Source organism: Rhamphochromis longiceps, linkage group LG3 (assembly GCF_057381845.1).
Source record: "Rhamphochromis longiceps isolate RC_006_pf linkage group LG3, R_longiceps_female_GT1.1, whole genome shotgun sequence".
NCBI classification, from domain to species: Eukaryota; Metazoa; Chordata; class Actinopteri; order Cichliformes; family Cichlidae; genus Rhamphochromis; species Rhamphochromis longiceps.
Genome location: NC_140559.1, coordinates 47,626,775 through 47,698,863, shown reverse-complemented (window position 1 = coordinate 47,698,863; position 72,089 = coordinate 47,626,775). Strand labels below are relative to the sequence as shown.

Below are 72,089 nucleotides of genomic sequence, written 5' to 3'. Positions count from 1 at the left end.
AAATGAAATATATATAAATCCAATCTATTATTATTAGGCAAGTTGTATTTTTGAGGAATAATTTTATTATTGAACAACAACCATGTTCTCAATGAACCCAAAAAACTTATTAATATCAAAGCTGAATTCAAAGGAGCTTGCAAAGAAAAGCGTCTGGACTTCTTTAAGTTACTTGAAGACGTTTCACCTCTCATCCGAGAAGCTTCTTCAGTTCTAAGGTCAAATGGTGAGGAGTCCCAGATATAAACCTAGTGGGAGTATCCCCCCACAGAGGGACAAAAGGACCCCCTGATGATCCTCTAATCCACTGAGCCAAGGTGTGAAACTGGGTGTGGGTCCCAATCAGCCAGAGTTTCGGGTGAGTTCATTGTGAAACCTGGCCCCACCTTATCATGCGAATTCCTGAGATCAGATGGCCCAGGATGTGAGTGGTGGTGCTTGGCTCAGCCCTGATCATCTGACCTGTGCTGCTTCTCTTTGTGGATTTAGCCAGCTGAATTCACCAAGCTATAAGAACATGCTATCATGGCTAGTTTTCAACACCTAGACTGTATAAAGGTGGACTTCTGTGATTGAATCTAATGTGAAGAGTCAACGTGTTCTTTTGTTCTTTTTTCAGTTTATAATGAATAAATTGATTATCGATTATACAGCACTGGTGATAGTTTTGCATCTTTTTCTGTCTGGTGGACACATTTGTTGTGTTTGCCGACAGGTAATAACAGCAATTATTCCATAAGCCATAGTTGCTGGGGGGGGGGGGAGGCTTTCTTTTTTTCCAAGGCTGTTTGTTTCTTATGTGTTGTCTATGGTGTATTTTGCTTGGGGACTCTGCCTGCTCACCTGCTTCACTTGTATTGAAGAAAGTATGGTGAACACAGCTTCTGAAGCTTCTGTTATGATCAATTATTATTTTTGACAAATGATGAGAAAATAGCGCCCAGAATGGAAGCAAAAGGAGAATTTTAGGTGTACATGTAATAGATCTCCAGGGGTCCTGTGAGTCTACTCATTGCAGCAAGATGTTCTGGTGAAATGACTGGAAAGTTTGATCCTACTAAAATCAGTCACTGCTGTATCAGTAACAGACATTGAGAAGACGAATGTCCATTAATTAAGCTTCCCTGACCTTTTGTCTCATATGATTTTGTATCTTTGGATGGAAAGGAAAATATACATGCTAAAATTCAGCCTTGCTACAGTGCGAAGAAAAATCTAGGATTGTTTTTATTTTCTTCAGTCTGTGATGAATAGTGAGATGTTTTAGTTTCACAGATGGCTTTTTTTGAATAAAGCAGCCAACTTTTCCAAGCCAAGTGAGGATTGTCTAAATTAGTGAGATGCCATTTCCTGTCCAGCTTACCAGTGTTCTGCTTCAAGGGGCGCATTTCAGAGTTATACCAGGAAGTTCTTCTGCTTCGATCCTTTCTAAAAAAGCAAAGTCCGTGTCCTATGTCATTGTATTCTATTTTGCTTCCTCCCTGTCTCGTCATGTCTATTAGGTTCAGCCATGTCTTCCTCCTGTTGTGCATTCACCTCATTACTTTGTGTGTATATTTGGTTTGTGTTTACCTCTGTTCTTCATCAGAGCATCTGTGTATCATCCCTGGTGTTTCATCATTCTATTCTTCTTACCCAGGGTCTCACCAGCTATGTTTCCAGGTTTCAGGATGTTTAGTTCTATGTTTCCAGTTTCTTGTTTAGCTGTCCCCAGTTTAAGTTTTAACTAGTTGTTTTGTAGTGTTTCATTTCAGCCACAAATAAAGGCTTGTGTTCAGTTAAACATCCACCTTCATCTCCTTTGTCTGCATCCACTTCTCTCATCTTCATGTGGTTGCCTTGCTAGCTGTGAGAAGGAAGTCATGAACTCAGATGACAAAACATGTTCAGGATGGATAATGATGTTTTTTGCCTTCTTTATCACCTGATTTTCTGTCATTCATTATCTGTCTGCCTGACCCCTGTGATTTTGGACCAGGTGTTAACAATACTGTTGAGGGAGTTTGTATCCTTACTACCTTACCAGACAAAACACTGCAAATAAAAGAAAATGTTAAAAGACTTTTAACAAATGAACGATAAAAAATTTTCTTATTACAAGAGTTCAGCCTCCTATACAAATACATTCTTTATAGACTCCATTTTACAATGAAATCTGTCTTCACATCGAACTTGAGTTGATGGTCAAAGATAGTGCAGTCTTATAAATCTGGACATCAGTGTTTTGAGCAACTCTGACTTTATACTCAGTTTTTCAGTGTCTGAAGTCAATAATCACTTCCTTATAAAAATAATAAAAAGAAGGGGTGAAAGAACACAGTCCTGAGGAGAACCAAAGCTTGACACAGCCCTACTGGATTATTTGTTAATTAAGAAGGACATCTTAAATTCTTTCGGTGAGAAAGTTTGAAATCGGCACGTTGGCTAGGGAGATCCATAACAACAATTTCCAGTTGGACTGGGCATTGTTGGGGAGATTATTTTCTGATAAACTGCTATTATGTTGTATGTCCAAGATGAATGGTAAGTATAGGTTATTCATTATACAGTTTTTTGTGGTGTGCATCTTGCCCAGAATGTCAGCTGATGAACCAAACAACCAGTCTGTCAGTAACTTTACTGCTTTTATCTTTAACCCCCCCTATTCTTCTCAAATATTACTAACACATTTTACCCATGGTAATATTTTCCACAAGAAAAAGGTTTACATACATAGTGTTGAACAACAATTGTTGTGTCAGGCACTTTGTTTATTTATTGAATACATAAATAGCCCCTTAATAAGGCTAGTCAGGCAAAACTTTTAATTTAGAATAAATTTATCTTGAAAAGTTTGCATTCAAATCCTTTTAAAATTACTGACAACATTAAGGATAACAAGGATGAACCCTATTTTTGGGTAATGTTTTTGGTGATGACATGACCTTTTCTCTAGCACCACCATCAGGTCAAATTTTCAATTTTAGATTTATTGTATCTTCAAAGTCTTTCATCCAACTTTCTTTCTAATTTTGGGTGCACATCCATGCCCTTTAGAATGAATCCTTATGATTATTGTAACCCTGAACCAGAGGTTGGCAACCCGGGGCTCCGGAGCCACATGTGGCTCTTTCATCCTGTGGCTCCACCTGGCTTGGGAAAATAAATTGGTATTTAATTGAAGTGTATTTTATTTGTGTTAGTTCTTTTTTTAAATTGTAGTTCTAATTTGGAAGATTATTGTGATCTTGAAATATTAAAATAAAATTATATTTTATTTATTTCATTGCTCAAAATATGCATCACACTCACGGAAGCCAGTATACCCGCCAAAATGCCATGCATTTATAGAGTCTTTCAACACCAGGTAGGCCAAGTATGGAGAAATGTAAGAAAAGAGTAATATCTGAAGAAAATAGAACATTTAATGATGTCTGGGCAGATTCATTTGCATTTACTTCTGACGAGAGTAGCCTACCAGTATGCCTAATTTGTGGAGAGGCACTGGCTAACAATAAAAGGTCAAATATTGCAAGACATTTCCAAAATAAACACACAGCCTTTGCTGAAAAAATATCAGGAGGGAGAAGAGAGGGGAAATAAAGGCATTTTGGGACTAATGAGGAAGGCTGATCTGAGGAAAAATCAATTCAAGAAGTGGATGAAGTCTGCAAATTCAACTACATATGCAAGTTTTGTTGCCACTCAGGAAATAGTCAGGCATGGGAATCCATTCACGGACAGAGAATATATGAAGGAATCATTCATTAAGATTTTAGAACACCTATTCACGGACTTTAAAAACAAGAGTGAAATTTTGCAGAAAATCAGAGAGACGCCTCTCTCTGTGAAGACTGTCAAACACAGAACCATAAAAATGGCAGTTTCACTGCATCCTGCGCCAAAAGGCATTGTGCGCACAAACCTTTCTTCCAGAATGCACAGAGGCCATAAATGTTGTCATTCAGATTATCTATAAAATAATGGCAAAAGGTTTAAATCACCGTAAGTTCCATTCCTTGCTGGATGAGGTAGAGAGCACGTACTATGATCTCCTCCTGTATAACAGAGTCCTGTGGCTGTTCAGAGGAGAGGTGCTGAAATGCTTTGCTTCATGCCCTTTGCTGCTCATGAAAACTTTCATGAGCACCAAAAGGCTCACCTTTTCTGAGCTGGAACAGCCAGAGTGGCTGGAAAGGCTGCACTTCATGGTGGACATGACAGCGAACCTGAACAAGCTGAATACAACTCTTCAGGGGAGAGGAGGCACAGCGCTACACATGCTGGAGGAGGTGTTAGTGTCTGAGCGCAAACTCACAGTTTTAGCCATTTACAGGGAGGCACACTGTCTCACTTCCCCTCTTTTAAGGGAGATCAGAGGTGATACATTTGGAGAATTTGCAGTCTGCAGTCATCACAATGCAAGCATCATTTGTGATCAGAGAGGAAAAAAAACATACATCAACCTTCCCCAGTCACTCCCCTGACCTGACTACCATTCAGAATCACAAATGAAGTGATATTAAGAACCTTCAAAGACCGGACAAACTCGTATTTGAAACATGGAATGCCATCCCCAACACCTACATAAACATGAAGAAATATGCATTTGGAGTCCTGTCAATCTTCGGATCCACATATGTATGTGAGCAGCTATTTTTCACCATGAACTATGTTAAAAACAAACACCGCTCACGCCTCACAGACGGCAGTTTACAGTCCTGCGTAAAGATGAAAGTGACTTCGTACAGCCCCGATTTGCAAACGCTGTGCACAGAGGTTCAGGAGCAGAAGTCCCATTTACCAGGTAAAATAAATATTTATATTTATTTATTTTTCATTATTTAGTAACATAATGCTTTTTCCAATTTATTTTTTAAGTTCAGGTCAAGGCTCCGCTATATGCTCCAAAAACCCACAGGCAATATAAGGATGACGGCTCACTACATTTTTTGTTTGCTACATGGATAATTCATGTTCAGCTTTTCAATTCATTAGAAACAGACCATCAACTCGGCGTGTTTCTTTTTTGTTATTATTTATTTAAGAGTTCAAAATGTTCAAACATTACATAGAGGAAGAACGTTGTATATACCAGGTGGGCTATTTATATGGATACACCTTAATAACATGGGAATGGTTGGTGATATTAAAGTCCTGTTTGTGGCACATTAGTATATGTGAGGGGGCAAACTCCTCAATATGGGTGGTGACCATGGTGGCCATTTAGAAGTCGGCCATCTTGGATAAAACTTTTGTTTTTTCAATAGGAAGAGGGCCATGTGACACATCAAACTTATTTGTAATGTCACAAGAAAAACAATGGTGTGCTTGGTTTCAACGTAACATCTCGTATCTTCACACCATAGACCAGACCTTCCCAAAGTGTGGGGCCCGCCCCCTAGGGGGGGCGCAGAGCCATTGCAGGGGGTGCGCAGTATGAAAAGGGGGGGGGGGACAAAACGCTTGGACACTGCTAGCACAGGGGCGCCCACAGAAACGCAAACCAGGAGATGAAGCATAGCTGAATATGTTTCCAAACTAACTTCATTCTAAGCCAGGGGTGTCAAACTCAAATACACAGTGGGCCAAAATTCAAAACTGGAACAAAGTCGCGGGCAAACGTTAATATTTATTGAAATATATTTATTCCTCCAGATATAAGAATGAATCTTTTCTTATGGACTCAAACAAGTTTTGCTGAAAAACTGAATATGGAACAAGCAAAGCTTAATACTAAACAATATATATAGTAGCTGTATAATACCAGTAGGCCAGCTCTAATAGTAATTTGGTATGGCTTCACGGGCCAAATGTAATTAGGCTGTGAGCCCACGGGCCAGAGTTTGATACTTATGTTCTAAACCAAAAACTAGAAAATATGGTGAAGCATATCTTCCCTTTGGTTTCACCTGCATAAGTGCCGAGGTAGGTCTCCCCTGCAGAATTGGTTTTCCCTTCGTCGGGAGCACCGCTGGGCTCTTCAAATCACGACAAACAGTATCCCGCAGTTGTTTATGTTTTTAAACCCATTTTGCACAGAGAGGCATTTTTTGAAAAATGTGTTGATAGCAATGTTGAATATTATTACACATGAAAAAAAAACAACTACAGTAAAATAATCACACCGTGACGCCTCTGCCTTTGTAAATGGAGGGACAGTAACTGCGTGTGTATATGTAAGCGTGTAAAACTTGAAGATAGTAAGATTAACAGTAACAGTATTTTGTCTCTATCTCCCATTCTGCAATTCATCTCATGTAAACGTGGCGCACAGCGTGACGTGTAAAAAGGCACATACCTTTGACGTTGCGTGACAAACTCTGTATTCCTCGTCCAAACATAAATGCAAAAAAGGAGTTTAAAAAATCTCCGTTTTCGGTGATAGGAAACGCCGTTTACGTGTGGACGAAACAGCTGCGTTTTCAAAAATACCCATGTAGGTGCGGACGTAGCCTAAACGAGTTAGTAGTTTATTTTATTACTACCTGTCATTTATTGCAGATTACTTGTATTTTCTTAATTGTTTACTAAATGTTTGAGGTGTGAAAGAAACCGCAATGGAGCAAAATATGGGTGTGTGTGGTTGGAGGATGTGTTTGTGCATGTGAGTGAGCGAACATTTTTCTTGTAAAACAAAGGGGGGCCTAGCAAAAAAAGTTTGGGAACCACTGCCATAGACAATTGCCTTCAGATGACCCCAAAGATAAAAGTCTAAGGGGGTCAGATCGGGAGACCCTGGAGGCCATGTAACTGACCCATGACGACCAATCCACTTCCCAGGAAACTGTTCATCTAGGAATGCTCGGACCTGGCACCCATAATGTGGTGGTGCACCATCTTGCTGGAAAAACTCAGGGAACGTGCCAGCTTCAGTGCATAAAGAGGAAAACACATCATCATGTAGCAATTTCAAATATCCAGTGACCTTGAGGTTTCCATTGATGAAGAATGGACCCACTATCGTTGTACCCCATATACCACACCAAACCATCACTTTTGTTGTTCCAACAGAATAGGAGTGATCCATCCAATGTGGGTTAGTGTCAGACCAATAGCGGTGGTTGTGTTAGTTAACTTCACCATTCACATAAAAGTTTGCCTCATCACTGAACAAAATCTTCTGTGTGAACTGAGGGTCCTGTTCAAATTTTTGTTTTGGCCATTCTGCAAATTCTGTGCGCCGATCTGGGTCATCCTCATTGAGATGCTACAGTAGCTGGAGTTTGTAAGGGTGCCATTTGGGAGTAGCTAATATCCGCTGAAGGGATGTTCGACTAATGCCACTCTCCAGTGACATGCGGCGAGTGCTACGCTGTGGGCTCTTGCTGAATGAAGCTAGGACAGCCACTGATCTTTCTTCATTACTGACAGTTTTCTTGCGTCCACATTTTGGCAAATCCAACACTGAACCAGTTTCACGAAACTTGTAAATAACTCATGAAAGAATAAAGTTACGTTGAAACCAAACACAGCATTGTTTTTCTTGTGACATTATCAATAAGTTTGATGTGTCACATGGCCCTCTTCCTATTGAAAAAACAAAAGTTGTATCCAAGATGGCCAACTTCTAAATGGCCACCATGGTCACCACCCATCTTGCACTGAAAAAAAGGGACTGGCCATCTCTTGGATTTATATTAGCATCTTGCGTGTATTTAACACAAGTGCCTCGTGTTTTAAGGTTAGGTGTAACTATTTAGTGTAGAAACTACATGATATGCAGAGAAGGTACATTAATTTGTTCATATCACGTTCAAGTGAAGTAAGACAATAATGAAGCAATGTCAAATCTCGCGATATCGCACGTGATTTCATCTTGCGTTCTTTTGATCGTGGGTGAGGACTGCCGCCATCTCAGTAACGTCGTGCTGCCCGCCACTACTTTTTTGGTAAGTTGCTGCCTGCCACTACTTTTTTGGTAAGTTGCTGCCTGCCACTACTTTTTTTTGGTATACTGTATATGTTGATTTTCTGAATGAATATTTTCAAAATTACACCCAAATGTGGTTTAATGTATATTGTGTCACCATGTAACGTTAACGTTAAATAAAGAATTGGCGTGTTTTCATTTGAATTCTTTTTTTTTGACAAGGAGCCGTTAAGTTGCAATTAACTTAACTCTAACATTGTTTGGTCTTGAATTTCAATTAGTTTGCAAAATGACTGTTCAGTTACATTATTCAACAGTGTGTATTGCACCGTGGTGAGATTTTGGCTACGTCCACGCGTACATGGGTATTTTTGAAAACGGACATTTTCCGTTTTCGTTTTAAAAAATAATCCTGTCCACACATAAAGGTAGAAATGAAGGAAAACGCTGCTATGAACATGCCAAAGCAACAGGTGGCAATATATTCCTAACCGTGCAGAAATGTTGGCCAATCAGAAGTCTAGAAGCCTCGGCGGGAAAAAGTAAACAAAGCTGGGGCATAGAAGCAGAACCGAGTCGTATGTGTGGAGGGACAGTAACTGATGTGAGTGAAGTTGGCCCCCCCACCTTCTTCAATTCCAACAAAAGTGGTATCAAACGTTTGTGCTACGTTTGTGCTGGTTTGTGCTGCAAAAGGTTTCGTTTGTGCTGCTATCATTTTAAAGATATTAATAAAAATTTCTAGAGGTCATCAGAGGTCAACCAGCCCCCCCACATTACCCAAATCCAACAAAAGTGGTATCAAACGTTTGTGCTACGTTTGTGCTGGTTTGTGCTGCAAAAAGTTTCGTTTGTGCTGCTATCATTTTAAAGATATTAATAGAAATTTCTAGAGGTCATCAAAGGTCAACCAGCCCCCCCACATTAATGGAATCAAACAAAATTGGTGTCAATCAACTGTGCTATGTTTGTGCTGGTTTGTGCTGCTAAATTTGTCGTTTGTGCTGCTTCTGTTTTAAAGATATTAATGAAAAGGTAAAGGTCAAAAGGTCAACCAGCCCCCCCACATTACCCAAATCAAAGAAAATTGATGTTAAATGTTTGTGCTACGTTTGTGCTGGTTTGTGCTGCAAACATTTTTGTTTGTGCTGCTAACATTTTAAACATTTTAATAAAATAACATCTTGATGCGTGCTTAATCATCCAGGTAAGTACTGTAAATCCCAAAAGGTTGATTCTGTCCATCTGGACATTTTCAGTTGGAGAAACGTTTCGTCACTTATCCAAGTGACTTCTTCGGTCTCAGCTGACTGCAGGTTTCCCCAACCTTATAAACACATGTGAGTGAAGTTGCCCCCCCTACCGTCTTCAAATCGAACAAAATTGATGTCAAACATTTGTCCTGCAAATTATTTTGTTTGTGCAGGTTATGTTTCCCTAATTTTATAAACAGTACATGTACAGTGAGAGAGAGATGTTACATCTGTCTTCACTTGCATCCCAGTCATAGAAGCGTTGGAGGTAGTTCATAAGAGATTACAGGATCACCCCAACCTCAGCAACAGGACCACTCTCAGCACTGATCAGTTGTGTTTGCTTTTGGAACTGTGTCTTAATTCCACTTATTTTGCATAAGGGTCAGTACAGGCAGAAACCTAGGTGTGCCATGGGTTCCCCCAGGCCCCTGTTCAAAGTCACCAAACCAGTTCGTAAGCAGGTACAGGTGTGGCCAGAAGGGTCCTCAGAGGCACTGCAAGACTGCTTTTCCACCACAGGCTGCCACACACGACAACACCACAGACTTTAAGGAATATACAGAAACTGTTACTGCCTACATCCCAAAATGCATCGATGATGTCACAGAGACCAGGTGTCACGGGTTGCTTAGAGGATCCACTAGCAGGACTCCTGAGTAGCATTTAAACAGAGACTGTTTATTTACAGATCTTGACCAAGTGTATGTACAGACAGTGTGGGGTTAGTGCTATATACAAGACGTGAGGGGCAGGGCTCCAGGGAAAACGGGGAAATCACACACGCGCTCAGTTCAACCTCTCTCTTCTCCGCTAGCGACCAGTCACTCCTTCCACACTCCACACGGGGAACCACGGGGAATCTAGGAACAAAGAAACACTCGTTAAGTCTCTGAGATGGAGGCACAGGAAACTTGAGCTAGACGTGTACTGACAAGAGCCTTCACAACAATCCAGCGTTGAACAGCTCATCTCCTCCTTCTAATATACCAGCTGGTCTGATGAGGCCCAAGTGTTCCCAATCCAGGAAGGCGTGGACCGAGGGCGTGAAGCCGCCATGAGTTCTGCCCCCTGCAAAACAGGGCAGAGAAGTAGAGAGGGGGAGAGAGAGGGAAAAAGAGAAGAGAAGGAGGGCTAGGAGTGGAGAGATTCTGATCAGCACCTTGCCGATCCTGCAGGTCGTGACACCAGGCCTATCACTGTCCGGGCCAATCAGAAACCAAGGCTCACAGGTCAGGTTTAAATGCTCCTAAGGTTGAAAAATGCAAGCCTTCAGAGCCGGGAATTAGGTGAGCCAAAGAACAGCAAGGGCAAACCTGTCACGTGGCATCAGCTACAGCAAAGCTTCAGCGACAGCAGAGACACTTGGAGGCAGTGGCAAGGAATACAAACCATCACAGACTACAAGCCCACTCTGCAGACCGTGGTGACACAATCCCCAGACAGTGTGTGGAGATCCCTTGCCAAAATCAGTACCGCCGTTCCCATGTGCCTCAAAGCCTCCAACATCATTACTGTACCCAAGAAGTCATCTACCTCCTGCTTTAAGGACCACCGTCCTGTCAAACTCACCTCCATCATTATGAAGTGCTTTGAACGGTTAGTCATGCATCAAATCAAATTATCGCTTTCGTCAAAACGCTCAAGTGATGATGGAATTTCAACTGCCCCTTACTCAGCCCTCACGCATCTCAACACTAGAGACTCATATGTCAGAGTGCTGTTCATAGACTTCAGTTCAGCCTTCAGCATCATCATTCCCTCTCATTCACAAACTGGATCTGCTGGAGATCAGCACCTTGCTGTATAACTGGCTGCTAGATTTCTTGACAGGAAGACAGCAGATTGTACGGGTCGACAGCAACACCTCCAGCCCAAGAACACTGAATATGGGGGCTCCCCAAGGATGTGTGTTGAGCCCCCTTCTCTTCACTCTGCTGACCCACGATGAGCTCTACTACAGGGGTGAAGTTAACCATCTGGCAGAGTGGTGCAGCAACAACAACCTGTCCCTGAATGTGGAGAAGACCAGCAGCGACTCTACTTCCTCTGCAAACTGAGAAGCACAAGAGATTCAACCCCCATTATGAGCACCTTCTACAGAGGCACAGTTGAGAGTATCCTCACCAGCTGCGTCACTGTGTGGTATGACTCCTGCACTGGGTTCTGCAGGAAAAAATGACAATGCACCTGCCTCATTTGGAAGGTCGTCTCCATTACAGGTGACTACACTCATCCCTTCAGCAGCGTCTTCAGTTTGCTGCCATCAGGAAGGATACTGAAGAGCCTCCGGGCCAGAACACACAGACTGAGAGACAGCTTTGTCCATCGGGCTGTCAGGATGCTGACCATCTCTGAATCGAGAAGGGGGGCCCAAGGGTAAATCTTTCGCCATCCTACAATGCTGTGATTGTAGCCATTCCCCACTTTCTGTGAATGGTACTTATGGCCATTGATCAGTAGGCTTTGATTAGTTGTCGTTGATCAATGGTCATAAGAATTTGCATACTAACAATCATGGAACTAACCCCCCAGCACTTTGTTCATTCAGTGGTGCTAGTTTCCTTCACTATGCAAATGTACTGTTTATAAGGTTGGGGAAACCTGCAGTTAGCTGAGACCGAAGAAGTCACTTGGATAAGTGACGAAACGTTTCTCCAACTGAAAATGTCCAGATGGACAGAATCAACCTTTTGGGATTTACTTACCTGGATGATTAAGCACGCATCAAGACGTTATTTTATTAAAATGTTTAAAATGTTAGCAGCACAAACAAAAATGTTTGCAGCACAAACCAGCACAAACGTAGCACAAACGTTTAACATCAATTTTCTTTGATTTGGGTAATGTGGGGGGGCTGGTTGACCTTTTGACCTTTACCTTTTCATTAATATCTTTAAAACAGAAGCAGCACAAACGACAAATTTAGCAGCACAAACCAGCACAAACATAGCACAGTTGATTGACACCAATTTTGTTTGATTCCATTAATGTGGGGGGGCTGGTTGACCTTTGATGACCTCTAGAAATTTCTATTAATATCTTTAAAATGATAGCAGCACAAACGAAACTTTTTGCAGCACAAACGTAGCACAAACGTTTGATACCACTTTTGTTGGAATTGAAGAAGGTGGGGGGGCCAACTTCACTCACATCAGTAACTGTGTGTATATATAAGCATTTAAACACTGCAGAGAGTAGAATTAACAGTAACAGTATTGTAGAAATTCATTTCACCGAAACAATAACGTGGCGCACAGTGTGACGTCAAAAAATGCGCACACCTTTGACGCTGCGTTTTCTCCGTTTTTCTAGTCCACACGTAAATGCAAAAACGGAGTTTTCAAAAATATCCACCCTGGCCGGAATTTTTAAAAATCTTCGTTTTCAGTCACCAAAAACGCCGTTTACGTGTGGACGAAAGGTGCAAACGCATAGAAAAATCTGCGTTTTCAAAAATACTCGGGTACGTGTGGACGTAGCTATCAAACCACCTCTGCTAATGTAATCGGCGGCATTAAGTTAGCTTACGCCCCTCAACGCCTTTTTTTTTTTTTTGCTGCAGATTGAGAGACAAAGTCTATTCGCATTTCACTTGAAGTAAGCTGCTGGATCGGGGGTTTGAGTTGTTGTGGTAAGAACGTGACATTGTATTTTGTCAAAGTTTTCGTAATTAATTATGATACAGATAATATGCAAATATATGCAGTACAGTACACTCAAGCATTATTAAATATATGAATTCTAAGTACAGCTATCATTTATGCAATCTCTTTGCAATCAGTAGTTTGTTTAACTCTGTCCAAAAATTGGGTTATTAATATTACACTTTGTGAATTGCTTGTCATACGTAATTTAGAGAATCATCATTAGATTTAAAGGTTCATCCTTTTACTGTTGTGTATACCTTCCCATTGTTGTTCTCTTCATTCAATAATGCATCCTTGAAATATCAAACACCATTTTGTCCTCACTACACCTCACTCCTTCTTTATTTTCTCTTTTACAGTGAATGGTGCTAGAAGTGTTGCAGTGACATAGTAAATGTGGCAATGTAAGACCTGCCCTTCCGTTTTTCCAAGTAGGTCACATATTCTGAAACATTATCGAGTGAGACATAGGCACTTTGGAAATAATAATCGTATTCCATGTGTTCATGCAAGCTGTCCATGCAGTTTTAAAACATGGAATGCACTATTAATTCATTTGAATAGATGCCACGTTGTTAAAAATAGTCATCAGTCACAGGGATGTACATAGCTGTCATTTGTGTTCTTGTAAGGATCTTGTGTCTGAGAGAGATTACTGGACTCACATGCACACTTGAAGAAAAATGAGGTTGTAACTTGTATGTTTTTGGACTGCAAATTCAAAACAAATGTCTTCGGATCTTTTAGATCCCACAAGAGTAGGAAACACAGGTGTTATTCAGTAAAAAATCTTAAACCAGGAATAGTAAGTAGTATCAGACACAGTTGCTTATCCAGAATCTGCCTCCAGTACCTTTGATGAACACATTGGTGAGGGTGCTCAGTCTGGTAGCAGTGCTGATGCTTCACATGACCTCCCCAATGTAATTGAGCACAGTTTGGCAGCAGCTTTATTAAAATTGGAACATTTTTCTAATGTACCAAGCAGAGCAATTAATGATTTTTTGGTAGAACTTCATCACTTAAGCGACTGTCTCTCAAAATCTCATGCTGAAGGTGTTCTAGTGGACATTTTTAAGAAGAACAACCTTCAAGTTGACAGAGCTGTCATAGAGGAAATCACTACTTCTCTGTGGTAAGCAAATCCTCTAAATAAGGCCATAGAAAAGGGTGGGCCATTGAGTTCTTCATATCAACGTAATCAATATTACAAGGAAAATTTTAATGTTGTTGAACCAGTTGAATATATTTTAGATGTGAAAGAAAACAAAACATTGCAGTATATTCCCATCCTAGAATCCCTGCGAGTGCTGCTGAGTAGGAAAGATATTGTGGACAAGATAGTTAGAATTCATGAAACACGAAGGGAGACTTTGATAGGAAAAGAAATATTGTACAGGTCTTATAAGGATGGTCTGCATTGTAAGGAAAATACTTTGTTTTCAGGGGAAGAGCTAAGTTTATCCATAACTTTGTACGCTGATGACTTTGAGGTCTGTAACCCTTTGGGCACCTCCCGCAAAACTCACAAACTTTGTGCTGTGTACTGGGTACTGAATAATCTACCCCCAGATTCTCATTCTAATTTATCCTCAATTTTCCTGTGCATTTTGTGCAAAACTGACAACGTAAAATCATTTGGGTATGACAAGGTATTAGAGCCCCTATTACACGACCTAAGGTCTTTGGAAGTTGATGGAATTTTTGTCCCTCAACTGGACAAATCTCTGAAGAGGACAGTGCAGATTATTGCTGCTGACAATTTAGGAGCACATGGAATAGCAGGCTTTGTTGAGAACTTTACAGGCCCCTTCATTTGTTGTTTTTGTACAGCAACTGCTTCAGACATTCAATCACATGAGGTCAGGTCAGGAACTTTCATTCTCAGAACAAAAGAAACACATGAAACCCATGTCAGAGCAGCCATAGATAGTGGCACTAGCTATTTTGGAGTTAAAAGAGGCTGTCCTTTTACTGGAGCACTTTCTCAGTTTCATGTTGTCAGTGGCTACCCTCCTGACATTGCCCATGATCTCTTTGAAGGCATTGTGCCTGTTGAAATAGCACATTGCCTCAAGTTACTGATATCAAAGAAATATATCTCCTTGGATGATATAAACAATTCCATATTGCATTCCCATACAAGTGGACAGACAAAACCAATAAGCCTCATGCTTTGCCACAAAATCTTTCAAGCAGGAAAACCATAGGGGGCAATGCCCATGAAAACTGGTGCTTGTTAAGACTACTCCCATTTCTGATAGGCCCCAAAGTCCCTGAACATGAGCCAGTATGGCAGGTCTTGTTGGATCTAAAACAGATTGTTGAGCTAGTGGTTTCTCCACTTCACAGTGAAGAGTCTATTGCTTACCTTGAGAGCAAAATTTCAGATCATCGACAAAGGTATCAAGAGGTGTTTCCTAACAACAAATTGCTGCCTAAACACCACTACATAGAGCATTACCCACAACTAATTCAGCTTTTTGGGCCTCTCGTGGGACTTTGGACCATTAGATTTGAGGCTAAGCACAGTTTCTTTAAAAAGATTATGAAACACACCAGTTGTTTTAAAAACGTCCCTCTGTCTTTGGCTGTGAAGCATCAGTTTATGATTGGTTATCACCTGTCCTCTCCAAGTATTGATAAATCACTGCTGGATGTGTCAGAAGCATCCACTGTCCCATTAGATGTTTTAAAGGAAGAGCTAGCTCAAGCTTTCAAACAGAGAAATCCTTTTGTATCTGAAATACACATTGCAAAAAATGTTTGTAGTAAGGGAATACAATACAGGCCTGGTATGATAGCGGCATATGGTTCTTGTGGTGGCTTGCCTGAATTTGGGGAAATCCATCAAATATGCATTTTGCAGCAGTGACTATTTTTTGTGTTAAAACTGCTGTGTGGATGGTATTGTGAGCATTATGGAGCCTTTCAGCTGACTCCATCACCTGCACGAGAACTTGCTCTTGTGGAAGTCTCGGAACTGGCTGATGAATACCCACTGGCTGCCTATGCAGTTGGAGGTATGCAGATGGTGACCTTGAAGAGATCAATCTGTGTCTTTGGGTAAGATCATTTTAAAAAAATTGTGCTGGGTGATAAGTATGTTGTACCTCCATGTTTAACCTTGTTTGCGTGGGAAATGGTGATGGAATTGGCAACATCATGCACTGGTGGATGTGATTAAAGATAAGGAAGGACTGTTGAAAAAGTGTGCACGGTGCTGTCACATATAAATGTGTATGGGATACCTTGGGCACACTAACTGGTGTTTTTTTTTTCCCCAGAGTTAAGTTGTTATAGTGTTATAATGATAAAATATGAGGTTTGTTATAAAACTGATTGTAATTACATTTTCCTATTCTTTCCTAACAGACAGTGAAGAATGACCATGACAGCTCCAGCTATTCTCAGAGTTATCCTTGGACCAGACAGTAGTCAGAGGGTCATGATTTCTGCTGGTCTGCCTTCAACTGTTGCTGAACTGGAAGCTGAAATAAAGACTCAGTGCAAAATAATGGAACCCTTCCGATTGCAGTTCATGGACACACTTTTTGGGAAGAAATCCAAGACAAAGTGACAATCAAAATTGTATAACCACCCTTCCAACCTCAAGACCAAGGTGAAGACACATTTTCTTTTCCATCAACCAGTGCTCTTGATGACACATCTACTTCTGGTGACAGCACCGTGACTCTTTCATCTCCAGAGTCTACATCATCACGGTCTTCGTGGCCAGATTTGTTCTGCATTCCCCGTTTCACATATGATGCTGAAATTAAGCTTGCGCAGGCCCATGTAGCTTTCAAAGAAAATGGGATGCTGCTGATCCCTGATCCAAAGCTGAAGTCCGACATTTTGGAGGGTTTAATCCAGGAGGTAGTCAAGCACACAGTCTACCTCACAGACAGTAAGTTTGACCAAGTTGCAGAGGCACTCATCCTGAAGCATCCATGTTTAAAAGAAAAAGGCTCACACAGTGGCTATGCGGGATGGAAGTTGAGCCTCAAATACAAGTTATCAAACTACCGCACACATCTCCGCAAAATAGGATGTCCTGAAGTATGTGTGAATTCTTTGAAAAATAAGCCAGCTGAGAAATGTTCCCCTGCTTCTGCCGTTAAGCGACCATAGAGGGGTGAAGTGGATTACTGCCCCTCTTTTCCACTTGGAGAAAGTGAACAGTCCCTTGAGAAGATGAGGGTTGAACTCCTTTCCGATGTGAAGAGGCGCAACAACAGAGAGACAGTCATGGATAAAATGAACAGAACATATGCATTGAGAAGACAAGAAGTCATTTTTGATGCTCCCATGATCAGAAATGTACAAGAGAGATGGCCAGCTCTTTTCTTCCCAGCAGAGGTAATTTAAGTACGGAAAAGAGGACAGCAAAAAAAAAAATGCATTAAACCTCTCAGGCTCAAATTAAGTTTTTGTTGCTAATGCATAACCAAGTCCCGCAGTGGTACTTCTGAGTAAAAAAACCCCTCATAAAATATGTATGTGGGGTAATCAGGTTGTTAGTTTTTAACTGTTGCAAATCGGCAACGCCTGCCTCGAGAGGATTAACTAGTTGTGTCATAGATGTGTTAATGTGTAAAGGTAGTCCATATGGAAAAGATATATATAAATATTCTAAAGTTTGTATCTGTCTTGTGTGAAACTTGTATGAAAAGCATACAAGAGAGAAAACAGATATAAGATCCCTTGAAAAATTATATAAATGAAACTTTTGGATACTTACTAAAATAATATATGAAAGTGGCCACTTTCATGAGTAAATCATATAAGCCTTATGTGATTTACTATATCAAGCAAGCCAAATCTGATGCAAGTCTTTAATAAGTTTTTTCTATTTCTTTTTTATATGGGAGTGCTTGACTTTATTAGGATGTGTGTCCATATATTGCATAGCAGAGTCCAGATGAAGAACTATGCTGTATACCAGCCATTATTTTAAAATAATTTCACGTTGTTTCAGATAAACGCAGAGTTCAAATGCATCACAACCATGACTTTACAGTCAAGGTTTCTGTCGCAGCTTGACTATCTCTCCTAAAGTCTCCTGAAAGTGTTTGCAACGCAATCAGGGGAGCAGGGCAGGAAGATAAAGGATGTAACTGCCATGATGACAGTAAGAACTTTTAAATTATTTAACTACAAAGTGTATATGCATTGCATTAGGTCAGTAAAAGATTTATACGTTGCATCCTTTGCAAAGCTCAACTTTTACTTGTGAGTACCAATTCTACTGAAAGGACCCTATCATTTTTGTCATGCATTTAGTGTCCCACTGTGAAAAATTTATCTTTTTTATATGATCTGGAAACTATTTAGTCCACTCCTTAAAAATCATGTCAAACTTTTGAAAATTGTTTTGCTGGTGTTGCATGTTGATGACTGGTTCAAAAACACTGTCTTTGATCACTTTCTTCTATGCTACTGAAAATGTATCTATTTTTTTCTTTGTTATAATTCTTAAGGATGACATTGATGCTCGAAGGGAGTCCCTCATCAAAGGACTGTGCTTCTATCTGAATGAAAATCCTGACATCTTGGTGCAGGAGTACATGGTGAGTGTTTTATGAGTAGATTGTGGCTTTGCAACGTTTTTCAAAATGTATTCAGATAGCCATTTAATTCTCCTTGGACTAGGCAGGCCTAGTAGTCCTCTTTAATAATATGGCAAAGAGATTCTAACACTGAGATTAAAACAAAAGGTTAAACTTGTTCGCTACATCGCTTTTGTTTGTGTAACCCTGGAGAGTTACTAAGGGGTTTTAGTGTGTTATGAGCGATGTTAGTATTTTGAGTTCACTGTTAAGTTTTATTAAGTTAAATTATTTTGTTGAGAATTAATAAAATAGAAGATGTCTATAATGTCCTGATGGTCCTTGAAGTATACAGGGGGAAGTACCGCCTCCTGCCGTTCACTGCATAGCAGCTACGGATATCAGGAGAGAGGGAGAGGAAGAAAAGTCCGTTTTTCCAAGTGGAAAGCGTGGTTGTTTTTATCCTGTACGGTGGAAATAAGCTATCTAGGAATTGTTGTTACCCAGAAAGGAGTTTGTTACTGCTCGGATTCTTCTGGGTGAGTTAATTTGTTGTGAACAAGAATATTGTGAGTTTAAGCCACTAACGATGACATGCTAGCGGCTATCGCTATTAGCCATGTGGCTGTACATGTGTGATTGTGAGGATTAAACTGTATGTTAGAGTTTGTTAGCTTCCTATGACGATGCATGTAAAGATTGTAAGTCATATGTATGCTGTAGATGTTGATATGTTCCTATATCAATCCTTAATTGCGTTCATTGTGAGGTGAATACAGTTTAAAGAAAATGGGGTTATGTTTCTTTGTAGTTGTGCTACAACGCTTCACCATCGCCATTTTGAAGCTCCAGGAGAGTCCATTTTATTGGTTACTTTGGTAAGAAGTTATCATTGTCTATGTTTTGGAATATTCTGTCGTTCTTTCTGTATACTGGAAAGGTAAAATGCAAATTTGTTAGTATGTATGAACGAAACATAAGAAAGGATATATGTATAAATGACTAAATATAGATTTTTGAATGTTATTCTGACTGTGTTATACAGGTCAGGTTTTTTACTTGGGCGTACAGTTCAGTGATGATCCAGTCCAAAGATGGCGAGCCACCCCTCCAGGACCCTTGAGATGATTGCTCTAGGAAGAGAACTAAATTCTTTGGACGAACTGTGAACTGTACAAACTCTACTTAAGTGGTAGGACAGATTTGCACGTCATTCCTCCTTTGCACATCCTGCAAAGAGAATCCTCATTGCTGGACTCACACTTAAGGGTGTCGGCTGACACGAGAGAGAGAGACTGAGTCAAATCCCCCGGGGTTGTGTGTGTTTTGTTTATTATTTTCCGTGACTTGGGCCCAATTTTTCCTTTCATGTACTGTTATTGTTTTCATTGTATGTATGTAAGATTCTTTAATTGTGAATACAAATTGATCAAACCAAGTTCTCAGAGCGTTTCATTAGTCATCCACTGCTCCAGTAGTCGAACCTCAGCTATTGGCCCAACACACAGGTGACCATTTAAATCTGTATCCCAAGTGTTGAAAGGGGTGTTACAGAAAATTGGCGAGCCAGCCAGGAGCAGGTGGCAGACTATTGACGCTTTGTTTTCATTTTTTCTCCTTTTTGGGCAAAAATTCTTATCTTCAGTCATTATAACAGTAATTTGCCAAATTGGTGACATGGAGGTAGTGACACGTGAGCTGGTAAAGATCCCTAACTCTGTCATGGTTGAAGGGTTAACCTGGACTGAGGTGGACAATGAAGTACAGAGCTATCTAGAGACTCATGGTTCTATTAACCGTGTCTTGCGTATAGATGAACCGAACTCAGAGTTCCATAACAATGCAATTGTTGAGTTCACTTTTGGTACTGCGTTGCAAACGCTTGCTCCTTTGTTGCCATTTAAATACAAAAGCCCCACTCGGCCTGATGTGACTTTCCACGTGTGTGCGCTTGCTAGTGTCTATACCCCTGTGGTTAGCAATAGTGCTACTGAGAGTTACATGTCTGAGTTGCAAAACATTGCTAAGTTAACAGGGAAGTCATTTCAGCTTCTTTTGCAAGATGAACTAACTAAGTTGAGCTCTACAGTTGCAGCCACAGTAGAAAATGCCCCTGTGGACAGGAGTCAACATGAGGGAAGTCAGGCACCTAATTTCAGCTCGGCCTCATTACCGCAAGGTGCAATGCAATCTAGAATTGCTCCTGATACCACTATTCAGGGTGCTGCACTACGCTCAGCTCCAGAGATACAAAACCTGACCAAAGAGCAACATCCGAGAATACCACCAGTGACGGTGAGTTCATGCCCAGATCTAAGCCCCAGTGATCTCAACCCCCCTGAGATACAAAAGGTCGTTGTGGAGCATATTGTGCGAAATGAGGAGGCACCGCCACACCATTATGCTGCCTCACGCCTTCGAGTCTTTTCAGGCCGATTGCCGCGGCCAAATAATGAAACGGATTATGAGACCTGGCGCTCTAGTGTGGAACTTCTTTTAACAGACCCAGCATTGTCTGATTTAAGTCGCTCCAGGAAGATTGTTGACAGCTTGTTGCCCCCTGCTTCAGATTTCATTAGGCATCTTGATTCACAAGCTTTACCTTCTGCATATTTGCAGCTTCTTGACTCAGCTTATGGTGCTGTGGAGGATGGAGATGAGCTGTTTGCTAAGTTTATGGGTACTCTGCAGAATGCTGGTGAGAAACCATCAAACTACCTTCACAGACTCCAAGTTGTGCTTAACACTGCTACAAGGAGAGGAGGGGCCTCTGCTGATGAGTTTGATAGGCAGTTGTTGAAGCAGTTTTGTAGAGGCTGCTGGGATGACTCCTTAATAGCAGAGCTCCAGCTTGAACAAAAAATTAAAAACCCTCCTAGTTTTGCTGAATTATTGCTCCTGTTGCGTACTGAGGAAGACAAGCATGCTAACAAGGCAGTACGTATGAAAAAGCACCTTGGTACTTCCAGGCAACAGCCAGCCCCACCCAAACAGCATGTTTGGTCTCAACTGCAAACTGCCTGTGTTTGCTCTGAGTCTAAGGCTGTGGCAGAAACCAATCTCCTGAAGAAACAAGTTATTGAGTTACAGGCTCAAATGGCTCAGTTAACCCCCCACAGGAAAAGCAGGGGTAAGAACGCAAACTCAAATTTAAAGGTGACTGTGCAGACCAACCCTGCTCCTGAGCAGCCCTTGGCAGTGCCTGTTCCAGAGCACCAGCCACCTCCCAGGCCACGCCCGTGGTACTGCTTTCGGTGTGGAGAGGATGGCCATGTAGCCTTGAGATGCAGTAATGAGGCTAACCCCGTGCTAGTAGCAGCAAAAAGGAAGCAATTTCAAAGAAAACGGCAGGAGTGGGAGACGCAGAATGGCTCTGTGGATCCACACCATTTAAACTGACAGCAACTCCTGTTGTGGGACAGACAGGAGTTCAGTCTAACACTAGTCCCTCTACCTCCAAGCAAAAAGGCAAAAGACAGCCAAAATGTCAGCCATGTGGGCTGCCACAGAGGTTAGTTGGAAGCAAATGCACTGCTGAAGTGTGTGTTGCAGAGAAAAGGGTAAACTGTCTTTTAGACTCTGGATCTCAAGTTACAACGATCCCCTTGTCCTTCTATGAAAGCAACCTGAGGGACCAAGAAATTAAATCATTAGATGATTTGTTGGAGGTTGAAGGAGCTAATGGACAGCAAGTTCCATATTTTGGCTATGTGGAAATAGATATCACTTTTCCTAAAGAGTTTGTAGGAGAGGAGATTGAGATTTCTACTTTGGCCCTTGTGGTTCCAAACATGAGAGAAAATGCCCAAGAGCAAATTCTCATTGGCACCAATACACTAGACGTGTTGTACTCAAGTGTTGCTACTCACATGAATGAATTTGGCCTACCTGTCCAGTATGGCTACCGAGCAGTCCTCAAAGCCTTGGAGCTTAGGCACAGACAGCAACCCAATGGCAAGCTGGGCCAAGTAAAACTGTCTGGGGGGAAATCTGAGACGATTCCTGCTGGACGGACTGTTGCTTTAGAAGGGGTAGCCCTTGTTGGGAGCTCCTTTAATGAAAAGTGGGCCTTGGTAGAGCAACCAACAACACCCTCCTTGCCTGGTGGCCTACTGGTAGCAAATTGTTTAATCACATTGCCTAAGAAAAGGGCGAGCACATTGGCAGTGATAGTCAAAAATGAAACCGCCCATGATGTAACAATCGCACCAAAAACAGTGATCGCTGAACTCAGTGCTGTTCAACAAATAGTAGCACATAAGTCTGACACAAATGTACCTGACTCTGTCAAAGACAAGAACAATTCTAGTCCAGATTTACAGTTTGACTTTGGAGATTCTCCTTTGTCAGCTGACTGGAAGGAAAGAGTAACACAAACATTGAAGTCAATGCCAGAAGTGTTTGCTCACCATGACTTCGACTTTGGTCATGTAGGTCAGGTCTGTATCCCAAGTGTTGAAAGGGGTGTTACATTTGGAAAAAAAAATTGCCCAACTGTGAGGCTGAAAGAAAATCTAAATTCTTCTGAGTGACATAGCCTGGCTTGCTGGTGGGCCAATGTCTTTCTAACAAAAGACTAATGTAGGCCTTGAATGCCCTTCATTTGAAAAAAACAAAAACAAACTTTGTGCGTGTGTGTTCTATTTGTTGTTGTTTTTTTTCCGTTTAGAAACAGATCATGAATGGCAGCAGGACAGGGCACTGCATGTAAAAAAGAGGATTTGCCTAAAAAAGGAATCTTAAAGAAATGTTTTATCTTTAACCAGGACATGACCGAGGCCACTGCACTGACTGCTATAGAGAAAACAACGGTGGGCATTTATGTCTCCAGAGATACGCCAGGCAATGACTGTCCTGATGTTGGCATCATCATCGAGGGTGTGGTGGTTCTTCAGGATTTGGATAGTGTGGCCCTTGCAGTTGCCATGCTTTTTGGACTGTTTTACTCGTTGAACATGAGTTACCCATCACAGCTCCGCTACACCTTTGAGGTCATTCAGAAGGTGGTAATGGAATTGGATGCAACTCAGCTCTCAAGAAAAGCCCAAAATTTAAAGACAAAACTGCTCATGTAAAGAAAGTTCACTGTTGCTCGGCATGTGAGGTGGTTTGCTCTCTCACTTGTTCTCCTGCATTTTGGAGGTTCGATATCAACGACAAATGTTCACTATTGTGTACTTTGTAAATGCCATATAGATGGGGCCTGGCTTGGTTTTGTTTTTTCCTTTTTGCTCTCTGTTCAAGTTTTCTAATTGGCAGCATTTTTAGATTTTGGTTTATTTGTTTTTAAAAGTGAAGAAATGTAGGATTGTTCACCCCAAATAGTCCCATCATGGCTGTGTGAAACAGCATTTTAGGTTTAATTTAGTTGGTCTAAGATTGCTTTGATGGTTTTATCTTTTAAACCAAGATGTTTCAGTATGATCATTGCTGGAATTTTTGAAACTTTTTTCGTATTTGTTAATTTTTTTTAAGTCACTCTATCACTGTTATTTCTGTGGCTCTTTAATAAAGGTTTTGACTTGCAAGTGGTATTTTTTTCTTTTTTTAGTAATTAGGGCAAAATGCATAATGTTAATGATAAGGTTAATAGGTAGGTGTTTCCCAATCCAGTAATTTTAGAATTAATGGTAACTAACATTATGTTAAATTATTTACAATTGTAATTGTTCATTTAATCTTAAAACCTTAAGCAGAATTTTTTGTATTACTGTTCTCTTTCAAAGAGGTAACCTGTGTTTTGTCAAGTCAATCATGGCATAGATATTAGACCTTTTAGTTTATTTATTTTTTCTCCCCACTCAGGTTACCATCTTGAAAGAAAGAGTGCGATATGTTATAAAGCTTACATTAAAAAATGTGTACTTGATACTAGAATATAATAACACATTGTTAAACGAAGATAACGTGTAGTATTTAAGTGACCAATTAGTGTTGGGTAAAAGTTACTCAATAGTGTTGGATTAAAGTGAGAAAATTATGAAAGAATAAAATATTCCAAGACTTCAAATTACTTCAACAGAACATGTCTCATTCACATTTTATCAAGACAAAATTTATAGGTTTATTGAAAGCGAATAACTTGTGTTAATTTAACACAATTTTTTCATTTGCTGCCAAAGCATCTGTGTGCAACAAATGTCCACCATTGAATTAAGTAAATCCAACAACATATTTTTTTCAGTGTGAGGAGTCTGCCCCCTCACATATACTAATGTGCCACAAACGGGTTGGGGGATTCTCATCAGATGAGAATTCCTCAAAATCGGCGTCCTCCTCAACACAATCCTCTGTCTCAAACACATTCACTTCTATGTCACTTTCACTGTCAAAGACTTGTGCCAAAATTTCATTGACAGTAAATCTGTTCCCAGAGGAATTTTTTTTAGAGAACATAGAGATTGCACAGTACACCGTGCACCAAGACTAATGATTTAAATAGAAGGGGGTCATGGAAGCTTTTATAAGTTTGCTCCTCCCCTATCTTGCATAAGCTGTTAATGTCATTGTGAGAAAATCCTACTTACCCGCCACTGCACGAGAAATATCTGTTCTAATTCTGCAGGTGAGTATAGTAGGTCACACACACACACACACACACACACACACACTTTCATATCTTAGTCAGGACATATAATTCCCTAACCCTTAGACTATATCTAACCATAACCTAAGATAAGATAAGATAAAACTTTATTAATCCCTCGGGTGGGTTCCTCTGGGAAATTCGGTTTCCAAAAGCACAGCACCGACAGAAGTTACAGAGTTACAGAATATTATATATATATATATATACACATATATAAATAAAATATATAAAGGGGATAAATAGAATAAATAGGAATAAAAATAAAAATACAAGTGAATTGCACATTACCTAATAACCTAATTGTAACCCTGACATTAAAACCACATTTTGAGCCTCAAAAATGCCTTCAAACACATGGCGATGGGCATTTGTCCCCATAATTATTTGATCCTTAGGGGGTACCACACATATCCAAAAAACACTGGAAAAAAATACTGATGGATGAATGTAGTCAATGTGATTGTAAATGTGCATTGGACAAGTGATGTATTAACCAGCAGGGTGAGCTGAAGCACCAGGAATAAACTCTAATCAAATCAAATCAAATCACTTTTATTGTCACATCACATGTGCAGGTACATTGGTACAGCACATGTGAGTGAAATTCTTGTGTGCGAGCTTCACAAGCAACAGAGTTGTGCAAAATACAATAATGTAAACAAGCAAAATACAAGAATGGCTACATCTGAAACTAATAAATATATGTACAATATATAATAGTATATGCATTTCTGGATGTGTATACTAAATATTTTTCTACGTGTGTGTGTGTGTGTGTACACATATTTTACAAATTAAATAGAGTAAACAATAAATAAAATATATAAAATAAAATATACAGAGTGAGACATGTGCAAAACAGTGGCGTTACTGTACAGTATGGAGTGCATAATGTTAAAGTTCAGTAGTGAAGCTGAGGTGTCTATGAAGTGTTCAGCAGTCTGATGGCCTGATGGAAAAAGCTGTCTCTCAGTCTGCTGGTGCGGGACCGGATGCTGCAGAACCTCCTTCCTGATGGAAGTAGTCTGAACAGTTTATGGCTGGGGTGACTGGAGTCCTTGATGATCCTCCCCGCTTTCCTCAGGCAGCGCTTCCTGTAGATGTCTTGGAGGGAGGGAAGCTCACCTCCAATTATCCGTTCAGAGCACCGCACTACTCGCTGGAGAGCTTTGCAGTTGTAGGCAGTGCTGTTGCCATACCAGGTGGTGATGCATCCAGTGAGGATGCTCTCAATGGCACAGTGATAGAAGGTCCTGAGGATGCGGGGGCTCATGCCGAATCTTTTCAGTCTCCTGAGAAAGAAGAGGCGCTGCTGCGCCTTCTTCACTGTTTTGTTTGTGTGTACTGACCACGTAAGATCCTCAGCCAGATGTACACCAAGGAACCGGAAGCTGCTCACTCTCTCCACAGCAGCGCCGTTGATGGTGATGGGGGTGTGTACTTCTCTGCACCTCCGGAAGTCCACTATCAACTCCTTTGTCTTTGCGACGTTGAGGGTGAGATGGTTGTCTTGACACCAGTGGGTCAGGGCGCTGACCTCCTCCCTGTAAGCTGTCTCATCACTGTTGGTGATAAGACCCACCACTGTAGTGTCGTCCGCAAACTTCACAATGATGTTGGAGTTGTTAGTGGCCGTGCAGTCGTGGGTGTAGAGTGAGTACAGGAGAGGGCTCAGTACACACCCCTGTGGAGCACCAGTGTTCAGTGTGACGGGGGATGAGGTGATGTTGCCCAGTCTGACCACTTGGCGTCTGTCAGACAGGAAGCTAAGGATCCAGCTGCAGAGGGAGCTACTCAGTCCTAGATCCTGCAGTTTCCTGTCCAGCTTCGAGGGAACGATGGTATTGAATGCTGAGCTGTAATCTACAAACAGCATTCTCACATACATGTCTCTCTTCTCCAGGTGTGACAGGGCAGTATGTAGTGTCAGGGCTATGGCATCATCAGTGGACCTGTTGTGGCGGTATGCGAACTGTAGAGGGTCCAGTGAGTCGGGTAGTGCAGAGCAGATGAAGTCCCTGACCAGCTTCTCGAAGCATTTGCTCACGATGGGGGTCAGGGCTACATGTCGCCAGTCGTTCAATGAGGAGATGGTGGAGGATTTGGGTACAGGGACGATGGTGGCCATTTTGAAGCAGGCTGGGACTACAGACAGAGAGAGGGAAAGGTTGAAGATGTGCGTGAACACTCCAGCCAGCTGAGCCGCGCATGACTTGAGGACGCGGCCGGGAATCCCGTCCGGACCAGTAGCTTTGCGTGCGTTCACCTTCCTGAAGCACCTCCGCACATCCTCCTCAGACACAGTGTGCGCACTGACGTCATCCGCGGTGCGCACACTGTCCGGTCTCATGGTGTTCGCTGTGTCGAATCTAGCGTAGAATACGTTTAGATCCTCACACAGAGAGGCCGTGGTCTGCGGTGTGCTGGTTTTCCCTCTAAAGTCTGTGATCGTGTTTAGTCCCTGCCACATACTCCGAGGGTTGTCAAACTGTTGCTCCACCCTGTCCCTGTACTCACGTTTGGCTGCTTTGATCGTCTTCCGGAGTTGGTAATGTGCGTGTTTGTAGTCCGATGTGTTCGCGGAGGCAAAGGCGGTGCTCTGTGCCGCGCGAACATCTCCGTTAATCCAGGGTTTTTGATTTGGGAAGGATTTAACTGTTCTGGATGGGACGACATCTTCCACGCATTTCCTGATAAATCCACAGACTGAGTCTGTGTATTCATCAATGTCCCTAGCAGCCACGTGAAACATTTCCCAGTCCGCGTGATCAAAACAGTCCCGCAGCGCAGACTCCGATTGGTCCGTCCAACAGTGCACCGCCCTCCGGGTTGGAGCTTCCTGTTTCAGCTTCTGCCTGTAGGCGGGCAGGAGCAGGATGGAGCGGTGATCTGATTGGCCGAATGGGGCGCGGGGGAGGGCTTTGTACGCATCCTGGAAAGAGGTGTAGCAGTGGTCGAGTAGCCGATCTCCACAAGTGTTAAAATGGATGTGTTGGTGGAGTTTGGGTGAGACTTTCTTCAGGTTTCCCTTATTAAAGTCTCCGGCTGTGATAAACGCTGCCTCTGGGTGTGCGGTTTCCTCGCTGCTGATCGCGCTGTACAGTTCCCTGAGTGCTCGGTCAGTGTCGGCTTGTGGGGGAATGTAAACAGCCGTAATAATCACTGCTGTAAATTCCCTCGGTAGCCAGAATGGCCGGCACTTAATCATCAGGTACTCCAGGTCCGGTGAGCAGGAGGATTTGACCGGGTGCACGTTCGCATAATCACACCAGCTGTTGTTGATCATGAAACACACACCACCGCCTCTGCTTTTCCCAGTAAGATCCTGTGACCTGTCCGCGCGATGCACGGAGAACCCCGGTAGTTGTATTGCGGAGTCCGGTACCTTGTCCGATAGCCAGGTTTCTGTGAGGCAGATCACGCAGCAGTCCCGCATCTCTCGCTGGAATGAGATCCGTGCCCGAAGCTCGCACAGCTTGTTCTCCAGAGACTGCACATTAGCCAGTAATAAACTGGGTAACGGTGGTCTGTTAGTGCGCCGTCTCAGTCGAACCAGAACGCCAGATCTTCTCCCTCTGCGTCGGCGTTTGCGGCCTCCAGGGCCAGAGAACAAAGGCGTCTCAGGTGAGATGAATGGGGGGTCTGCAAACGGAGCGTCCGTGTTGCAAAACTTGAACTCCGGAAAGTTATAAGAAAGACCGTCTTTTATGTCCAGTAAGGTTTGTCGGTCGTACACAAGGAGACATGTGCTACTCGCGAAAAAATGAAGGAAAAGTAAAATTAAACACAGAAAAAAGCTGTTGCTTGGGGGAGCTCGCGACAAGGCTGCCATACTCGGCGCCATCTTGTACATCATGCTATTAACTATCTGTTATTGTGCTATTTATGTAAAGTGATGGGAATAACAGCGTTATAAGTAACGGCGTTACTTTTTTCAGTAACGAGTAATCTTCTGATTAATTACTCTTTCTATCGTTACAACGCCGTCAAGGTTACTAACAAGAAAATGCGGGGCAGTCACGTTACTATTTTTCAACAAACAGACAGTTCAAGCTGTTTTCAGCTTACCACACCTTATATCAGTTGCACCGAAGTAGCTGTCTACGTAAGTAATCTGGGCGCTACAGCTTTGTGCAGCTGCGCTCCCACGGTCGGCAATCACTTTCTGGCAGACGATCACTTTTTGGCACAACACCTGTACTATTTGATAGCGGGTTAAGATGGCGGCGCACACAGTTGCAGCAGCTCGATGTACCACTGGTCAGTGTGGTGTTTGGTTATCTTTGTACGTTTTGTGTTGTGTTTTGTGCGCGATCAGTCAAGCGAATAACATCTTCAGCAGACATGATCTTCTTAAGATCGGAGTGAGTTACCGTGTGAGCGTGACCATGGAATTTATCCACTCACACAAAATACCAGAGGAAGTAGCGAGGAGACCGGGCGCTCCTTGGATTACTATTCCGGCGGGAGGGAGACGCAGACGGCGACGAGAGAGAAGGAGGAAGCGAGGCTGCCGGGCTGGCGTGCTAACCAGGCTAAGGAGGAAGCCTTTCAAACCACCGCTCCCGAGTTTATATCTCTCGAATGTCAGATCCTTGGCGAACAAGATGGACGAACTAAGGTTACAAATAACAACGGACAATCACATCAAAAACTCATGTATTCTTCTAATCACTGAGTCCTGGCTGCATCAGTCCATCCCGGACTCTGCTATTGAGCTAGCAGGCTACACCGCACAGCGCCAGGATAGAACAAAAATTCCGGTAAGAGAAAAGGAGGGGGAATCTGCATATATGTGAATAACAGCTGGTGTACAAACACAGTGATCATAGACCGTCACTGTTCTCCGGACATAGAATATCTGACTGTCAAATGCAGGCCCATCTATCTTCCACGGGAGTTCACTGTTGTGGTAATAACAACTGTTTACATACCGCCAGATGCAAACACTAACGTGGCACTAGCGCTTTTGCACACGAACATCAACAATAAACTCAATAAATATCCTGACGCAGTGCACATTATAGCGGGTGATTTTAATCAGGTGGATTTAAAAACAGCTATCCCTAATTTCCACCAGCATGTGAAGTGTGCCACGAGAGGGGCTAACACCTTAGATAAAGTCTATTCCAACATCAAGAAGGGCTACAGGGCAAGACCCTTACCACATCTGGGCCAATCTGACCATTTATCCCTGCTCCTAATTCCTGCATATGCCCCAATCAGGAAAACTGCGTCGACCATCACTAAAACTATAACAACATGGCCAGAGGGCGCTTCTCAACAGCTACAGGACTGCTTTGACAGAACCAACTGGAATATCTTCCAACATCAAGACCTGGAAATGTTCACAAACAGTGTCCTCTGTTACATCAAACACTGTATAGACACTGTCACAGTAGACAAGCAGATCCGGGTTTACACCAACCAAAAGCCATGGATGACCCGGGAAGTCCAGCAGCTGTTAAAAGAGAGGAACAGCGCCTTCAGGTCCGGAAGGAGGGAGAGCTACAGCAGGGCTAGAGCCAACCTGAAAAAAGGCATTAAGAAGGCCAAGGCGGACTATAGGAAGAAGATCGAGAACCACCTGGAGAGTAAGAACAGCCGGCTGGTGTGGCAGGGTGTCCAGCAGCTGACAAACTACAAGTCCAAATCAGGTATGGCTGAAGGTGACCCAGCATTGGCGGAGAAGCTGAACATCTTCTTCACACGCTTTGAGGTCACTGCACCCTATGCCTCAGAGGAACAGCTACACCATACAGCCCACAGCAGCAGTACCATCATCACTCTGGAGGAGCAGGAAGTGAGGCGCACCCTGCGGGCTGTTAACCCGAGGAAGGCAGCCGGCCCAGATGGCGTACCAGGACGTGTGCTGAGAGACTGCGCAGACCAGCTTGCTTATATTTTCACCAGGATTTTTAACCAATCCCTTGAACAGTCAAACGTCCCACCCTGCCTCAAGACCTCCACCATAATACCCTTGCCCAAGAAATCTCATATCTCTAGCCTAAATGACTATAGACCAGTGGCACTAACCCCGGTGGTGATGAAGTGCTTTGAGAAACTTGTGCGTTACCACATTACAGCAGCCCTACCCAGCAGCTTTGACCCACACCAGTTTGCCTACAGAGCAAACCGATCGACAGAGGACGCCATAGCAACAGCACTCAATGTAGCATTAACACATCTGGAGAGGCAAGGAAGCTATGTGCGTATGCTCTTTGTGGATTATAGCTCGGCATTTAACACCATTCTTCCATACAAACTGGACGCCAAGCTAAAAGACCTAGGGCTTCCTCACAGCACCTGTAAGTGGATCAATAGCTTCCTCACCGACCGCAGACAGAGAGTGAGAGTGGGACGTTACACATCTCCAGCCCTAAATCTAAGCACTGGGTCGCCACAGGGCTGCGTGCTTAGTCCACTGCTCTACTCGCTTTATACACACGACTGCACCCCCGCCCACCAGAGCAACACCATTGTAAAGTTCTCAGATGACACTACTGTGGTGGGGCTCATATCTGGGGGAGATGAGTCTGCCTACAGAGATGAGGTGGAGCGGCTGTCTTCATGGTGCAAGGATAACAACCTTCTCCTAAACACGAAAAAGACCAAAGAACTCATAATTGACTACAGAAGACACAAGACAGAAATCCAACCACTAATCATCAGCGACGACTGTGTGGAGAGGGTGGCAGACTTCCGCTTCTTGGGAGTCAGCATAGAGGGAAACCTATCCTGGAGTGTGAATACCTCTGAGCTACTGAAAAAGACACAACAGAGACTGTACTTTCTGAGAGTGCTTAGGAAGAACAACATCACACAGAGACTGCTGGTGTCTTTCTACAGAGCCTCCATCGAAAGCATACTAACGTACTGCATAGGCATATGGTACGCTAGCTGCACAGTGGCTCAGAGGAAAGCACTCCAGGGAGTAATCAACGCTGCCCAAAGGACAATCGGCTGCCCTCTCCTCAAACTGAAAGACCTACACAGTTCCCGCTGCCTCAAAAGAGCCCATAACATCATAAAGGACACCTCACACCCTGGACACTCCATGTTCGAACTGCTGCCTTCAGGTAAACGGTATAGAACAACATACACAAGGACTAACAGACTCAAACACAGTTTCTACCAAATTGCAATATCATGTCTCAATGCTACTAAAAGTAGATGACTTTCATTGCCCCTGTTGTCATTTGTGCCCATGAAGTTGGAATGCTTTCAGACATGTTTTGTTGGATGCGCTAACAAATTGATTGAGTGATTGATTGTTTGAGTGATATATCAACTAGGTCGTATGTTGAGTGTCTGTATGGGGCCTTAGGCCTGGATTGCTTGGGTGTATCTACAGTATGAGAATACTGTATTTTATATGTATTTCTATCTTTTATATCCTATCATTATAGTTTTTAAGTATTTAATTATAGTTTTTAAGTATTTATCTTTTGTGATGTTGCACTGACCAGAGACATCTTTCAATTTCATTGTACCTGTGACAATGACAATAAAGAATATTCATTCATTCATAAAGGGGCAAAACAATCGCATGGGTGCTGCTGTTTGGCTGAGGAAGAATAAAGTAGCCGTGGTTAACATGACCACTTCAAGATGACAAAGCAACAAGGTGCTATATACCTATACTTATTTGATTTTGAAAAGTGTGCAGCAAAAATGTAATTTATCTTCATGCTTTTTATCATACATTCTGTAGAAAATACAATAGTCACAAGTAGAGCAGGGCAATATGACCAAAAATATTTATCACGATATACATTTGAAAATTTGCGATAACGATATAACTGACGATATAATTGACACGAGACAAAATACTTTACAACTCCGCAATTTTATTAGTGCAAAGAAAAAACATCAATGTATTTTCACTTAAACAAGCAGCTGTTTTTGTCCATTAAAGTTATATAAAAATGTAACAGTGCAAATGCAAATTCCTTGCTGACAGTTTAACCAAAAGGCATTTCCAGTGGAAATTGGCCAACCTATCCTCAGCATAACCATGTATAACATCCACAAAACTTAAGGAGGTTATACACACACAATACAGTAATATTATGTTGAAGCGCAGTACGTATCACTCCGCGAGGCTCCTGCCTACGACAGTCCATCAAGCGGTGCGGCTTCGTAGCTTAGCAAAATCGTACTGAAACATTTTACAGATTTTCGAGCGCCATGTACATAAAATTGTTTCGAGGTCAGTAAACACAACCAGAATTCATACATAAGGCACACGGGATTATAAGCGGCACTGTCGATTTTCAGAAAAATCAAAGGATTGATTTTAAGTGTGTTGTATTTTCCAAAAAAAACGGTAATAACGACGGCCCGCTAGCATGCTCTACCAAAAATAGTGCTTTGTTGTGTATCTGACAGACGAAAGCTAAAACAGTTCCACATCACTGAAGTTGCAGCATTTATACAAACCAATTCTGGTTCATCCGTTTCATTTATGATCCACTTTCGCCCTTCTCATTCGCCGCCATGCTTTTTCCGCCATGTGCGTATGAAAACAAAGGCACTGCGCATGTGCGTTTTACCCATATTTTATCGTGATATTTCACTTTCTTATCATTGCCCAACATTATACCGGTATTACCGTGAACGGCATGATATGGCCCAGCCCTAGTCACAAGTTGAAAGTCATAGGCTAATTGATGTCCATCAACATTAAACAGCTCAGATTAATAAACCTATTGTATAATCTGTAGTGTTGGAACACAGTCTGACAATGAGACATCAATCAAATGTGCAGTGACAAAGACAATGAACTTTATAGCATTTATGTTTTTGTTAGTGTTCTGTCTGTGTTTGTACAAGATTAATGGCTGAAGCACCACAGATCAAGTGTTTGTGTGTAAGTGTGGGTTTCACTATGTCTAAATGAGAAAGGCTAAGTATGTTAAATGTTTTTGCTTTTGTTTTTTCACCATGGTTGCAGCAAAACATTCCCCTAGTCTTCTTCCTCTTCAGTAATCTTGGTAGTCTGGGCAGTTCAGTTTCTTTTGTGTCAATTCTATTTTTACATCTAATGGTTCAAAAGATTCTGTTAAATGATAGAAGGAAAAACTTCAAACAAACTTCAAACAAATTGCAGCTGTAAGCTTCTGAGAATAATTTATTAGGTTTGGTTTTGTATATGTCAAACATTTTGTTTCATGTCAGCAATTTCAAGCTACCTTGTTGAAAAGTTATTAACATGTTAATATTTGATTGGAGAAATTCTGCAGCATGCCCATTAAAAAGTGAAAAAGTTTATTTTTTATACATTTTCTCATACATGCAGATAATACAGCAATAACTTTATTACCTTTAATGTCACAGATTAAACAATGTCCATCAATATGTATTAAGATTAATAAACTCAGTAGTGCATGAGGATTACTGAGTATGACTGTCTGACTGTCAACAGACTTTCAGTCTGTTGAAATACTAATCACACCAACAGTCACAGTTTGGTGTGAAGACATTTTCCCCTTTGTTCCCCTTCAAAATATACTTGGTGAAAATGTGTGGGTGTGCTGGACACTCCCCATGCATTTTTCATTTGAGAAAGATATGTACTGATGGAGGCTTCCTGTTCCATTATTAGTTTAGCTTTTACTGAAGCTGCTCTGAAAAATAGTCTGTGAATGTGGCACCAATGGCATGTAGCTGACGTAGACCGTGACCTTTAAAGCATTTATGTTTCTGTTACTACAAAAAATATTAATATTCATATTAATATTTGTTCATTTACCCAAATGTTATTATTAATGTTTATAGTTACTTCTCAATAACATTTCCCTCATATTTTTAAGATTTTACAATAATTATTTTGTTCTCTTTGTTGCCTTTGTTTTGTTCACCTGATTTGAAAAATAACCTGTTTAATTACCAGTGTTGGGTAAGTTACTTTAAGTTAGTAACTTAGTTACATTACTAGTTACTTCTATCAAAAGTAACTCAATTACTTCAAGTTACTCGTTACTTTCAGAGTAACTAGTTACTTTGGAAAGTAGCTTTGGTTTTACTCAGAATTCTCTTGTTAATGTGTTGCTTCCGTAACTGGATACCCAGCAAGTTTGCCAGTCTTCTAGCTTGCTTACTTGCCACAAGTGCACTGTGCCACCTATAGAAAGGAAAAAATAATGTGCACATTTCCACAAGAGAAATCCCACACCTGATTCTATCCAAGCCTCCTTTTTACATCCAACACAAAAACTGCAGTCGTGGTGCTTTCGATTGTACTCAGAACTCGGAAATTCTGACTTCTGAATAGGAAGATGTAGGTAACACCAGACTGCAGATGAGCTGCATACAGAGCTGGACTGGGACAAAAAAATCATCCCGGGCATTTTGACTAGAGACTGGGCCACCATTATAGGAAAAATCATAAAGCCTTTGAATGAAAATAAACGCTGTTGTGACAGTGATGTACACTGTTCTGATGGTATATATGTATCAATCTATCAATTGTTTGTTGTAAGATTCAGATAATTATTTTTTTAAAAGTGAGACATTTTAAATGAGAATAAGAAACTATTTCCTTGTGCCCCCCTTTCCCTTTTAATGCCCTACATGGACCCCTGGCAACACTTTGCTAGACCCGCCCCTGCACAGTTACCAGCTGTCAGCTACTTAGAAAAGGATCCTGGTGTTATTTGTCTCTCAGAAACAGTTCATAACTTCTCTTCAACTCATTCATGTCACCTAAAAGGTAAACCTGTTTCTCCATCACAGCTCTGATGATTCAGTAAGGACATCTCCTGGTTTCATCTTCATGTTTCCCTCTCACCACATAACCAAACCGACATCATGACCAGCAGGTTTACAGCTGTGGCTCCAGCAAACATCAGCTGATAGTAGAAAGTAATATGAAATAAATTCTAACAACAGCTGATCAAGCTTAAAAGTGCTGCTGTTGTTTACCGCGACATCCGCTGGTTTCCTCTTTCTGGCGCAAAGTGGGCGATAAATAAACGAGAGAGAAAAGCCGATCAGCTGATCATTGATCAGTTTCATGATTGAAGTAGAAACAGGAGAGGGAGGGTGAGAGAATGAGAGGAGAAGAGGCAGCTGACAGCGTAAAGATGCAGAAAAACTCCAGCTTTGTGTCTTTTTCCATTCTAGCTGAAATCCGGGACAAACTGTGTTCCTTTTCACCTCAATACGAAACGCGTAATATTTTCTCTGAATACGAGGCGATTCCGTTTTTTACGGGACGGTTGGCAACTCTAATAATTAACCTTATGAACAAAATAAAGTTCAACATCAGTAACATAGCACCCACCCAGCTGTAGAAACTCCATCATTCTAGCTAGCACGCAGTACGAAAAAGTCAGCATAACGAAAATAAACTCCACCTAAACTTGGTTCATATCTGACCCAGATGGACTGCAGGTTATAACTTCTTACCTGAAGTTCAGTTCACCTGACACTCTCGGACCAGCAGCCGCTTCGGGTCTCTCCTCTTGCTTCCGTTTTCCTTCATCCACCTGCTCGCCTCCAACACTTGCTAATGTTATTGAATCTGTGGAAGCTCCGCGATAGCCACCACATAAAGTAACGAATAACGAGCCTATTTAAATCCCAGTAATGAGTAACGCGTTCCCGGTTTTGGCATAATAACTAGTTACCGTGCTCGTTACCACAATAATAACGTAGTTACTGTAACGCGTTACTTAATAGTTAGTCCCAACACTGTTAATTACTAATTTAAACTGATTTAATCTTAGACTTTTCATTTATGTTAAAACGTATCCTTGTCTGCAGATTTCTTTTTCTTTCATATTCTGTGATTTGCTGCACTTTGACTTAAAATATTCTCCATTCCAGCACTTGAGAGGATTTAATTAAAGTGCACCAAGTGCTACATGTAGCTAGAGCAGGGCGATATGGCCAAAAATATTTATCACGATATATATTTGAAAATTTGCGATAACGATATAACTGACGATATAATTGATGCGAGACAAAATACAACTCCACAACATTACTAGCGCAAAAAGACAATCTTCCATTTATTTTCACTTAAACAAGAAGCTGGTTTTTATGTACATTAAAGCTTTATAAAAATTTAACCAAAAGGCATTTCCAGTAGAAATGGGCTGACATATCCTGAGCATAACTATGTATAATATCCACTGAAGTTAAAAAGAGGTGCTTTGCAACATTAAACTGCAGTGTGCAGTACGTATTTTTCAGACCATAAGGTGCACAGGATTATAAGGCACATTAAGCGAAACAAAGCAGTCAGGAAATCAAACTTTATTAAACTCATTCTTCTTGCTTCCTCCACTTCTGTACCATTGATTCATTAATGTTGAATTCTCTCGCAGTTGCTCTATTCCCATGTTGTTGCAGTATATTAATGACTAACCTCGTATTGTGGATGGATTATCTCAGTTGTTCTCCTGACAGAAGTTTGGTCTGTTTACAGCATCCTGCCATGCGTTTGCTATTGTCTCTAACCATGAGGAACCTTCACGTTAACTTTTATAAGTGGAAAAGTGTTAGTGTTCGTACTCCAGCTTCACTGTTTATGTTATGCTAACATAGCTGTGTCGCTAGCGATCACGTAGCACATCATTATATACCAGCTAGCCCAACTTCAGTAACCCTACAAACGTCACTGCTGTTTAGTTTCCTGTCTTCATTTATGTTGGAAGTGATAGCAGAGCTGTACGTTTGATTTTTTTCAGAAATCTCTCAGTCAGAACATGCAATATAATGCTTAGGTAACTAGCGAAACTAGCGAGCTAACTTCCGCTAGCTTCCTGCGAACTTCTAACTCCATGAAATGTAATACATTTTGTTTTCATGGATGCCTGGAAGTTAAACTTCATAGTTACACCTGGTAAAGCAGCAATGCTGATCGTTTTATTAAAGATGAAAGAATTTAGACAGTTTTTAACTCTCAGTGATGCTGCAGTGTTCGTTTGACCTGAAGAGGGGGGTTTAGGACCCAGATTACTCCCAGATTTAAGAGCATCTTAGTCCGACAAATACGACAATAACAACGGCCGCTTGCATGTTCTGCAAAAAAATTTGCTTTGTCGTGTACGGACAAACACCAAACCAGTTCCACATCACTGAAGTTGCACCATTTTTACAAACCAATTCTGGTTTATCTGTTTCACTCAACGATCGGCCATGTGCGTATGAAAACAAAGGAACTGCGCATGCGCGTTTTACTCATATTCTATCGAGATATTTCATTTTCCTATCGTTGTCTAACATTATACCGGTATTACCGTGAACGGTATAATATGACCCAGCCCTACATGTAGCTATATTACAGGTATCTATATTTCTAATTAAGCATTTTTCTTTGTAGAAAATGTCATCACATCTACCAGTGTAAGTTAGATGTACTTAAATCACAAACTAAAGGTTCAGAATTTACCTGAGTGGATTAGAAATGTAAAAACAATGTGATAGATGCCATTTGTCTACGTGATTGTTCACTGGCATGAAGCTGTTTCACAAGAAATAACCCCACCTTGTTATAAACAATATTGAAAGTGACGCACATGTACCTGCTCGATTCTAAAAATAAATGTGAAAAGATCTGGTTACATAACATACTAGATCTCAAACATCATTCATGGATAAATAATGCTTGTTAATAAAGGATGATTACTTTTATCCAGACAAAAGGCTTTTCTTTATGTTTGTTCAAGTGTTTATGGTATTAAATCAGTCCTGAACCTTATTGTTAGGCAGTTTATGCAAGCTTTGATTGGCGACACCATAATTTGTCCATTCCTTGGCTGATTCAAACCCACATAATGAGGTTCAGTAACTTTACCAAATCTCTCTAATATTTTGCTCCTTACTATTTTTCTATTTTTTTTTTATTATTTAATTTTATTATGTTTTATTATATTTTCTTCTACTGTATCATGCTGCTGAGTGACTGCTGCTCGTCGAACACATTTCATTGCAATGTTGACCCTGTGCTAACTTGCATATGACAAATAAAACTGAAAACTGAAAAACTCAGTCTGCAAAAGTGGAATAGATTCCATAATATACTGAAGCCACCAATCAAGAACAGAGTTATTTCCGGCAGACACACTCAGCTGCAACCTTTGCAGATCAACTGATTTCTCTGTTTGCCAACATCAGTTCAAATGTACGATGCCACCTTTGCAACAAGCCAGTTTGTGAAATTTCTTCTGTCCTAGATATTACATGATCTACTGTAAGTGGTATTAAGGCAAAGTGGAAGTGTTTAGGAACCACAGGAATTCAGCTACAAAGTGGCAGATCATGTAAAGTTACAGAGTGCAGTTGTCTAATGTTGAAACATAGTGCACGAAGGTCACAAAGGCTCTGCTGACTCAATAACCACATTTCCAAATCTCCTTTTGCATAAACATTAACACAAAAAAATGCACCAGGAGCTTCATGGTAAAAATTTCCATGACCAAGCTGTTCCTGTAGGCTCATGTAGGTTTTGTATGAGTATGTAAGAAACTGTTTCACTTCCAGGTAGGTACAAGGCAGACCTAATATTTTGGCATTATTTTACTGTACAAAAATACTTTTTTGTTTCCTTGAGTCTGGAAAGCACCAGAGTATGCAGGGTATACATTTTGTCTATGTGAAGACTACATAGAAAATACAAATCAATACACAGAATAATGTTTTAACATGCCACAGTAGAAGATTGCAGTACATTTCTTCAGTCAAAATAGACAATAGCAGTGGAGAAAATACTTTTTTTTTTCCTTTTGCCTGTCCCATTTGGCTCTTTTGCCATCAGAATTGTTGTCTAAAGGCAAAGAAAGATGCCCAACGGATTTACTTTACCAAATTGACCATCCCAGCCTTGCCGTAATGGTCCATTTGATTCACCTTTTATTGTTTATTTTATTTTCACTTACTGAATACGGGACAGACTTGACTGGGGGAAAGAAGGGGAGAAAGAAAGAGGGAAAGAGAAACAGCTGAGAAGAGGGACGGGGGAGAAGTGCAAAAAACAAAAACCAACAGAATGGGCAGAGAAAAAAAATGCATATATCAATCACCTGGATCACCTGTTGAGAAAGAAAAAAGAAAACCAGCAGAAGAGAACAAGAGTAATAGAATAAACAACATCACAATGATATATGGGAATATGACAGTAAATACTAATTATTAAACATTATTGTGCAGCACATAAGATCAACAGAACACAGTGTGCTTTGAGGTAGGAGCCAAAAAGGGTGTAGTTTGTGGGTGTGATCACTCGTGTGTACACCTGTGAGCATGGACGCGCTTGTTTTTTTTTTTAAAAGGTTCCTTCATGTAATGATCTGCTAGAGGGTGTGGGGGGGCCACAGCCCCGTCCTCCAGGGCATGAAGCAGGTATGGAGGAGATCAAAACTCCAGACATCCAGAGGCCCTCAGAACACAAGAGACCAAGGAAGACCAACAGAGGGGCAGCCGCGCCACTGTCCCAGAAAGAGCTGAGGAGAGTCCCAGATGAGGGCTCACTCAGCAGCCGCGGAGCAGAAGCCAGGGGGAGTTGCAGTGACGCGCCCGTGAGCTCCGCCGGCAGCCAGCCGTGCCTGAGTGACCGAGCCCCAGGCCGAGAGGCCGGGGGCACCCCACCTCCGAAGTGGCCCGAGCGAGCCCCAGGCTCCAGGCCCCGATAAGCGGCCGCCAAGGAGTGAGCCGGTGTGTATCTGGACGCGAGAAAATACATTTAGAGGATACAAAATGTTAAGCTGGGCCAATATTCTTGAAATCTTGTTTGTATTTCTTTGTTTGTTTATCCTTATTTTTTACTCTTCAGCAGAACTGTAATTTGAAAATGTGAGGAAGCATATGAATGTATCATCATTCTCCATTGTTGGGCAGATAAGCAGCATAAAATGCATAGCAAAAACAAAACAAAACAAAACAACAGGAAAAATATTCCCAAAATGATCCAACTAAGGTCTTGATGTAAGACACATACACAGCTAGATTAATTTCTAGTCCATGGCTCCTCAATGCCAGATTTACCAAGCTTCCTTGTCTTGGCTTGAGGGACAGAAGCCAAAAGTGACAAGAATTCAACCAGTATTCAAAAATAATACCATGTCAGCTTTAATCATCTCAATGCAGCAAACAGAGACAAGATAGTGAATGAATATAAGCAGTGTGGTATTTAATGCATAAATGCAAGGAATATTAACTGCAATGCTGTGAGTTCACAACATTTTATTATTATTATTATTATTATTATTATTAGAATGTACCACTTTGTTTAAATGTTCTGTATTACATGGTACAGTGAAAAATCTTTGAAAACTCATACAGTATATCATGCGACATATTTTCCAAATGTTTTTCACTCTACTGGAATTCATTATTTGTTTGCCTGCCTTGATGTCTACAAATAACTCCGGTCACTAACAAAAAGAAGGGAGAGGCTGTTATCCTGAACCAAGAAACTTTCAGGTTCATCGCTTGACAAACTTGTGAGTCCTGTGATGTGATGTTGTTCCTCAGGATGTCACAGATTCCTCTATTTTCTTTTACATACGTCATTAGCCCTCACTCTTCTGAAATATATAAGGCCACAAGAGGTGTGAACATAAGATTTAACAGAGTGAAGAGGTGAACTGCACTGTTTAAAACATAGTCATTTAAAATATCTAAAAAAGGATTAAAAAGGGGAGAATTAATACATTTTCATCTGATCTCAGTTTTTGTAAGTACAATGTACAAAACTGATTTTATGTACTGTGAATATGACTTTTTGTTTCTTTCACTTACTTATTAAACTAATGCTAATTAAGTATTTTACCAATATTATTTCAAAATGTTCACGTATAGTTGTTTTTTGTTTTATTAAAAAATATAATGATGAGTACAGTTAATAATTATTATTTTGCATTTTTGTCACATTTTATTTTACTGGGTTTTTAACTCGTTTTTCAAGTTTTTGTTTTAATCGTCATGTATAGTTTTGACATATGTTTCTTTTACAGATTTAATTGATTAAACAATGGGGATTGGACTGATTATATCAATTTCCTTGCTTCTAACAGGTAAGCTAAGTGATGCTAATCTTACTAGTGATATAAAATAAATGAACTGCTTTAGCATAGCTATATGTAATGTCATAAATAATTGCTATAGAAAATATGTAGACTGTATTAATGATGAATGCTATAATACTTTAATGGTTATGCACATATTAACTTGAGTGAAGTAAATCTAGGTGAGTTGTACCTAATGATGCAAGAAGCCAAATTTCTATATATTTTTTTTAATTTCTACAAAAAGTGGGTTTGAGCAACTTTGAGTTTGGCTGAGATGAGGAAATTTTGCATACGTGGGGATAGTTTTGCTTCTGTCTGTCTCTTTCCTTCTTGAGGCTGAAGCATTTGGTTTTCCTCATACTCAGTGTCAAAGCACACATAGATCATTCCCTTTAAAATCACTCATTTCTAAAAAAGGTTGAAAGGTTTCCACTTAACCCCCTCACTTTTTTTTATATCTTTAACATATTAAATGAAGCCATGCAAAAGATTACCTTCATACTTTAAAACTATCTGGAACTTAAAATGCAAGGACTAGGCTGATATTGCACACTTTTCAATAAATCTTATTTTTGTCCAATGTTTTTGACCCCTCATAACATTACACTATAGGATAGTCTTGTGACTTTTTCAATGCTGAGAAAATCTATTTGGGCTCTGTTAATTACTGAAATCAATTTAAATTTAAAAATTTAACAGGGAATTTAAATTTAAAGTGCACTGTGCAGAAGAAGCTGAAACTTGTGCTGAAAAAATGTGAAAATGCTGAATGTTCAGCAAAAAAGAGATAAGGAACCTGAAAATTGTGCTGAAAAGAGGTGAAAAAGCTGGATTCTTCAGCTGAGGAATCCAGCTTATGACAACATTTTCTTCAGCTGAAGAAGCTGGAATTTGTGCTGAAAAGAGTTTAAACAGTTCAACCGTTAACTGAAATTTTTTTGTCATGAGCGGGATTCGAAACCTGGCCTCCTGCTCTGAGAACGACTGCTCAGTTTCAGTTTTCAGTTTTATTTGTCATATGCAAGTTAGCACAGGGTCAACATTGCAATGAAATGTGTTTGATGAGCAGCAGTCACTCAGCAGCATGATACAGTAGGAGAAAATATAATAAAATAAAATAAAATAATAAAGAAAATAGAAAAATAGTAAGGAGCAAAATATTAGAGAGACATGGAAAACGAGAAAAGATGACTAAATATATATGTATCTATAAATATAAATATATGTACACTAGTGATTAAATAAGAAAATCTTGAAAAGAAATATGACGGGAGGGCAGATGGGATATTGAGAGCACACTACTCATTTTAGCTCATCTCACTGAGCTAAAACATGGCTCAGCCTGGCAAGCAAAACTGGTGATCACAAAAAGTTATATTTTTCAGCTACTCATCTCACTGAGCCAAACTGGTTCTCAAGTAACTGAAAGAAACTAAAAGAGGTGAAGAAACTGAAATTTGTGCAGAATAGAGTTGAAAAGATAAGGAACCTGAAAATTGTGCTGAAAAGAGGTGAAAAAGCTGAAATTCTTATGAAAGAGCAGAAGAAGCTGAAATTGTTCAGCTACTCATTGAGGCAAACTGGTACTCACGTAACTGCAAAAAGGTGAAAAAACAATTTTCTAATAACAGCAGAAGAGGCTGAGATTTGTGCTGATAAGAGGTGAAAACGCTGAACTTTCTGCTGAAAAGAGGCAGAACAACCTGCTTCTGCTCAATTTCAGTCCACCAATCAGAGGTACTGCTTCTGTCTGCTTCATCAGGCTGTGTACTTGCCATGGAGCGTTAACAAGAATCTGAGGTCCATATTAGAAAAGCTGCTAAAATCATAAAATTTTCATCATTGTAATAAATTAGCACTATAGATCACTGGTCTGTGATAGTGTAGTAATTTGTAATGGAAAAAAATAAGTTGGACAAGGTGGAATCTGAAGATCTGTTTCATTACCAAAGGCTCCACTGGCAGGAGCGAGGGCCGCCTGGAAAACAGGGTGATGAGCAGTCAGAATTAGATCGTGGCGAGAGGCGAAAAACGCAGATTTTTGGAGTTACAAAACGTCGCGTAACTCAAAAGTCAGTCAGTCATGTCTCAGTGTCAAGTCTGCGTCTTAGTCTGTCTCATGTTTCCTGTTTAATTTTGATAGATCCTCATATAGTTTATGCCAGTTAACTGTTTTTTCTTAGTGTTTTGTGTTTTAGCTTTTTCCAGTTTAGTTTTGTTAGTTTATTTTAGTCTCGCTTCACCTTTTGTTTTTGTGTTTTGTTCAATACAAAATAAAGGCCCATTTTTTTGGTTAATATTTCACTCTATCTGCATTTGGGTCCGCACACTCTCCGTTCCACGTCATCTGCCTCAGTAGACTTGCCATTTACTGTTTGTTATAGGTTTGCTCAGCCCAAATAAAACAGCTCTTTTTCAGTTTGGGTTAGGCTAGGTTAAATGAAATTTGTTTCAACGCTTCGTTTTGTCTGCGTTTGGGTCCACTATTCCACCAGGTCTGCAGACCTGACAACAAAGTGGAGCCAGTAAGAATTACTACGTAATCAATAAATGATCATGATAATGGGATCGAAATGGCAAAATTCTTATCAATTCCTGTCCATATTGGTGTTGGGTTCATTAATTTAAAAAGAGTAATGTGTTAAATATATTACACAGAACGTTTTACTTAAAAGCATACTTTAAGTACTAAATTTATTAAGTACTTACGCAACATACTTAATGCAGTACATCACTTAATTACTCCAAGGAGGAAGTATTTTGTTGCACTACTTGTTAGGATGCCTGGGTCGTTGACCCAGGGTTTTTGAGTTTATTATATTATTTATAATTTCTAGTCTTTGGTTTCTTTGAGTTCTGTCTTATGGTTTATGTCTCTGTCTTCTCTAGTTGCTCTGTCTCCCCTGTCAGCTGTATCCCCTTGTCTAGTTCACGTCTCTGCGTATCCTTAGTTGCTATATCCCCGTGTCCAGTCTGTGTCTGCCCTGGTCCCACGTCTCTGTTCCCTCTGTTGTAGTGCCTGCATGTGAGTCTGTGTCTTTTGTTCAGTCTGTTTTATGGGTTTCCTGTTTTACTTTGAAAGTCCATGTCTGATGTTAATGCGTCTGGTTTTGCTTCCCCTTGTCTCGTTAGGCCTGATTTGCCCCAGCTGTGTTTCCCTCCTGTTACCCATTCCCTGATTGCTTCCTCTGTGTATTTAAGCCCTGTGTTTCTCTGTGTCTGTGTCGCGATCTACCGTTTATTTTGCTGTGTGTTTTGTCAGTCCACTGGTGTTAGTTTATTTTGAGTTTTTCCAGTTATGTTATGTTTGAGTTCAGCATTAAAGCTATTTAAGTTTGTCTCTGGAGTCTGCACCTTGGGTCCTATTCCTGTCCGCACACAGCTGACACAAAACACTACTCTTTACATTACTTTTGAGTTTCTCTGCATAATGACCTGAAACATATGTTGTAAGATAACATTTAACAATATAAACCTATAGGCTCTATTCCCACACACCAACCAAATCACTATCCCAGTGAGAACATATATGATATATCATTTATGTATAAATGCAAAGCAAAAATAAAAACCAGCACAAAGAGTGGCAATTAGCACAGTGATTATACTGAAAAGACATGAACAGATATGAAGGATCCAGCCTGACTGCTCATGGATGCTTTTGTTGGGGATAAAGTATCTGAATTTCAGGAGCGGGCCCATGCCTCCAAACACGCTCTTTCCAGTTTTTATCTATGTATGATTCCCCAGTTCTAAAAGCAGTTTGTTCTCATTTTAGTGCCCCACCCTCCCTCCCCTTTTGTAATGCTTTTGTCACAGTGTACAAGGTGGACTCACATGCTGGACTCCGGGGATTGATGCACACAAGAGAATTTATAAACGTACAATGTCCAACAAGTATATATACAAATGGTGCGGGGCAGTGCTACAGACAAAAGGTGAGCGGGGCAGGGCTCCAGGAGAAATCCAGGGGAACACTCTCATTTCTCTCCAAACAATCCACACACGAGCTCACGTCTTTCTCCAAGCAATCCACAAACTAATCCAATCTCTCTCCTCGAACACTCGCCGCTCAGGGAACACTAGGGAAAACAGTCCAGAGGGTCTGCGCACAAAGAAACGCTTGTTAGTTTCTAACACACAACTATACGGAAAAACACTGGCTAGACGCTCGACTTTCACTGACGCAATTCACACAACGATCCAGCGAAGAACAGCCGTTGATTCCTGGCTTAAATGCTAGCCACACTAATGAGGCACCGGTGTTTCTTCCTCCGAGGGTGTGGGCCAAGGGCGTGAACCTGTAATCAGTTCCTCCCTGGCGAGAGAGAGATAGAGAGAGAAACAGCTGATCAGCGACCAGCTGAACCTCCAGGCCGTTACAGCTTTCACTTCTTCACTTCTCATTAATACATGGGGATCAATCCCCTCCTAGGCTTTCCCCAAACTGAAGCTCAATTTGTGTCTAAGCCATTCAACTTTGTCTACTAAAATCACCATCAAACTAAAAATGTTCTATTGTATAAATTATATTGATGTTTTCAGGTAAGGGTGAAAATTGTTCCAAAAACAGATGTTGAAATGAATTCATGGCATTTTTGCATTAGGAAGTTATAGTACATTAAGGATTCATTTGGGAATGGTAACTCAGAGTAATTTGATGAAAAAGGAATTTAAAAATTGTACTTAATAAATACATACATTCATATTTAAGAGTATGTGAACTTATCTCCTACAGCTACGGGGACAGGAGCAATGACGAGCACGCCACCTCCAACAACAACCACCACTGCTTCACCGACCACCACCACCACGTCACCTCCCACAACAACCACCACTGCCCCAACGACCACCACCACAATGGCTCCTCCTACAACAACCACCCCTGCCCCAACGACCACTACCACGGCTCCTCCCACAACAACCACGACTGCCCCACCGACAACAACAGCCACGGCTCCTCCGACAACAGTCACCATTGCCCCACCGACTACCACCACTACGATTCCTCCAACAACCACCAATGCTATTACAACAACAACCACTGCCCCAACGACCACCACCACCGCGGTTCCTCCCACAACAACCACCACTGCCCCACCGATGACCACCACGGATCCTCCGACAACAAACACGGCTGCCCCACCGACAACAACCTCCACGGCTCCTCCTACAACAGCCACCACTAACCCACCGACCACCACCACTACGATTCCTCCAACAACCACCACAGCTATTACAACAATCACCACTGGGCCACCGACCACAACTACCACGGCTCCTCCCACAAAAAGCACCACTACCCCACCGACCACCACCACGGCTCCTCCCACAACAACTACCACTGCCCCACCGACAAAAACTACAACGGTCCCTCCCACAACAACCACCACTGCCCAACCGACAACCACCACCACGGCTCCTCCGACAACAACCACAACTGCCCCACCGACAACCACCACCACGGCTCCTCCGACAACAACCACAACTGCCCCACCGACAACAACCTCCACGGCTCCTCCCACAACAAACACCACTGCCCCACCGACCACCAGCAACGCTCCTCCCACAACAACCACCACTGCCCCACCGACCACCACCACGGATCCTCCGACAACAACCACCACTGCCCCACCGACAACAACCTCCACGGGTCCTCCGACACCAACCACCACTACCCAACCGACCACCACCACGGGTCCTCCAACGACAACCACCACTGCCCCACCAACCATGGCTCCTCCCACAACAACCACAACTGCCCCACCGACAACAACCTCCACGGCTCCCCCGACAACAACCACCACTGCCCAACCGACCACCACCACGGCTCCTCTGACAACAATCACCACTGCGCCACCGAGCACCACTTCCACGGTTCCTCCGACAACAACTACCACTGCCCCACCGACAACCACCACCACGGCCCCTCCCACAACAACCACCACTGCCCCACCAACCACGGCTCCTCCCACAACAACCACAACTGCCCCACCGACAACAACCTCCACGGCTCCTCCGACAACAACTACCACTGCCCCACCGACCACCACTACCACGGGTCCTCCCACAACAACCACCACTCCCCCACCGACCACCGCCATGGATCCTCCCACAACAACCACCACTGCCCCACCAACCACGGCTCCTCCCACAACAACCACAACTGCCCCACCGACAACAACCTCCACGGCTCCTCCGACAACAACTACCACTGCCCCACCGACCACCACTACCACGGGTCCTCCCACAACAACCACCACTCCCCCACCGACCACCGCCATGGATCCTCCCACAACAATCACCACTGGGCCACCGACCACCACTACCACGGCTCCTCCGACAACAACCACAACGGTTCCTCCCACAAAAACCACCACTGCCCCACCGACCACCACTACCACGGGTCCTCCCACAACAACCACCACTGCCCCACCGACCACCGCCATGGATCCTCCCACAACATCCACCGCTGCTCCACCGACCACAACTACCACGGCTCCTCCGACGACAACCACCAGTGCCCCTCCGACCAACACCAACACGGCTCCGACGACAACAACTACCACTGCCCCACCGACAACCACCATCACGGCCCCTCCCACAACAACCACCACTGCCCCACCAACCACAGCTCCTCCCACAACAACCACAACTGCCCCACCGACAACAACCTCCACGGCTCCTCCGACGACAACCACCACTGCCCCACCAACCACCACCACGTCTCCTCCCACAACAACCACCACTGCCCCACCGACCACCACCACGGGTCCTCCCACAACAACCACCACTGCCCCACTGACAACCACTACCACGGGTCCTCCCACGACAACCACCACTGCCCCACCGACCACCACTACCACTGCTCCTCTGACGACAACCACCACTGCCCCACCGACCACAACCACGGCTCCTCCGACAACAACCACCACTGCCCAACCGACCACAACCACGGCTCCTCCCACAACAAGCACCACTGCCCCACCCACAACCACAACGGCTCACCAGACAACAACCACCACTGCCCCACTGACCACCACCACTACGATTCCTCCAACAACAACCACAGCTATGACAACAACCACCACTGCCCCACCGACAACCACCATCACGGCTCCTCCAACAACAACCACCACTGCCTCACCGACCACCACCACTACCACGGCTCCTCCGACAACAACCACTACGATTCCTCCAACAACCACCACAACTATGACAACAACCACCACTGCCCGACCAACCACAACCACGGCTCCTCCCGCAACAACCACCACTGCGCCACCGACCACCACCACGGCTCCTCCCACTACAACCACCACTGCCCCACCGACAACCACCACCACGGGTCTTCCCACAACAACCACCACTGCCCCACCGACAACATCCACCACTGCTCCACCGACCACCACCAAAACGGCTCCGACGACAACAACTACCACTGCCCCACCGACAACCACCATCACGGCCCCTCCCACAACAACCACCACTGCCCCACCAACCACAGCTCCTCCCACAACAACCACAACTGCCCCACCGACAACAACCTCCACGGCTCCTCCGACGACAACCACCACTGTCCCACCAACCACCACCACGTCTCCTCCCACAACAACCACCACTGCCCCACTGACAACCACGAGTCCTCCCACAACAACCACCACTGCCCCACTGACAACCACTACCACGGGTCCTCCCACGACAACCACCACTGCCCCACCGACCACCACTACCACGGCTCCTCCAACGACAACCACCAGTGCCCCACCGACCACAACCACGGCTCCTCCCACAACAACCACCACTGCCCCACCGACAACCACCATCACGGCTCCTCCAACAACAACCACCACAGCCCCACCGACCACCACCACGTCTCCTCCCGCAACAACCACCACTGCCCCACCGACCACCACCACGGCTCCTCCCACAACAACCACCACTGCCCCACCGACAACATCCACCACTGCTCCACCGACCACCACCACCACGGCTCCTCCAACAACAACCACCACTGCCCCACCGACCACCACCACGTCTCTTCCCACAACAACCACCACTGCCCCACCGACCACCACCACGGGTCCTCCCACAACAACCACCACTGCCCCACCGACAACCACTACCACGGGTCCTCCCACGACAACCACCACTGCCCCACCGACCATCACTACCACGGCTCCTCCAACGACAACCACCAGTGCCCCACCGACCACCACCACCACGGCTCCTCCGACAACAACCACCACTGACCAACCTACCACCACCACGGCTCCTCCCACAACAAGCACCACTGCCCCACCCACAACCACAACGGCTCACCAGACAACAACCACCACTGCCCCACCGACCACCACCACTACGATTCCTCCAACAACAACCACAGCTATGACAACAACCACCACTGCCCCACCGACAACCACCATCACGGCTCCTCCAACAACAACCACCACTGCCTCACCGATCACCACCACTACCACTGCCCCACTGACTACAACCACTACGATTCCTCCAACAACCACCACAACTATGACAACAACCACCACTGCCCCACCGACCACAACCACGGCTCCTCCCGCAACAACCACCACTGCGCCACCGACCACCACCACGGCTCCTTCGACAACAACCACCACTGCCCCACTGACCACCACCACGGCTCCTCCCACTACAACCACCACTGCCCCACCGACAACCACCACCACGGGTCTTCCCACAACAACCACCACTGCCCCACCGACCACCACCACTGCCCCACCAACAACATCCACCACTGCTCCACCGACCACCACCACCACGGCTCCGACGACAACTACCACTGCCCCACCGACAACCACCACCACGGCCCCTCCCACAACAACCACCACTGCCCCACCAACCACGGCTCCTCCCACAACAACCACAACTGCCCCACCGACAACAACCTCCACGGCTCCTCCGACAACAACTACCACTGCCCAACCGACCACCACCACGTCTCCTCCCACAACAACCACCACTGCCCCACCAACCACGGCTCCTCCCACAACAACCACATCTGCCACACCGACCACCACCACGGCTCCTCCCACGACAACCACCACTGTCCCACCGACCACCACTACCACGGCTCCTCCGACGACAACCACCAGTGCCCCACCGTCCACCACCACCACGATTTCTCCAACAACCACCACAGCTCTTTCATCAACAACCACTGCCCCACTGACCACCAACACGGATCCTCCGACAACAACCACCACTGCCCCACCGACCACCACCACCACGATTCCTCCAACAACAACCATAGCTATGACAACAACCACCACTGCCCCACCGACAACCAACACGGCTCCTCCCACAACAACCACCACTGCCCCACCAACCACGGCTCCTCCCACAACAACCACATCTGCCACACCGACAACAACCTCCACGGCTCCTCCGACAACAACCACCACTCCCCCACTGACAACAACCACCACGGCTCGTCCGACAACAACCACCATTGCCCCACCGACCACAATCAGTACGATTCCTCCAACAACAACTACAGCTATGACAACAACCACCACTTCCCCACCGAAAACCACCACGGCTCCTCCCACAACAACCACCACTTCCCCACCGACCACAACCACGGCTCCTCCCACAACAATCACCACTCCACCACCAACCACAACTTCCACGGCTTCTCCAACAACAACCACCACAGCCCCACAAACAACCACCACCACGGTTCCTCGCACAACAACTACCACTTACCCACCGACAACAACAACCACGGCTCCTCCGACAACAACCACCACTGCCCCACCAACAACCACCACAAACACGTCTCCTCCCACAACAACCACCACTGCCCCACCGACCACCACCACAGCTCCTCCGACAACAACCACCATTCCCCCACCGACCACCACCACCACGGCTTCTCCAACAACAACCACCACTTCCCCACTGACCACCACCACTACGATTCCTCCAACAACAACCAAAGCTATGACAACAATAACCACTGCGCCACCGAACACCACTACCACGGGTCCTCCGACAACAACCACCACTGCCCCACCGACCACCACCACAACAGCTTCCCCGACAACAACCACCACTGCCCCACCAACCACCACGGCTCCTCCCACAACAACCACCACTGCCCCACCGACCACCACCACCACGGCTTCTCTAACAACAACCACCACTTCCCCACTGATCACCACCACTACGATTCCTCCAACAACAACCAAAGCTATGACAACAATAACCACTGCGCCACCGACCACCACTACCATGGCTCCTCCCACAACAACCACCACTGCCCCACCAACCACCACAACAGCTCCCGCGACAACAACCACCACTGCCCCACCGACCACCACCACGGCTCCTCCCACAACAACAACCACTGCCCCACTGACAACCACCACCACAGCTTCTCCGACAACAACCACCACTGCCCCACCGACCACCACCACGGCTCCTCCGACAACAACAACCACTGCCCCACCGACCACCACTACGGTTCCTCCCACAACAACCACCACTTCCCCACCGATCACCATCACGGCTCCCCCGACAACAACCACCACTGCCCCACCGACAACCACCACCACGGCTCCTCTGACAACAACCACCACTGCCCCACCGACAACCACCACCACGGCTCCTCCGACAACAACCACCACTGCCCCACCGACCACCACCACTACGATTCTTCCAACAACCGCCACAGCTATTACAGCAACCACCACTGCCCCACCGACAACCACCACCACCACAGCTCCTCCGACAACAATTACCACAGCCCCACAAACAACCACCACCACGGCTCCTCTCACAACAACCACCACTTACCCACCGACAACAACAACCACAGCTCCTCCGACAACAACCACCACTGCCCCACCAACAACCACCACCACCACAGCTCCTCCGACAACAATTACCACTGCCCCACAAACAACCTCTACCACGGCTCCTCCAACAACAACCACCACTGCCCCACCAACAACCACCACAAACACGGCTCCTCCCACAACAACCACCACTGCCTCACCGACCACCACCACAGCCCCACCGACCACCACCACCACGGCTTCTCCAACAACAACCACCACCTCCCCACTGACCACCACCACTACGATTCCTCCAACAACAACCAAAGCTATGACAACAATAACCACTGCGCCACCGAACACCACCACAACAGCTTCCCCGACAACAACCACCACTGCCCCACCGACCACCACCACGGTTCCTACCACAACAACCACCACTTCCCCACCGACCACCACCACGGCTCCTCCGACAACAACCACCACTGCCCCACCAACCACCACCACCACGGCTTCTCCAACAACAACCACCACTGCCCCACCGACCACCACCACCACGGCTTCTCCGACAACTACCAACACTGTCCCACCGACCACCACCTCAACAACTCCCCTGACAACAACCACCACTGCCCCACCAACCACCACCACGGCTCCCCCCACAACAACAACCACTGCCCCACCGACAACCACCACCACGGGTCTTCCCACAACAACCACCACCACGGCTCCACCGACAACAACCACCACTACCCCACCGACCTCCACCACTACGATTCTTCCAACAATCGCCACAGCTATTACAACAACCAGCACTGCCCCACCGACCACCACTACCACGGCTCCTCCGACAACAACAATTACCACTGCCCCACCGACCACCACCACCACGGCTCCTCTGACAACAACAATTACCACTGCCCCACCGACCACCACCACAACAGCTCCCCCGAGAGCAACCACCACTGCCCCACCGACGACCACCACGGCTCATCCCACAACAACAACCACGGCTACTCTGACAACAACAACCACCAGATATGTTGTTTTCAGATCCCTTCAAAGCAATTTTACCAAGGACTTGTCGAATTCATCATCTGATGCTTTTAAAGACCGATCTGTATCTATAAAGACACAGGTAATCGTTTACTTTTCCCACTAATATATAGCATTTATTAGGTATGTAATTAGTTTTTTCCATCGTTCGAGGCAAATCTGCTCCCCTCTTTGTGGAAAGCAGAATGAATGCTGTGTGCTCTGTAAACAGAATAGACATTAAAACACCAAATACTCAGTGAAATAAATGTTTAAAAAATGAATTGCAGATTGCTGATCTAGAGAGAGAGGTGAAAACATTAGACATCAGGAATATACAAAATTAATAGAGCAAGTACTTTTTTTTTGTACTGAACCATCATTGCTACTCACTATAGAGGTCATGTTCTTTGATTTGCCCTTTAATTAGTCTTCTGTCTTACTGTAAAGTTTACAATTGATATAAAATTCGTCTGTTTGTGTACATTAAGAAACAGATAGACATTGTTTTAAGGAAATCTGCTTTGTGTCTGCAGATTGAACCTGCTTACAAAAACTCGTTCCCTTCCTCCTTTGTCTCCTTGGCCGTTGTGAGCTTCAGGTAATTTCACTATTTTGACATATAATGTTAAGAGCAGTGACCTAACGCCCTAAATATTCAAAACTATCATTTTTGTGTCTGCATTTACAGGCAAGGATCAGTCATCAACACCATAGAACTTCATTTTTTAAACTCATCTGTTCCAAATGACACTGAAATTAGAAGTGTTTTGATCAGTCAAGCCTCAAACGTGACAGGCTTTGACATCGAAAGGGCCTCCATCACTGTCAGTTCCACATGTGAGTACTATTTCGTTATGTTTGATCAAAAAGTCTCAAAGGTTTTAGAGGGACTTAGTTAAATGTTTTATGTCCATTTTGTCCTTATTTTAAATCTACCACAGTGATCCCAACAACTACCACAGTTACCCCAACAACAAACACAACACCATCAACTACATCTGCTGCAACAAAACCAACATCTGCTCCAACAACTACCACAGTTACCCCAATAACAAACACAACACCATCAACTACTACATCAGCTGCAACAACAACAACATCTTCTCCAACAACTACCACAACTACAAAAGCTCCGACTGCACCTGTCCAAGTTTTTCTGTTTCTACAGTTCCTTGAACCATATGTACCTGAACTCACAGACCCCACCAGCAGTGTATATCAAGATCGCAAAAGACGAGTTGAAGAGACGGTGAGTAATATTTCAACTTAATATATCTTTTATTGACTGACACTTTATCTAGAGAACAAATCTGAAAGCATACATTTTCTTTCATTTAAATAGGCATTTTTAGACAATGTAATTTTTAAGTTGTTTCACCATGTTTAAATTTTCTTTTTGTGTTAATTTTTTGCAGTGTGATAGAATCTACAAACCAAAATTTCCTTTCTTCATCCGTGCCATTGTCATTCGGTTCAGGTAAAAAAAAATTTTTTAACAGTAATTAAGTTACTTTCCTCTAAATTATTATTTTTAATTTAATTTTAATGTTAAATGTATCATGTAACATAGTTAAACCATTCAATAATCTGCCATTATTATCTAACATCTGACTCACTTTCTTTCATGGCACAGTCTTGTTAGAGTCCAAACACGAGTGGATAGAACTGAGGCAGAGGTGGAGCTTGTGTTCAATCAAACAGCACCCAATGCACAAGTCCCAAATGATACTACTATTGTTCAAATTTTGAAACAGGCTATTAACAGTTCCAGCAGCAATTTCAGCATTGCCATAGTTCCTGACACAATATCAGTAACTTCTGGTGAGTATTTGAAAATGCAAACGAAATTTATTTTGGAGTTAATCAAGGACAAAGAAATTATTTTAGTCTGTACATAAATACATATTAATCTACTTCTGAAAAATATTTTATAGTTCCCATCAATGTCACGACTGTTGCACCAACTACTGCCAATTCCACTACTGCTGCACCTACAGCTTCCACAACTACAACTGCATTATCTACAACTACAGCTTCAAGTGGAGCATGCCACAAGATCAATCCCAGCACTGTTTCCCCCCTGGTTCTCTTGTTATGGCTTCTGTCAAACTAGCAATAGCATCTGTGCTGGTTTCCATGTCAATGGCCAGCGGAACACAAACTCTTTCACTGAAATGTATTAAAAAAAGAAAAGAAAATAATGACATTAGAAACCCAAGCCATGTGATTATCTAGAATGAATCTGGCCTGAAAAGAATGACACAGACTTTAACCACCCAGTTAATTTAATCATCTACAGCAAATCTGACCTAAGAATGCATGAACAAAAGCTTTAAATATATCCTGTGGGTTGGCCTGTAGTGTAGAGGCTTAGAACTTTACGCAGTTGAGCTCATTATATAGTGCCAAGCTACAACAATAGTCACATCAAGGTGCTTTATGTTATAATGTTAAGGTACTTTTATTGTAAGGATCCTACAATAATACAGAGAAAACACTGGCCTGTTTAGGTCCAGGTCACTTGCTTGTAAGTGTGTCTCTGCCTTCATGTCTGTTAACTGTTCTTTTTCGTACTGGGGAAAAAAGGTCAAAATGCACAAAGTTTTTAAATTTTTAAGAAAATTATCCACAACTCATCCATTATTTTCTAAATCACTGTAAAGCTGGGTTTATATACACACACACGCGCACGCACACACGCGTGCATGTATGTATGTGTATGTATATATATATATATATATATATATATATATATATATATATATATATATATATATATATATATGAAATACACAGTATATATCACATATTAGATGTAAGAGTGTAAAAAGTAGTAGGTGTCCCATAAAAGCACAGTCACTTTTCTTATTTATACAAAGTGTATTTTTATAATTTTCCATTTCTGTATTCTGCGAGATTTCTTTTCTTTTTTTTTTTTCTTCTTTTTTTTTTACACATTTTCTGTAAGAAAAATCATAATGAACAGAATACAAAATTTATGAGAAATGAAAACAGTCTCCTGTGACGTCTAACGGTTTGGGTGGGTAAAGAGAAAGTTGATCAAGAAACTTTGAGGTCAGGAGCTTTAATTAAAAAAGGCAAGGTTTGCAGATTGGTCTCTCAATTAAATTAAATTAAATTAAATTTCAATTCCGTTTTATTCATGTAGCGCCAAGTCACAACAGTAGTTTCCTCAAGGCACTTTATATTGTAAGGTAAAACCCCTACAATAATACAAAGAAAACAGAGAAAATCCCAGATTTCACATGAGCCCCTATGAGCAAGTGTTTTCGCGACAGTGGGAAGGAAAAACTCCTTTTTAACAAGAACCTCCAGCAGTAAGAGGCTCAGCAAGCAGCGGTCTGGGAATTTTCCCCCGTGTAGTGAAACGGGCCTTAGGTTTAGTGCTCTCCGTCTCGGCTGCATGAGATCACATTCCTGCAGGTCTGTTGACATTCTCAGGTCGTTGTTGTGGGTCCAGCTGTTGCAGCATTTGGTCAGTGTCACGTATGGGGGAGAGCAGGAGTCCAGTCAGCCTCGGCTTTCAGGGCCGGCAAAGCAGCCTGTAATTAAATATGTATAGAAAAAACAAAAACAAAACAAAACAAAAACAAACAAAAAACAAAAAACAAACGAACAGGAAAATGATGTTGTTGGCTGTGTTATTCAGAGGGGAGACAATGGGGCCAGGCCCTGTGTCAGCCTTCTCTCCCCCTTTTTTTTTTTTTTTTTTTGGTCTCCCGATATAATCAACTCCTAACCCACCAAGTTGACAGGACAACACCGGTATATGTTAAAATTCTTAAGATCATGTTTAAAAGCCCAAAAAAAGGAACTTTCTTTCATTCAGTAATCACTTTTATTAATCAATCAACAGAAAACATGTCACAATTTGAATCTTTTAACCACTAAATTTGTTGTGTCTTGCCTGGTTGGTTAGACCAGTGTTCCCTTTTTTTTTTTTTTTTTAGTTAAATTGTTGTCCTGCAACCCAGAGGGTTTCTTTGTCAGTAATGTATAGACTTCATCATTTAAGTATGTTAATTTTTCTTTAACCTTGCTGGAAAATCTTCACGTGTTCATGAGTGTAAGCTGTTTCTTCATTGCGTGTATGTGCATTTGTATAAAAGCAGGTTAATTTTATCTTTTCTCAAACTAGGCGTTACCTTAAAAGGAGCCTTTCTCTCAGATTTCTCTGCTTGTGTGTGTTTTTGTTTCACCTTTTTGTTGTGATGCTCCGGACGCCTTCCCAACCTCCACAAGTCCGTTGGCCCCAATTTTATGTGTTAAAACTTCTCTTAATTTCTCCTCTAATTCTCTCCTCGCTGCTGTCTTTTTCACAGCTGCTGATTCGTGCTGGGTGTGGTTCCCATTACCTATAATTTTGCTTCGGCCGCTGTGCTTGTGGGGGCAGTTGGTCCAGGTCCGCAGCTTCCTGTATTAACACACTAAGAGATTTATTTAATTTCATTTTCATCACTGTTAAACAGATAAGCAGGCAACACGCCTACCTTGACAGCGTAAACTGTACGCCAGTCTCCCAACACATTCCTCTCTGTACTCCTCCATAATTCTCCACTGCACACCTCTTACTATCTCTCCTTTTTATTTTTATTACACCACAGAGTAATACACCCAATTATGCCCGTCTATCTCTATGTGGCTCCAAATTCCCTCTTTATTTTAATTTCACACTCGTCAGGGGACAGGCACACAACAATTTCAACCACTGAAACGAGGAATTCAACCTTTTTATATTTCTTTACTAATCTAGACTCAACGTTTGTTCGCAAAATGTGTCTTGTTCTAGTCCGGAATAAATGTGAACCCGTGATTACACGGCCGTTCCAGTGTTATTTCCGTAGCTATGCGGGGGCCCTCACCTCCCCAAGTCACCACCTCGGCACCCGGACGACGCCGGTCCTGGCCACGCGTCCACGGACAGGAGGGTCGCCACTCCTAGGGCAAATGTTCCACAGGTACACTAGGCATCAACCTTTGATCCTAAAATGTGTATTTGCTCTAATGTCCTCCTAATCAAACACATCAACCGTCACTGTCACTGTGTTCAGACTTCACACACACAAAAAGCACACTCAGCGCGCGCCTCACCCACAGCCAGAGCGCGCCTTACACACACAGCGCGTTTCACCATCAGTGAGACACACAGAGAGCGCCTCTCATCAGCAGAAATTTGCACAGAAACCTCTGAGCTCAACTATTAGATCTTCTGAAGCACACTGCACCATAGACCAAAATACCCCTTTCTCTGCGCCTATGACCGCCACAACGGGGCAAAGTCGCATCATAAAAGTGATGCTTGCATCCCCGAAGTTATACCCGACATCATAAACCAGGTTTTGCTCTATGTACTTCTTGGCAAGTAAAATTTTACTTTGTTTTATGACCGCAGCCCTTAAAAAAAAAACTCGACTGACGCCACAAACCACCGTCAAGCCTCTGTTCAATGTACTAAAATTAGCACCAACCACTACTGCACTTCACGGCCGCACCACCGGAACACGCCGTATCATAAACCAAACCTACGGACGTGTTTCGCTCTCGCGTTGCCAGCGTTCAACCGCACCGTGAAGCCAGCATCTGCTTTTCCTTAAATCAACTTCTATTTCATAGCCGGCAAGAGCCAGGACGTAACCGACACCATAAACAAACTTCAAACCTCGACTTCAATGTACTGAACTAATGGCCGTGTCTTCAGAAGAAATTCTAATGTATTATTGCTACAGAAGCCAGTATTAGACAAAATTAAATGTGGAAGGTAAAGTGGCTGCAACTAGTCCAACGTAGTATGTTATTAGTATCTCGGTAGAAGCAGTTTACTGCAACTAGTCCAACGTAGTATGTTATTAGTATCTCGGTAGAAGCAGTTTATTTAACACACTGGAATTCAGCCTCAACTTATGTTGTTAGTATCTTGCGCCAAAAACCAGACACCGACCAATTTACTGTGAAAATACGTGTGACTCAGTGAACAGATTAATTTGGAAAGCCCAATATGCACATTTGGTATTTATAATACAACAGGCTGTGCTTACCTTTTTATTTTTGGACCGGTCCTCTGTTCACCTCGCCTCACGATCTCACCAAAGGTCAAATCTGCACCTCCTCAGCACACCAAAGATCCGGGTCACACGGCACCAAGTTGTTGAAATCTCCCAATTCTTTGAATCTTTGGGCTGAAGGAAGGACAATACTCGGTGTATAAATGCTCAATCAACAAATCATTTATTTCCATACAATTCAACAATAAGAGCATTACAACGTCCGGACGGGAGAGATGCTACCAGAGGGTCAGGCACATGTCTCAAAATGGTGACGGGTTGCTCAGCTTTTTATAGTCTCTGGTGGCCCCCAGCTAGTCGTAAAAGCCAAAACATCACATTTTTTCTCTGTTACAGCGCCTAAGTTATGACCTCGGCAGTTGTTTCTCTGCTTTCTGTAAGGTGGGGGTGTGGAATGTGGTCTATCTATCTCCCCTGTCTTTAGACACAGAGTCTCCTGCTTACAACCTTCTCTTCATGATTCAACAATTAAGCATGTCAAGAAAACAGTGTAACACATTCCCAGCAGATCAAGGATACAGAGTGATGCACATTTATCTAATGAACTAATATGTGAATATGTTCTGTTAACTCAAAAGTATAATGAGAACTACACTACATACAGCTCACACACTCTATATTAAAGGGTATAATGTGATCTACAGCAGTATTCTAATTCAACTACTTTGATTACATATATAAGGTAACATATAATAACAGAATAATCTAATAATACTCCAGGAACAACAAGTAAGCCTGCAGTCTGAGAGTGAAGTGCTCTCCTGGGGTCATATGGTACTGTAAGGTCAAGATGGAGCCTAATTATTCAAGACCTTGCATGCGAGGAGCAGGATTCTGAATTTAATTATGGATTTAACTCAAGATGGCGCCGAGTATGGCAGCCTCGTCGCGAGCTCCCCCAAGCAACGGCTTTCTTCTGTGTTTAATTTTACTTTTCCTTTATTTTTTCACGAGCAGCACTTGTCTCCTTGTGTACGACCGACAAACCTTACTGGACATAAAAGACGGTCTTTCTTATAACTTTCCGGAGTTCAAGTTTTGCAACACGGACGCTCCGTTTGCAGACCCCCCATTCATCTCACCTGAGACGCCTTTGTTCTCTGGCCCTGGAGGCCGCAAACGCCGACGCAGAGGGAGAAGATCTGGCGTTCTGGTTCGACTGAGACGGCGCACTAACAGACCACCGTTACCCAGTTTATTACTGGCTAATATGCAGTCTCTGGAGAACAAGTTGTGCGAGCTTCGGGCACGGATCTCATTCCAGCGAGAGATGCGGGACTGCTGCGTGATCTGCCTCACAGAAACCTGGCTATCGGACAAAGTACCGGACTCCGCAATACAACTGCCGGGGTTCTCTGTGCACCGCGCGGACAGGTCACAGGATCTTACTGGGAAAAGCAGAGGCGGTGGTGTGTGTTTCATGATCAACAACAGCTGGTGTGATTATGCGAACGTGCACCCGGTCAAATCCTTCTGCTCACCGGACCTGGAGTACCTGATGATTAAGTGCCGGCCATTCTGGCTACCGAGGGAATTTACAGCAGTGATTATTACGGCTGTTTACATTCCCCCACAAGCCGACACTGACCGTGCACTCAGGGAACTGTACAGCGCGATCAGCAGCGAGGAAACCTCACACCCAGAGGCAGCGTTTATCACAGCCGGAGACTTTAATAAGGGAAACCTGAAGAAAGTCTCACCAAAACTCCATCAACACATCCTTTTTAACACACGTGGAAACCGGCTACTCGACCACTGTTACACCTCTTTCCGGGATGCGTACAAAGCCCTCCCCTGCGCCCCATTCGGCCAATCAGATCACTGCTCCATCCTGCTCCTGCCCGCCTACAGGCAGAAGCTGAAACAGGAAGCACCAACCCGGAGGGCGGTGCACTGTTGGACGGACCAATCGGAGTCTGCGCTGCGGGACTGTTTTGATCACGCGGACTGGGAAATGTTTCACGTGGCCGCCAGAGACATTGATGAATACACAGACTCAGTCTGTGGATTTATCAGGAAATGCGTGGAAGATGTCGTCCCATCCAGAACAGTTAAATCCTTCCCAAATCAAAAACCCTGGATTAACGGAGATGTTCGCGCGGCACGGAACACCGCCTTTGCCTCCGCGAACACATCGGACTACAAACATGCACATTACCAACTCCGGAAGACGATCAAAGCAGCCAAACGTGAGTACAGTGACAGGGTGGAGCAACAGTTTGACAACCCTCGGTATGTGGCAGGGACTAAACACGATCACAGACTTTAGAGGGAAAACCAGCACACCGCAGACCACAGCCTCTCTGTGTGAGGATCTAAACGTATTCTACGCTAGATTCGACGCAGCGAACACCATGAGACCGGACAGTGTGCGCACCGCGGATGACGTCAATGCGCACACTGTGTCTGAGGAGGATGTGCGGAAGTGCTTCAGGAAGGTGAACGCACGCAAAGCTACTGGTCCGGACGGGATTCCCGGCCGCGTCCTCAAGTCATGCGCGGCTCAGCTGGCTGGAGTGTTCACACACATCTTCAACCTTTCCCTCTCTCTGTCTGTAGTCCCAGCCTGCTTCAAAATGGCCACCATCGTCCCTGTACCCAAATCCTCCACCATCTCCTCATTGAACGACTGGCGACCTGTAGCCCTGACCCCCATCGTGAGCAAATGCTTCGAGAAGCTGGTCAGGGACTTCATCTGCTCTGCAGTACCCGACTCACTGGACCCTCTACAGTTTGCATACCGCCACAACAGGTCCACTGATGATGCCATAGCCCTGACACTACACACTGCCCTGTCACACCTGGAGAAGAGAGACACGTATGTGAGAATGCTGTTTGTAGATTACAGCTCAGCATTCAATACCATCGTTCCCTCGAAGCTGGACAGGAAACTGCAGGATCTAGGACTGAGCAGCTCCCTCTGCAGCTGGATCCTTAGCTTTCCTGTCTGACAGACGCCAGGTGGTCAGACTGGGCAGCATCACCTCATCCCCCATCACACTGAACACTGGTGCTCCACAGGGGTGTGTACTGAGCCCTCTCCTGTACTCACTCTACACCTACGACTACACAGCCACTAACAGCTCCAACATCATTGTGAAGTTTGCGGACGACACTACAGTGGTGGGTCTTATCACCAACGGTGATGAGACGGCTTACAGGGAGGAGGTCAGTGCCCTGACCCACTGGTGTCAAGACAACCATCTCACCCTCAACGTCGCAAAGACAAAGGAGCTGATAGTGGACTTCCGGAGGTGCAGAGAAGTACACACCCCCATCACCATCAACGGCGCTGCTGTGGAGAGAGTGAGCAGCTTCCGGTTCCTTGGAGTACATCTGGCTGAAGATCTTACGTGGTCAGTACACACAAACAAAACAGTGAAGAAGGCGCAGCAGCGCCTCTTCTTTCTCAGGAGACTGAAAAGATTCGGCATGAGCCCCCGCATCCTCAGGACCTTCTATCACTGTGCCATTGAGAGCATCCTCACTGGATGCATCACCACCTGGTATGGCAACAGCACCGCCTACAACTGCAAAGCTCTCCAGCGAGTAGTGCGGTGCTCTGAACAGATAATTGGAGGTGAGCTTCCCTCCCTCCAAGACATCTACAGGAAGCGGTGCCTGAGGAAAGCGGGGAGGATCATCAAGGACTCCAGTCACCCCAGCCATAAACTGTTCAGACTGCTTCCATCAGGAAGGAGGTTCTGCAGCATCCGGTCCCGTACCAGCAGACTGAGAGACAGCTTCTTCCATCAGGCCATCAGACTGCTGAACACTTCATAGACACCTCAGCTTCACTACTGGAACTTCAACATTATGCACTCCACACTGTATATAAATGCCACTTGTTTTGCACATATTCAACTCTGTATATTTTATATATTTTATTATTACTATTATTATTATTATTTTTTTTTTTTTTTTTTTTTTTTTTTTTTTACTATTTAATTTGTAAAAATGTGTATACACACACACACACACACACACACACGTTCTTGTATTTTGCTCGTTTGTGTTGTTGTGTTTGCACATCTCTGTTGCTTGTGGGGCTCGCACACAAGAATTTCACTCGCATGTGCTGTGCCAGTGTGCCTGCACATGTGATGTGACAATAAAAGTGATTTGATTTGATTTGATTTGATTTGATTTGATTTGATTTGATTTAACAGGGAGCCAATGAAGGAAGGCCAATATATGAGAAATATGCTCTCTCTTTCTAGTCCCTGTCATTACTCTTGCTGCAGTATTTTTGATCAACTGAAGGCTTTCAGGGAGTTTTTAGGACAACCTGATAATAATGAATTATAGTAGTCCAGCTTAGAAGTAAAAATGCATAGTTTTTCACCATGAAACTAATGTATAATTTAAAATGCATTACTTTTGTTTTTGATTTTCCAAACACATTGAGATTTTATAAAAAGTATCAGTATTGGATCAGTATTATCGATATCAGCCTGAACTTTACTTTATATCGGATCAAAAAGGAAAGCGGTTGTATTGCACATTACTAGACTAAATAAATATCAGTGGTATTGAAATTAGCTGTTACTTTTTCTCTAATAGTGAACAAATTCACAAAGTCATTACTATTTAACATTAAAGGAATGCTTGACTTAACAGAGCTCTGACTTTTGGCCAGCTTGGCTACAAAGAGAAACCTAGGGCATTTCATATTTTCTTCAGTGTGAGATGCATATTTTTCCAGGCTAAATGAGGATTGTCTAAATTAGTGAGATGCCATTTCATGTCCAGCTTACCAGTTTTCTGCTTTAAGGTGCGCATTTGAGAATTATACCAGGGAGTCAAGTTCTTCTGATTTGAGTGTTTTTAAAGAAGTACGATTATTGACAAGATAATCAACTGTTTCGTTTCCTTAAATGATTTTTTACAATAATGTCTCACAACTTGACAGTGTCAGGCTTGGGTACGTTGAAGAATCATATTAAACTTTATTAATCCCCAAAAAGGGCAATTTGTTTGCAACTTACCTACACAACCTATTCTCACAGTCAAACTCACACAATCTACAGTATTTAGCGACTAATCACAAATACTGTTACATGTCAAGGCAGAGATCAACAAACAATCAGGTAAAAATAAATAAATAAATAAAAAGTAGAATAACAAAGAAAAATGTCTAAAAATGAACAACCACAGACAGAAGGATTTTAAGTATCTGTTGGTTCTACACTGAGGTACAAGTTGATGGTCAAAGATAGTGCAGTCTTATAAATCTGGATATCAGTGTTGTGAGTAACACAGGCTTTATACTCAGTGTTTAAGCTTATGAAGCCCTTTGTTTTTGACACATTTAAGTCCAGATAGTTATCATGAGACCACTTCACAAATTCAGGACCATCAACAGACTCAGAACCTTGAAGCAAGGACAAGAGTACAGTGTTATCAAAAAACTTAAGTATAAATCTGTTCTCATAAGATGTCCTCTAGCTTTCGGTGTACGTAATAAATAGAAGGAGTGGCTGAACACATTCCTGAGGTGAACAAAGCTTGACACAAACCTAATGGATTTTTTGTCCATTAATAAGGACGTCTTAAATTCTTTCGGTGAGAAAGTTTAAAATCAGCATAAAGAGCTAGTCTGGGAGTTTAAATTGAGAGTCCAGTCTGATTTTAGCAAGTCTTTTCAGTGAGAACAGAGAATAACCATTAATCTTTGTAGTTTTATTCTTTTGGTTCTGGGATTTTATTCAAATTATGTAACACAGTCTGGCAGCCACAGCAAGATTTCTCTTAGGAGAAAATATTTTTACTATTCTTTCTTTTAATAATGATTGCTAAAAGAATCATAGTAAAGCTGGAAAGACTTAGTTACCACATGTGTGACCATCGCCCATTCATCATTTATTTAGGTCGATCACTACCCATACTCCCTTGTTACTTTGCCTCATATCTAAACAGAAAATCAGGCTAGTCAGGGGTTAAAGTGCGATTTGGAAGGTGGGAGAACTCTAATATAGGTTGCGGTGGTGGAACATCAGGAACAGAATGATTTAGTATAATTTTTGAAATAAACTGCACTTGGTTTCTGTTGAAAGCTCCAATGCATTTTGTGTACAGGTTGTGATCAGTTGACCTGCTCTTTGTGGATTTAGCCAGCTGAGTTCAAAAAGATATAAGCAGAGTTATCATGACTGATTTCCAACCCTTAGACTGCATAAAGTTGGACTTTTGTGAGTAAATCTAATGTAAAAGCTCTGGACTTCTTGGTATTGGTTGTTAGGCCCATTTTTGTTTCTTTATTGTCAGGTCCTAATTCACAGTTCCTATCATCTAATAAAGAACATGACTTTGCGTATTTGGGAGCCTATATAAGGTTGGTGCATTTCAGGCAACCAACTTGGTTTTCTTTCTCCTTTGGTTTGCTTGTGTTGTGGTCATTCCTAATTTAAGAGAAATGATGATTATAGGTTAGCACGTAGTTTCCTTTTGTTTTTTTTGCTTTAGTTTAGAATCAATAATTAATTTATAATTATAATTAATTGAAAACTGTTCCTGTGTTTATCTCCCTTTTAAGGAGCTGGACATAACAAGTGGGGTCTCACCTATTATAAAATTTGCAGCAACGTTGAATGTTAAGGCTGTGAAGTTGGCTAGGGAGATCCATAGCAACAATTTTCATTTGGACTGAGAACTGTTGGAGGGGTTATGTTTCTAATAAACTGACTTTCCATGTCCAAGATGAATCATAAGTACCGGTTATTCATTATACAACCTTTTGGCTGTTGCATGGCTGCACCATTTTCTATCTAGCTGAAACATTTTTGTGTTTCCCAACAGGCAATAATAATAATAATAATAATAATAACTTTATTTATAAAGCGCTTTCAAACAAAGTGCTGAACAGCTATTTGCAGATACAAAAGATAAATAAATAAAAGCAATACAGAAAAAAAACCAATACAATTTAAAAACTAATAGGCATAGAATTAAGAAACAGTAAGGAGATTTCAGTACGGGGGTAATGTGCTCAAATTTTCCGTTTTGGTTAAAATGCAAGCAGCTGCATTTTGTATCATCTGTAAACCTCTAAAACTTTTCTTCAGTAACCCAGAAAGAAGAGCATTACAATAATCAATGCTCGAAGACACAAATGCATGGACAAGAACCTCTGCAGTTTCAACTGATAATTGACACTGTATTAAAATAATAACAACAGTTACTTAGTGATGATAATAATAATAATAATAATAATAATAATAATAATAATAATAATAATAATAATAATAACCCTCTGATGCATAGTGGTCACTGGAGTGGACAGCTACTAAAACGTACATATCTGTTTAATGCATTGGTTTCCATGGTGGAACTGGATATTAGCCTTTAGAGTGCTCTCTGCTACCATACTCCATTGAGGTCAATTCAGTGTTCAGTTAGTGCAACTGCAAGTAAATTTCCTCTGAATCAAAGATGGCAGACAAACTGCCACCCTTGCCGACCACTGCTTGCATATCCTGCCAGTCCTTCTATGCTAGAAGAGCCCAACAGGTAAAAAAAATATGACGATATGCAGTAACATCTAGGGAAGGATATTATCTGTTTGGAATAAGAAATTGTTATGTCTAATACTTAGAAAACTACAATTAACTACGTGTCCAATGAAGTGGATATCATGCATTACCCACTATATTTTTTTAACATAAGTCATAAGTTGCTTCACTATTTCTTGGGACTGTTTGGTTATAAGTAAGGTTATAATTGTTACATTTAAAAGCTACTCATTTAAAATATATATTTTTGTGCAGATCAGCTGTAGTTTGAGTTACTATAATAATTATTTTATCATATTTTGTAGACTTCAAATGCAGCAAAGAATAAGGCAGCGTACAGAATTGTCCAGGAAATTCCATCCAGCTCCATTGATGATGATTTCATTAATGAGTGCAATGATGATGAGTTTAGTGATAAGTCCAGTGATGATGAGTGGCTGCCAGAGAAGAACAGAGACATAGGAGCTAACTATAGACACAGACAGTCAGGGTACAGAAAGTGAGAATAATGAGGGCCAGGATGAAGAGGAAGGTCAGCATGATCAGGGAGCTGTGGGAGATGAGCACATGGCACCTGACCATACTCAAGCCTGCAAAAATGTTTGGAAAGTCCAAAACAATGACTTTGATGGAGAGTCAAAGGAGCTTGCAAAGAAAAGCGTCTGGACTTCTTTAAGTTGCTTGAAGACGTTTCACCTCTCATCCAAGAAGCTTCTTCAGTTCTAAGGTCAAATGGTGGAGAGTCCCAGATATAAACCTAGTGGGAGTAACCCCCCACGGAGGGACAAAAGGACCCCCTGATGATCCTCTAATCGCCTGAGCCAAGGTGTGAAACTGGGTGTGGGTCCCAATCAGCCAGAGCTTCGGGTGTGTTCATTGTGAAACCTGGCCCCACCTTATCATGCGAATTCCTGAGGTCAGATGGCCCAGGATGTGAGTGGGCGTTAAGGCGTCTGGGAAGGGATCTCAAAACTGGATTATAGATGGCAGAGAGTTGGTGTCGTAAACCCCCGCCTCTGTTCAAAGATGGTCGCTCACAGTGGACATAGATGGCTTCTTTCACTCCTCTTTCAAACCATCTCTCCTCTCTGTCCAAAATGTGAACGTTGGCATCCTCAAAAGAGTGTCCTTTATCCTTAAGATGCAGATGGACTGCTGAGTCTTGTCCTGTGGAGGTGGCTCTTCTGTGTTGTGCCATGCGCTTGTGAAGTGGCTGTTTGGTCTCTCCAATGTAGAGGTCTGGGCATTCCTCGCTGCACTGTACAGCATACACCACATTGTTAAGTTTGTGTTTTGGCGTTTTGTCTTTCGGGTGAACCAGTTTCTGTCTGAGCGTCTTGCTGGGTCTGAAATACACTGGAATGTCATGCTTGGAGAAAACTCTCCTGAGTTTCTCTGATACACCGGCTACATAGGGGATGACAATGTTGTTGCGTCTGTCCTTCTTATCCTCCCTCGCTGGTGTCTGGTCTTCTTTTCTGTGCCTCTTTGCTGACTTTAAGAACGCCCATTTAGGATGGCCGCACGTTTTGAGTGCTTCCTTTACATGTGTGTGTTCCTTCTTTTTTCCTTCAGGCTTAGAGGGAACATGTTCTGCCCGGTGGTGTAGGGTCCTAATTACTCCAAGTTTGTGTTCCAGAGGGTGATGGGAGTCAAAGAGGAGGTACTGGTCCGTGTGTGTGGGCTTCCGGTAAACTTCGATGTTGAGTTTGCCGTTCTCTTCAATGTGCACAGCGCAGTCCAGGAAAGGCAAACAGTTGTCCTTTGTGTCTTCCCTGGTGAACTTGATGTTCTTATCCACAGCGTTAATGTGCGCAGTGAAGGATTCCACTTCTTGGGTCTTGATTTTGACCCAGGTGTCGTCCACATATCTGTACCAGTGGCTGGGTACTCTTCCTTTGAAAGAGCCAAGAGCCTTCCTTTCCACTTCCTCCATGTAAAGGTTGGCTACAATAGGTGACACGGGGGAGCCCATGGCACAGCCATGTTTTTGTCTGTAAAAGCCTTCGTTGTACTTGAAATATGTAGTGGTGAGGCAGAGGTCTAACAGTGTGCAGATCTGATCGGGTGTGAAGTTGGTCCTGTCCTCCAAGGAGCTGTCTTCTTGTAGTCGTTTTCTGACAGTCTCCACGGCCTCCGTGGTGGGTATGTGAGTGAAGAGAGAGACTACATCAAAGGACACCATGGTTTCATCTGGATCCAGGGTAAGTTTCTGGACCTTGTCTGTGAAGTCGGTGGAGTTCTGAAAGGGTGGCCTTTTGTTGTGGGCAGTCTGAGGTACACCCGTGCACTACTCATGATGTCAGATCAGCATCCTGATGTGGCACACCTGTGAGGTGGGATGGATTATCTCAAATAGCAGATGTGCCCACTACCACACATTTGGACTGATTTGTGACCACTGTTTGGGAGGGATGGTTATATTGTGTATCTGGAATGAATTTTAGGTGTCTACGTCCATCCCATGGGGAATGGGAGCAGTAACAAAGGTGTTGCGTTTATATTTTTGTTCAGTGTATAATGGTTATTTCTCGGAGGGCTGTGAAATGAACTGTGGTCTACCCCAAGGCAGCTGCCTCGGTCCACTTCTCTACTCAGTCTTTACAAATGATTTGCCATATGTCCTGGATAAATCTCATCTTGTAATTATGCTGATGATTCCACCATGTTTTATTCAGCCAGTAGCCACTCTGAATTGACAAGCGTATTACAACTAGATTTGCTGAACGTGTTTGATTGGATAAGTAAAAACAACATGATTTTAAACGTGTCTAAATCCATGTTAATAGGAAGTAGAGTACGCTTAGTCAACAGCCCTAAACTAAATCTTTCCATAGCTGGATTGGTATTAGAACAGGTCACCCAGATTAAATTACTTGGTGTTACCATAAACCACCACCTTTCATGGTCTCAGCACATCAACTCTGTTATTAAGAAAATGGGACAGGGCATAGCTATAGCTAGGAAATGCTCTTTTTATATCACTTCTTCAATTATGAAAGATGTCATTAATGCACTAGTATTATCTCATCCAGAGTACTGCTCAATCATTTGGTCAGCAGCTAATAAGACAGATCTGAACAGACTTCAGTTAGTCCAAAATAGGGCGGCCAGATTAGTGTTAAGGTGTTCATATTATACAAGTATTGATAAAATGCACAATAAACTTTCTTGGCTTTCTGTACAAGCTAAATGATACTATGGCTTACTTGTATTTTTAAGGAAAGCAATACTGGTAAACACACCACACTTTTTTTATGCTCAGTTGCAGTATCCAGATGAAATACATAATCATGCTACACGATTCTCAACTAACCACAATTCAGTAATTCCTCGAGTTAAAAGTAACTTTTTGAAAAACTCTGTTATATTTAGAGCATCTTTTCAGTGGAATAAGTTGCCTTATGCAATTAGAGAATTGGCTTCTATTCATAATTTTAAAAATCACCTAAAAGCCTATTTAGGCAGTTTTTAATTTATTTGTAAAAGTTGTAGAGGGTAATGTCACTTGTAATGGAAATTGTGTATTTTGTTTGAGTGTTTTGTTTTGGGTTTTTTTTTTTGCTTTTTTATATAATTTTTAATATTCACATGTTTACATTTTCAGAATTGTAAAACCTTATTGTGGATCTAAGAGCCAAATTATGTGGACAATTTGCATCCAACTCATTGTGTAACATTTTATTTGGTGGTATTTGATGGTTTGGGCCCCAGGAAGACTAGCAACCACTGTTGTGGAAGCTAATGGGGTTCCTTATAAATAAGCAAATAAACAGGGCATCCAGCTTGACGTTGCGAGATCCTGGCCTGTAGGTGATGGAAAAGTGGAATCGTGTAAAAAACAGAGCCCACCTTGCTTGTCTGGCATTGAATCTCTTAGCGGATTGCAAATATCAGAATCAGAATCAGAATACTTTATTGATCCCTGGGGGAAATTATTTTTTGTTACAGTGCTCCATTATAAACCAACATTAAGACAAGACAGACAATACGCTAACTAAGAATAGTACAATATATACATAAATATATATAAGTCACTCATAAATAAATAGCTGGAAAAGAAACATGTGTAGTTGTAGCAGTAACCAGTGTGTTAAGTGGATGCGTTGTACAGGGAGATGGCCACAGGCAGGAAAGATTTCCTGTGTCGTTCAGTGGTGCTTTTCGGTAATCTCAGTCTCTCACTGAACGTGCTCCTGTGACTGACCAGCATGTCATGGAGTGGGTGGGAGGTGTTATCCAACATTGTCTTTATCTTGGACAGCATCCGCCTCTCCGACACCACCTTGAGGGAGTCCAGCTCCATCCCCACAACATTAGTTTATTAAGTCTGTTGACATCTGCGACCCTCAGCCTGCTCCCCCAGCATGCAACAGCATAGAGGATCGCACTGGCCACAACAGACTCATAGAAAATCCTCAGCATTTTCTGGCATATGTTGAAGGACCTCAGTCGCCTCAAAAAATAGAGACGACCCTGGCCCTTCCTGTAAAGTGCTGTGGTGTTTTTAGCCCAGTCCAGTTTATTGTCAATGTGTACTCCAAGGTATTTATAGTCCTCCACAATGTCAACACTGACCCCCTGGATTGAAACAGGGGTCAAGTGTTTCCTGGTCTTCCTGAAGTCCACGATCAGTTCCTTGGTCTTTGCCACGTTGAGCTGCAGATGATTCTGCTCACACCACGTGACAAAGGAGTCGACCACAGCCCGGTACTCTGTCTCATCA

At 42.9% G+C, this 72,089-nt stretch overlaps 2 protein-coding genes, 1 long non-coding RNA gene and 1 pseudogene across 3 annotated transcripts; all 4 read left to right on the top strand.

The window, feature by feature from the left end:
- The first annotated feature begins 17,015 nt into the window (after window positions 1-17,015).
- On the top strand, window positions 17,016-23,382 carry LOC146675093 (uncharacterized; annotated as a pseudogene).
- On the top strand, window positions 18,561-19,801 carry LOC146675095 (uncharacterized). Its single transcript, XR_014910244.1, has 3 exons — window positions 18,561-18,846; window positions 19,119-19,185; window positions 19,353-19,801. It is a non-coding gene; the product is annotated as an uncharacterized LOC146675095 (long non-coding RNA).
- LOC146675094 (uncharacterized) lies at window positions 19,985-22,691 on the top strand. The gene has a single exon (XM_085385397.1). It carries the CDS (start codon window positions 19,985-19,987, stop codon window positions 21,704-21,706), a length of 1,722 nt encoding a protein of 573 aa, XP_085241523.1. The 3' UTR covers window positions 21,707-22,691.
- A 31,076-nt stretch (window positions 23,383-54,458) lies between the features above and the next one.
- Window positions 54,459-55,882, top strand: LOC146675092 (uncharacterized; the record flags this gene model as incomplete). The annotated part of the gene is made up of 5 exons (XM_085401133.1): window positions 54,459-54,604; window positions 54,787-55,018; window positions 55,185-55,246; window positions 55,403-55,590; window positions 55,704-55,882. Coding segments are annotated over 5 exons (807 nt in total), but the record flags the coding sequence as incomplete, so codon positions are not given.
- Window positions 55,883-72,089: the final 16,207 nt, after the last annotated feature.

Bases quoted from the DNA above. Each gene is read 5' to 3' on its own strand.
- LOC146675094 (XM_085385397.1), top strand. From the start codon at position 19,985: ATGGAGGTAGTGACACGTGAGCTGGTAAAGATCCCTAACTCTGTCATG.